Here is a 72,089-nt window from a genome sequence, read left to right as displayed (position 1 = left end):
TGTGGATCAGATTATTCGTCGTTGTATTCCCCAGTGAGAATATAATGAAGTTCTATCGTTCTGCCATGACAAAGAGTGTGGTGGCCATTTTAGTGGGATGAAAACAGCCGCTAAAGTTCTTCAATATGGATTTTATTGGCCCACCCTTTTTAAGTATGTCCAAGTGCATTGCAAGACGTGTATTCATTGCCAACAACTTGGGCGAATCACGAAGCGTAATATGATGCCACTAAATCCAATCTTGATAGTAGAAATTTTTGACGTTTGGGGCATTGATTTCATGGGTCCCTTCCCTGTTTCCCACGGTTTCATTTATATTCTAGTTGCCGTGGACTACGTGTCTAAGTGGATAGAGGCCCTAGCTTGCCATAGCAATGACCATAAGACCGTTGTATTTTTTATTAAAGAATATATTTTCTGTCGGTTTGGCATTCCTAAAGCCATCATTAGTGATGGTGGAACACATTTTTGCAACAGAGTTGTTGCATCCCTAGTGAAAAAGTATGGAGTTACACACAAAGTAGTAACTCCTTATCATCCACAAACTAGCGGACAAGTAGAAGTTTCTAATAGGAAAATTAAAAAGATTTTAGAAACAACTGTAAACCCCGATAGGAAAGATCGGGTCGGCGCCTATCGGATGCCTTATGGGCGATAGAACTGCTTTCAAAACTCCTATAGGTATGTCTCCCTTTAGACTTGTATTTGGGAAACCATGTCATTTGCGGATTGAATTAGAGCACCGCGGCTCGTGGGCTATAAAAGCCTTAACTTCAATATTGATGAGGCAGGTGTCAAACGAAGTTGCAATTGAATGAGCTTGAAGAAATCCGTGAAGATTCTTACGATCTCGCCAAGGATTATAAAGCTAACATGAAACGGTTCATGATAAGCAAATCTTGGCGCGAAAAGAGTTTGTGGTTGGTCAAAAGATTTTTGCTTTACAACTCCCCGCCTACATATTTTCCTGTGGAAACTAAAACCCGTTGGTCCGGTCCTTTTCTAGTTATCAAGTCACCCCTTACAGGAAATCACCTTGGTAAATCCCAATGACAACAAGCATCTTTCAAGTTAATGGTCAACGGTTAAAACATTTTCACTTAACTTCGTCCCCTCGATGTAGAGGAAGTCCTTTTACGGGACCGCCTATGAGGATTGACCGTTGTCATTTGGTGTACTTCCTTTCACTTCCATGTAGTGGTAAGTGCACCATTCAGGTAACCGGGCCCTCCCTATGGAGTGTGTGGCTGTAAGTACCGGATCCTAAGTCCACGGTTAACATAATTCACGTTTTCCACTTTTGCATGTTTTCTCGGTTTTTGAGTCATGTTCCTCTATGGGGTGAATTATGTAATTATTGTTTTTCATTTTTCTTATAATAAACTAATAAAAAAAAAATTCTAAATCGTAGAAATAGCAATCCAACAAGTCTTGGGAATTTGACTTTAAACGACCCACGTTAGAACAAATTTTGTGTTTAGAAATTTGTTTGGGGGTGGGCAGTCGGTCTTTCCATCCGGATTGCTCGAACTTTCCATTTGTGTTGCTTAGGCCCAATAGTTGTAGTTCAATTGGGTTGACGTAATCTAAAACTTAGATTTCCTTCGTTCGCATAACTTACGCCACACACGACTTTCGGCATTTTTCCACCTTCTTATACGTCACCCATAGTTGGAATTGAGTGTTTTATGGATCATTGGATTGGAAATTCTCTACCGATCATTTCCATAACTCATTCGCCAAAATCAGGCCAAGAACTTAAGCCAAATTGAATTTGAAATTGCTGAAAAATCGGAAAATTTCGAATTCAAATGGGCTTGGGCCCAAACCCGCAAGACAAGATCGGCACCGCGACTCGCGCCCCCTGCTTTCCAATAACGAAGATCGCTTCTAACCCACCACCGCCATTAACAAAGTTTTCAACCTTAAACACCAAAAAAAAAAAAAAAAAAAAAAAGAAAACCTAACTACACCCACGCCAACCATTTTAATCAAACCGAAATCTTCTCCAAACCATTACCACCACCAACCCCAACAATTTTAAAACTCAAAAAAACAGCCACCAATTCAAGCTTCAACCTGCCACCGCATCCACCACCATCGCCACCACCACCGCGGTTTCTTTGGTTGTTTTACATCAAACTCGCCTCCCCACCGCCTACAAACCATTGGTTGTTGCAAAAACTTCAATGGCGCTTACGACAAAAGAATTTTGCCGAGCACGCGCTTGTCGCCGATGCTTTCAGCGCCATTTTACGACGGAGATGATGAGGAGAGGATTGGAACGGATTGTGGTAATTTCGACCGAGGAGTTCTATCACTATGATTTGGTAGAACAGTTTTATAAGAAGCGAGAATTGAGGGGATAGGATTTTCATTAATGTAGCAGAACGAGGAGAGGAAGTAACGAGACGGTTGTTGGCTCGAAATTTGTTAGGAATTACGCGAAAGCAACCTAGAAACGACCATTCGTGAATCGAAGATCTTGGCGGAGTTCCCGCTTTGATGAAAGATACCGCCGTGGAGGGTGAATACAATCCGAAATCTCATCAGGTGTCCGCTAATCAACCACGAGAACCAATCAACCGGGTCAGAGCTCGGTGGATTGGTAGGAACGCTCGAGAAAGACAAAGTCACCGATATCGGTCCGCAATGTCTCAGACGTTCTCACGGATTTTGCAAACGAATAAGTATAATTTATGCATCCTCGATTTAATTTTTAATGTGATTAGAGGAGTGGGAAAGAGCTTGGCGCCTCTTCCCGTATTGATCACTAAGATCATGCTCTTCTTTAGAGCTGTCGCAAAATCTGCTCCTATTAAGATCAAATTGCATTCTAATGTAAGTATTTATACGGATTGCATCCACGAGACTTGGTCGTTGTCTGAAGGAAAGGTGGTTGAGTCGGAGGATGAAAGGGAGGATATGACATGTCTAGATGACGATGCATTAGATAGTTGTAGTTCTAATTTAGAACGCATGCAAGTGTTGCAAACTGGCTTGCGTTGCGTTTATGGTATTTGTGAAGATATCCGAGATAGACAGATTGTAGTTCGAAATAAGCAAACGAACCTTCAGACGATACTTGAAATGCTCGAAAGGGTTCAGGACGATATCTTGTCTAACATGGAGACTATCCACCAAAGATCACCAAGCCCAAGATGCTTTCGGGGATCGAGATGGAAGCACAACGCTTGTTCCGAATAGAGATGCTACGACGCATGCCACCCATGGAGGATTCTGTTTCAGCCGAGTCTGAGAGGCATGAGCGTCGTCGCCGAAGGACAGATGGCTCAAGCCATTCTCCATCCCAGGACCAATCTCCATCTCAGGGTCCATCTTCATCACACGGCTAGGTGTTCACCATCAGTTTGTGTTCGCTGTTATTTCATGGTTTTTATTGTTTTCTTAGTTGGATTTTAATTCAGTTGTTAAATTTAAATATTAATGTGTTTGTTTTATGTCGTTTGGATTTAAATTTTAGTTTTAATATAATTGGTTATTTTCGAATTCTGCTTGTTTTTATCATTAATCCCACATTCCCGACTTGTTTGGGGGTGATAATATTTGTACCGAGCATAATTCGTTATATGATCATCTGCTGTAAAGTTGTTTTGGAGTAAAGGTTTAGAATTTGGCCGATATCGGCATATCTATGATTATGTGTGGTGGTAGCATGAAATCTAGGAGAGTTTGCAAGTTACTATTCTAAATCCAGTATAAAAGATACCAAGATTTTTAGAAAATCAAGAAGATGGTTTGTTTCCATTTTCGGGTTTGGAATTTTTCTATTTTCGAAATTGCCTTAAAACAATTTGGCAACTTGCCGATTCATTTTGGAAGCTCAGAACCTATTTAAACTCCCTTAATTCTGCACTAACAAACCACACTACACCCCACCATCATCCCTTACCTTTCACTCCAAGCTTTTCCTTCTTTTTCCTCTAAACTTTTGCTTCAAAGACTTACGAAAGTGCACTGCGCTTTTTAGTAGAGCGCACACCGCGCTCGCTCACGCCTAGAAATTTTACTTTCGAGCGACCCGCACCCAAGTTGAGCGCGACTCACGCCCAAACACTGTAACTCCAAAAACCCATGAGCGCACACCGCTTCAAAGCGAGCGCAGCATACCGCCCTCGTGAACACGGAAAATTCCAATTTTCTGAGGGTCATTCTAGGATTTTTGGAACTGTTCAAAGAGTCGTTGAGATGACATATCCTATAGTCATACCTGAACAGTCTTTCAAGACGTGTTGGGAACCGAAACCTATGGACATTGGTTCGGAAACCACGGGATCCCGCAGTTAGGATGGCGCCATCCGCAGTTTAGATCCCGCTATCGCTTTATTTCTACGACCACGTTAAATTCTATTGTAATCGGATGGAGAACAAGAATTCTCCGTCAGAAGTTGATGACACGACACTAGAATTTAATAAAAAATGTGGTCGCTTTAGTTTCGTGGATTACCAATACCGATCCTCGTTCACACATGGGCATATATGACCGATAATGCATACCTTTATGATTATACATATTTCCATGAGTATTATGGGGGAGGGGTATTTCAAGTAATGGACTAGGGGCGATATAGCATTGCCCTTGGTAGCCTTTTCCTAAACGTAGGCACCACCATGTTATTCATCCTGATGAATATTTTGGGGGAATGGCAGTTCATTTATGCAAATAGTACTGCTGGTGACATTTTCCTCGCTTTAGCTGAGGGACGTCGCCGATATGACATTCCCCGAGTTTGAGTCGCTAGTCTTAAGAGAGCCTAAAGCATGAGGCGTAAGTATCTTCTTATGCTTGTTTTGGTAAGCCGCATCATGCGTAGTTGTTTACCTGTATTATGTGCACAATTCACAGATTGGAAAAGGGTTGAAGTCATGAGACCCACCAATTGGGTGGTTCGCTCATTGCGAATAATGACTTGGCCGGGATGGCAGGTGCAACCTCATTTGGTTGCCCCGTATATCCCATAAGACATAATAACACTTAACAGGTTAGCATTAGTAGATAATAAATGGCGGCAAGCTTGGCAAGTTATAATGGACTGGCAGGATGCAAAGGAACCTCATCTCTTTAATGAGGAGGAGGATGCTTTAAGTGGGAGATAAGGTAAGTTTTAGTTTTGTTATCAATCGTTTTATGTCCTAAGCAATTTAATTTGTTAACCCCATAATGGGTGGAACTCTTATAGAGTTCGCGTCAAGATTTTTTTCTTTTCCCTATATTAGTATGTTCTAACCTTGTTTTGCAGATGTTCCGAATTTCACAGCGTTTCCATGGTATTTTTCTACCCTCTTTATTTAAATGCTTTGAGGACAAAGCATGCTTCTTTGTTGGGGGCATAGAAAACGTGTAATTAAGGCATCTGTTAGGATATAGATATGTATAACATGCATTTGTTTTCAAGTTAAAAATTTTAAAAAATATAAATAAATAAGTTTATGCTATACACTTAGGAATATTGGTATTGTTTTTTTTTCTATGCTCTTAACAATCTAGAAGTCTCAATGTAGCTTTTGCATCGTAATAATTGTTAGAAACTTAGGTTAATATGTAGGTAATAATCTTTGCATCTATCTATAAATATATTACATGAGTATCTATGATTGTTAGCGAAGAAGTTTCTGGAAATCTAGGCTAGAGTACTTATTCTACAAATCCTGTGGAGAATATAGCCTAAAGCCTTATATGAGTTTAAAACATTTGAGAAATGACACAAGGGAGAAGTAAAATCTGGATAGAGAAATCACACGCCCACTTGCTTGATCACTATGCCATATCCTAAGCGAGAATTTAGGCCCTCTTTGGATCGATATAGCCGTAAATTCAAACCTATGAATTATTTTCCTAATTAGTAAGCCCTCCGAGCCTTTCTTTAGCCTTTCATAACCCACAAATCCTTTACCCCTGTTACAAAAACAAAACAAAATAAAAAATAAAAAATCAACCTACCCAATCTAGAATAAGTCCGAGAATAGAATGAGGAAGAAAGAAGAAGAGAAAACCGTGTAAACAAAAGTTAGTTAATTGCTTGAGGAAAATAAAAAAAAAGAAGTTTCCATCCAAAGAAAAAGAAAAATAAAAATAGAAATAAAATAAAAACTCCAAAAAAAATAGAATAAAAGGAGTCAAAAGCCAAAGAAAAAAAAAAAAAAAAATGGCTAAGGATGGAAACAAAGTGTAGAAGCAAAAGTAAATAACAAGGTTTTCTCTAAGTTACATAATATGAAGACTCTACTATCTCGGACTTGTCCTTTGAATATCCATTTCCTTTCTTCTTAAACCATATCCTAATCCCCGCATGAACACCTAATAAAGACCTCTAGTTCAATTAGGAATAGGTTAGTGTGATAGTAAGTGGCGATGTGTTTGATCGACTCCGGCTTCCTTTGTTGTCAGTGAGATTGTAAGGTAAAGTGTGCCCACCGCATTAATCGGAGTAAATAAACTCGAGCTGAAAAAATCGAGTGGTTTTGTCTTGACATTTATGTGAGGACCTACTTAAGGACGCTTATTCGAAGTTTTTCAGAAATGAACCACGCTAGGCATTTCATAGTATTACTCATAGTATATATATTTGTATCATAGATGATTGATTATTATGCATATATTAGTTTAGGTTTTGACTTGGTTATTCTTATTCAATCTAGTGGAGATGTATAGATAGTTGAGACATGAATGAGGAAATAATAGTTTTATTTCTTAGTCGTTTGTAGTATAGATGAAGTTTGTGAGTACCTTCATCGAAAACTCTCACGAGGCTATAACTCGGCCCACTAGGGAACTCCTAGTGGTTTAAGGCCCTTGTCAGATATGGTCAATGCAATCGCGACTCAAATAAACGAGAGTAGTTAGAACTCCATTTTTGGTCACTTATTCTAATTTCTCATATTTGCTTTGAGGACAAGCAAAATGCTGTTTGGGGATGGTTTGATAAGAGCCCAAAACTGTAGTTTTAACCCCGTAACATCATACTTTTAGACCAATTATGTGAGTAATAATTAAGAGTTAATACTTATTACGTGTTTTTACGCTTTTGGGTTTCAAAGTCAATTATGTGCAGAAATATGCCACTTTGATGAGATAAAGGAGCAATGGTTGGTTGCTAAGGAGTTCTGTGATTAAAGGCCAAGATTCAAGAAGACAAAGCCTTTCTAAAGCCCGGTCAAAGCTGAAAAGTCAAAGTCAACGCGGGCAGAAACAACACTCAAAATTAGCAGAACTTCCGAAGGCCGTATCTTTGGACTCAGACCTTGGAATTGGGCCTACCTTATGTCAAAACGACCGGCTCGGAAAGAGCTTTCCAACGGTCTAAGCCTTGACCCAATCAGAGAACCAGAAGTGGACGAAAAGTCTGTTGAAGCCAACTACAGCTGAAGAGGCCTTTCTGGACTGAAAGAATTGGGTTTTGGGACTGATTCTCTGGCCCAAAACATGGATCCAAGCCCATGCACAATTTTTGGATCTGAACATATAAAAACCAAAGCTTAGATCTTTGTTAATGGTAGCTAGTTAAACCTAAAAATATAGATAATTTTAGATCTAGATTTAATTGTTTTTAATTTAGTTTAGCTTCAATTCAATTCTTGTTTTAGATTAAACTCTTAGAATCATTGTTCTTAATTAGTTTGATAAATAAAATAGCTATTTTGTCAATTTCGATTTTGTCATTTCAAATTATAGATCTAGTTTTAATTCTTGTTGATTATCATTTCTGAGTTGTTAAATTAGATTGAAGTATTGTTAGTTAAATTAGTCAAGTTAGAATTTTGATATGATGTTTAGTTATAATAATATGGGAAATGATGGTTTGATGAATCAAGGCTAAACCTCCATTAGAGGGGTTGATGAAGCCTTGATGAAAGCTTAGTTGTATAAGTGTAGAATTGTTGTAGAGTCTATTCCATTCTAGAAGGTCGTGTTTCGCCATGAGAATGGGTGGACGACCTCACATGCTAGTTATAATTGGTAGAAATGTTATGTTAATTAGGGATTAGAACGAGCAATTCTTACCGTAAGAACGTAAGAATTGGATTACAACAGTCTATGCTAGGTGATTAAGTTGGATTCGAGGTGGAATCAATTCCCCTCTAATTCTTTATCTAGATTCACATTCAGTATTCCGTAGCATTTCGTTATTCGTAACTTGTTAATTTAATTCACCTCGTAGTATAGAATTCCCCTCGTAAACCTCTCATTAGACTTAAGACCGATTAGTTAACTATGAAATCATTCCATGCTAGAGAACTAGGAGTGGAACGAATTTGTTACTCCACTCTATTTCGATAGAATTGAGAGTAGAAAACTTGATAAACATAGACTCGTAAAAGTTTTAGTTTACTTACGTTTTGAGTTGCAACGTTCATTTCGTAGGTAAACTAGTATTTTATCATTTATCAGTTACCAGCGAGGAGCATAAGAAATTTTCAAGAATTGGAACAGGCGTTTATAGATCACTTCATACACCAGAAAAAGCGTGTGGTGAATATCTGATAAGAGCCCAAAACTGTAGTTTTAACCCTGTAACAGTCATACTTTTAGACCAATTATGTGAGTAATAATTAAGAGTTAACACTGATTACGTGTTTTTATGCATTTCAGGCTTCAAAGTCCATTATGTGCAAAAATGTGCCACTTTAGCAAGATAAAGGAGCAAAGGTCGGTTACTAAGGAGTTCCGTGATTAAAGGCCAAGATTCAAGAAGACAAAGCCTTTCTAAAGCCCGGCCAAAAGCTGAAAAGTCGACGCGGGTAGAAACAACACACAAGTCAACAGAACTTCCAAAGGTCGTATCTTTGGACTCAGACCTCGGAATGGGGCCAACCTTATGTCAAAACGACCGGCTAGGAAAGAGATTTCCAATGGTCTAAGCTTTGATCCAATCAGAAGAGCAAAAGTGGACGAAAAGTCTGTTGAAGACAACTGCAGCTGAAGAGGCCTTTTTGGACTGAAAGAATTGGGTTTTGGGCCTGATTCTCTGGCCCAAAACATGGCTCCAAGCCCATGCACAATTTTTGGATCTGAAAGTATAAAAACCAAAGCTTAACTCTTTGTTAATGGTAGCTAGTTAGACCTAAAACTATAAATAATTATAGATATAGTTTTCATGTAATAAAATTAAGTTTAGTTTAATTTCAATTATTGTTTTAGATTAAACTCTTAGAATCATTATTCTTCATTAGTTTGATAAATAAAATAGCTAGTTTGTCAATTTCGATTCTTGTCATTTACAATTGTTTAGATATAATTTCCCTTATTACGTAGATAGCTAGACTTAGATTAGTTAGATTATTAATTTAGTATTTGAATCATTGTCTTATTATTCATTAGATTAATAAAATAGTGTTCTCCATAAGTTAGGTTCATTTCCATTAATTGTTTAGTTTCAATTCGTAGATTCAAGTAATTGCCATTATTAGTTTAATTCAATTATTGCATTAGTAGTTTTGAATTGGGTTTAAACAAGCAAAGTTTCAATCTTTATATCATGTCTTGTTTGAATTCCATTGGGAATGATAGCGCGATGATTCTTGGCTAAACCTCCATTGAAGGGGTTGAGAAGCCTTGATGAAAGCTTGATTCCGATTATCGTAGAGTCGTCGTAATTTCCTTTCCACTCTAGAAACGATTAGTTCACCATGAGAATGGGTTTAATCGTTCACATACTAGTTATGAATTGGTAGAAATGCCATGTGTAATTAAGGATTAGGAGTAACCATATTGTCAGAAAGCGCGATTCATTCGAGTACTGACGATTCGCCGTTAGTAGGATTAAGTTGAGTTAAGGTGGAATCAATCCCCTCTAACTCCTTATCATAGAATCAACGTAGCATTCCCATAGTTGTTCTAATAGTCGACTAGTTGCATCTTGTGGGTTGTTGCAACGTAATTCTAGTGCCCACTTCGTAAATCTCTCATTAGACTTTAGAGTTAAAGTACTTATACGTAGAGAACACACATGCGGAAGGACTAGGAGTGGAACGAATCACTCTACTCCACTATATCTCATAGGATTGAGAGTAGAAATCTTTGATAAAATATAGGCACATAAGATAGTTTTAGTTTACTTACGTTTTGAGTTTCATCGTTCATTTCGTAGGTAAACTATTTAATTTTATGGTTTATCAAATGGCGCCGCTGCCATCTTAGTTTCACTTTCGCATTATTTTCATAGTATAAGTACTTTTCTTAAAGTCCCATTAAACCCACCCACCCTTGTTTGATTCATACTGTGGTTGTCCGTTTCAGCATTGAAAAGTTCCGCGAAAAATACACGACCTGAGCGATCGCGCTTCAAAGCGAAGCGACTTCGCGCTTCATAAGCTCCTTCATAAACTGGAACCTTGGAGCGACCCGCCCTAAAACATTGTAACTTGGAGTTACACGGAGCGCGACCCGCCCTAAAAACACTGTAACTTGAGTTACACGGAGGCGATCGCATACTCTAAGCGAGCACACCACCCATACGGTGACTTTTGCCGAATTTCCACAGGTTTGATTCGAACTTCGATTTTTCAAGTTTTTCAGTGTTCTACCTAGTTATATACACTGAACACGCGTAAACAAGACGCTATTCATAAGCGAAGCAAGGACGCAATCAGGTATTCCTTTCTTCCGCACCTCGCATCTCCTGTTAGAGGTTTATACTAGTATATCAGAATTGTTTGGAGTGTTGATGTGTTTAGCAAAATTTGGTCTTAGCCTTGTATGAGATTAAGGTCTGGTCGAACAAAAATACAACAACGTCAACAAACGATTCTATCTAGTACACCATCTACTACACCTCTAGCTACTATTTCACACACACCACCTGACACAATGCCCGACGAAGGAGAGACTCCTCTCTCGGACTTTTATAAAGCCTTGAGCGATAGCCCCAAATCTTGCATCGTTCTAGCAGAATCCATTGGGGATTTCGAATCCCCCCAAATATTTTAATTTGTTACCCGCTTTTCACGGTTTAGACCATGAAAAACCCTATCGGCCATTACGTAGGGATTGAACAAGTCCTAACAACATTCCACCATCCTACGGTTGGTGCGGAACAAATTAAACTCAGGGTATTCCCTTTTACCTTAGCCGATAAGGCGGCGACTTGGGTAACTGCCCAAACGCCTAATTCTGTGGACTCGTGGGCTAAACTTGTACAACTGTTTATGGAACATTTTTACCCACCCCTAAAGACGGATGAGATGTTTTCCAAGATTCATTTCTTTCGACAAAATCCTCATGAATCATTTTTAGAGGCTTGGAATCGTTTCACCGATCTCCTTATAGAGTGTCCACATTATAACTTAGCAAAAGACACGTTAGTTCGTGCCTTTTTCAAAGGATTTCAACATCACCATAAAGAAGCCCTCAACATAATGAATGGGGGTAGTTTTCTAAGTAAAGGAGCCTCGGAGGCTTACAAATTTTTAGAAGAGCAAACTAAACGCAATAATAACTGGGGGGGTAGTGACGATATCCACCGCTCCGCTAGTTCATCAAATACAGTTAAGGCCGCCGGTATGTTTGAAATTAAACACGATCCCGAGCTTAAAACTCTAATCGAATCACTCACTAAAAAGGTAGAGGCCATTTCTGTTCAACAAAAGCCTATCCCCGTCATGAACGTAAATTCAAATCCATGTAGTTTCTGTTGGAGCCCTGAGCATCCCGACTCCCACTGTCCTATAGCCTATGAACAGGCTTGTTCCATTAATAGTGAACCTAACGCCTCTTGGAGACAAAATCCCAACTTCGGTTGGAGAAATAACCAACACGTCACACCTCCAGGGTACAATAATCAATATGTTAGGCCAACGCACAGTTTTAACCAAGTTCCACCACGACAAGGGCGGTCGGGGTAATTTTAATAATTATAACAACTAAGTGCAACCTCGACAAGGTCAAGCACAAGGTCAAGGTAGTTATAATAATTATAATTCTAATAGAGGTATCGTTAGGTAAATAATAATTATCAAAATCCACCCATAAATAATTCACGTGAAATAGTTCATCCACACCACCCGTGACTACTACACCCACACAACGGATCGTCTTGACACCTTCATACAAGTGAGCCAAAACTTTTCCAAACCATGGCTCAATCTAACCAAAGCCTTTCTACAATCCGTTAATAATTTAACCCAACGGTTGGCCCAAGATAAAGCCCAACCCAAAGGTGTGTTTCCGTGTCACGCAATACCTACTCCTAAAATAACAAACACAGCCTTTTGAGGTAACCGATAATACTAGTAATGAATATGAAAATGTAGGTGAGCTAAAGGCCATCACCACTCTCCGATTCGGGCAGAGTGGTTGATAACAAAGTAACTATGCCTATAGTTACCCCCACCAAGAGCCCCTACACCGCTATTTTACTAGATACCGAAATAGAAACTGAAGAGCCTACCAGCGTAGAGGTACGATTTACAACACAACCTAAGAAACGTAAAGCCACGGTTAAACTTCCGGGTGATACCATTGCTAAATATATTTAAACCGCCGTTTCCACAAAAATTAGCCGTGTTAACTAGGGATACTAATTATGAGGAGATTAGGGACGTTTTCAAGAATCTAACTATAAACCTCCCCTTCCTCGAAGCTATTAAAAAGCTACCACACCATGCTAAGTTTCTTAAGGAGTTGGTACTACTAGCGTAAGACCAATATACCAAAAGACGCCTTTTTAACAGAACAATTCCCAACTCTATCTGAACATAATGGAATTGTTAAGTACAAGGACCCTGGTCGTCCTACGGTACAATGCACCTTAGGAGATTCTTATACGACGACCGCGTTATTAGACCTGGGGGCTAGTGTTAACTTGCTCCCATTTTATTTATATAAACAAATAGGTCTAGACGAGATGCAACCCACTAAAATGACGTTGTAATTAGCTGATCGGTCTATTAAGTATCCTAAGGGTGTGGTTGAAAATATGCTGGTAAAAGTTCAGGATTTTTACTATCCGGCTGATTTTGTCATCCTCGATACAGAAGTCGCTAACGACTCTGTCCCGATTATCTTAGGGCGTCCTTTCCTGGCAACTGGCAATGCACTCATTAATTGCCGCGATGGTTCAATGTCCATGTCTTTTGGCCATCTTGTTGTTGAAGTAAATGTTTTTAAATCCCTAGTAAACAAATACTTCAGAAGAACAAAGCATTTGACACCTTCATTTTCAGACTTGAAACAGTCCCTACACACACCATGAATGAGTTTTGTGCTAAACCCACATCCTCATTGTTTACATGCTTTCCTTCTACAACTTATCCATATCCACCATATTCTCCACAACCATTCACTTTTCCACACTTATTCACTAGAACACCCTCTCGTTCAAAAATGAAAAAGAAGGTGCATGCTAGGTTACGTTATAGGGTTATCCGACTTCGCTTTCATTTCACTAGATTGCGTCATAGGAAATCTTGGTGCTTGATTGTGTTTGGATATATTTTCTGTGATATTTATTTATGGAATGATCCACAACTATTTCGGTTGTTGATATATGATAAACTGCATGTTCATACATATGTTAGATAAAGTCTCGAGTATTTGACTATAAATGACTCAATTTGTTGTGTTTGGTGCATTCCTTTCATTTCCAGATATTGGTGAGTGCACCATTAAGGTAACCGGGCCCTCCCTATGGAGTGTGTGGCTGTAAGTACCGGATCTTAAGTCCACATTTAACATAATTCACGTTTTCCACTCTTGCATGTTTTCTCGGATTTTTGAGTCATGTTTCTCTATGGGGTGACTTATGTCTTTCTTGCTTATTGTTTTTCATTATAAAAGTAAATACATACATATATATATATATATATATATATATATATATATATATATATATATATATATATATATATATATATATATATATTAAAGAATAAACATAGTAATCTAGGAAGTCTCGGGAATCTGACTTTAAAAGACCCACTTAAAAAACAAATTTTCTAAACTTTGTTGTAAAAAATTTGTTTGGGGGTGGGGTGTTCGTGTTTCCGTCCTAGAATGTTTTATGTTCCATTAGAGTTGCTTAGGCCGTTTAATTGTATTTCGATCCGGGTTGACATAATCTATGAATTTAGAGTTCAGTCGTTCGCATAACGTACGTCATGCACGCACTTCGAGGCATTTTCCACAATTTTATATGTCATCCACGGTCGGAATAGAGTGTTTTATGGATCATTGGATTAGAAATTCTCTCCTGATCATTTCCATATCTCATTCGCAAAAATCGGACCAGTAACGAAGCGGCAATTTTAGTTTGAAGTTTTGCGAAAAATCGAAAAATTCAAAAATTTCGAATTGGGCTTGGGCCCAACCCGCGCGCACCGGCAGCGCACCCGCGCCCTTGCTCCACGCCAACAGTCGTCCTTCATCTTCTCAAACCGCCATTATCAAACAAAACCAAAACTTCAAAACCTAAATCCAAAAATTAAACAAGAAACCTAATTAAAGCCACGCCTAGATTCAAATCAAGTCCAAATCTTCTCTAAAACCAAACCACCACCAAATCCACCAACTTACATCACCAAAAACCGACGAAAATTAAAAAATTTAAGCTGTCGCGCCACCACCACTGTTTGTTTCAGTCGGTCGACTCAAATTCTAACACCACATCCCATTTAAACCCCCACTACATTCGAACACTAAAATGGCTCAACAACGTCGAATTTTGCCGGAGCAAGCATTTACTGGCGACCACTTCGCGCCGTTTTACGATGACGAAATGATCAGTAGAGACTAGAATAGTTTGTGGTACTCGACCGAAGCCTTTTACCACGAAGACTTAGTCCGACGGTTCTACAACACGAGGGAGTTGGAAGGGACTAGAATTTTTGTTATGGTGGCGAAGAGGAGGAAGGAAGTAACCATCTTTGGGTTGTTGGGACGAGATTCTAGGCATTCGCCTAGAATCCATCTAGATGTCATGTTACAGGAGTCCCAATATAATGGGGTAGAGCCGTTGATGCACGTGATGGTTAGTTCGAAGTGGAACTACAATGCGAGATCGCGATTGTGTTCGCCAGCATCCCTCCGAATCCAACCACCCACCGGCCGCAGCTCGAATGCTGAATTGGTTTGAACGCCTTGGGAAGGAGAAGGTCGGCGACATCGGTCCTGAACTGCCTCCACATTTTATGGATACTCCAGAGCGTAAGCACGAAGTTCTCAGATCTTGGAGTTTTTGCTTAGCATGACTAGGGGAGTAGGGAAGGCTGTTGCACCTCTCCCCCGTGTTGATAACCAAGATCATCTTTGAAGTTGAGAGCAAAGACCCGGCCCGATAGGTCTTACATCACCCTACACCAAAATCCTCGTGATCTATAAGGATTGTGTCCAACGAGTTTGGAGGTTGCCCCGAGGATAGGGTAGAGGGACGAAGGATGGTGGAAATGAGAATGCCGAGGAGGATGGGGAAATGATAATGCCCCGGAGGATGAGGATGACTTGACTTGTTTTGATGCGGATGCCTTGGAGAGGTGTTGGTCCGATGCGTAACGCATGGCCGTAATTCATCGTGGGCGCGTTCACTCAACACTATATCTGCGAAGACCTTCGGACTCGACGGGCTACTATCCATCATAACCGAGATCCGATCCCAGCCGAGGACGAGCGGTGGGAACAGATGAGGCCGAGCTAGAAGCTCGGGCCAGCCCGGCCGACATGCTTGCACGATTCCCACCTCACGGGGATTCTCTTTCGAGGACACACCATCGAGGCACGTGCCGCCGCCGAAAATCTAATGGTGCTGGCCCATCGGAGCCAAGAGCCATCATCCTCGAAGGCGTGTGCCCTCCGCTACCAGTACCGAAGTGGTTAGAGATAGTATCATTTGATGTTTATTTGTAGTTTCATTATTGTTATTTATTTTAATATAAGTTTAATTCCGTAATTTGAATTTTGTAGTGAAATGTACTTCGAATGAAATTTTTAATATAATGAGGTTATTTTCATTGTGCGTGGTTGTTTAATATTGATCCCACCTTCCCAAATTGTTTGGGGGGTGGTGTTATCTATTCCAACATGATTTTTATATGACCCTCGTTTTAGAAGTTATTGCGGAGTCAGGGTGAAAATATGGCCGTTTAGGCAAATCTATGAATAAGTATCATGGTAGGATGAAATCTCGATTAAATAGGTAGATTCTATCCTAAATTCAACCTAAAAGATACTAGGTTTGTTTTAGAATCAAGAATATGAGTTGTTTCCGTTTTTGGTTTGGAAATTTTAGGATTTCCGGAAACCGCCGTAAAAACTTTTGGCAACTTCGATCCGCTTTAGCAACTTAAAACCTATATAAACTTCATTCATTCTACACTCACAACTCACACTACACCTAACCTCCATCACTCACCTTTCACTCCCCACGATTCCCACGTTTTCGTCTCATTTTTCTATCTTTCAAGACCTCGAGCGCTGGCGCTGCTTAGAGAGCCGCGCTACTCGCATGCATTTTTTCAGAATTTTTGTCGAGCGCACTTGCTTCAAGGGTGAGACCAGCCAAACACTGGAATTCAAAATCTTCAGAGCGCTTTTCGGCATACCGACTTCCGTGGACGAGAAAAATTCCGCTTTGTTTATGCGCGGGTTGTTCGGATCATTCGCAGCTATTTGAGCATAATTTTGAGATGACATCTCTTACATTGATACCGAAACAGTCTTCGAAGATTTGTTCCAAAGCACTACTTACGGTGCTTGGTTTTGCTGGGTTTATCACATCGAGGGTGGGAACCGCTTTTATGGTAAGACGATACACTTTATTCTCCAACACTAGCATCTTATTTTTACGATAACTGCATTTTCTTTGAAAGACCAGATGGAGAACAAGTGTTCTCCATCAACATTGATAATGAACCAATGGAAATTACCAGGTTCTTGCTAGCATTTGTTCTTGGACTTGCTATGCCCGTTGAAATACAAGACCCATGGTGTTATTGGGTAGATAATATGTATGTCTACACTTATGAGTTTTTGCATGAGTCGTATGGCGCAAGCATTTTCCGTATCGAGGACCAAGGAGAATATAACGTCGCCTTTGGTAGCCTGTCCATGAACATAGGAACTGTTATGTTTTGGATCATGCTAAACATTTTAGGGAAATGGCGTTTTTCTTCTGTGAATGATGCCACTTGCAGCGTCTTCCTTGCTTTAGCCACGGGACGTATGTGTCATGACCTTCCCCGAATCTTGATGTCTAGTTTAGCTCGATCCCATAGCATGAGGCATAAGTTCCTTCTTATGCCCATTTCTAATTTCCGTATTATGCTATGTTTCTTTCCTCGCTTTTTTGTACACGTTTCACGGATTGGATTACGCCGAATTAATCGTAAGACCCACAAATAGTATTATTCAATCTTTCCGTGCAATGACTTGGCAAAGGGTGGAGGATACACCTCATCGAGGTTGCACCCTACACCCGTCGGATTCAAGTGGCTCTTAATAGGTTAGCAATAATAGATGATAAATGGCGGAAACCCGGCAAATTATCATGGCATGGCAGGACGCGAAGGAACCTCACTTCTTTATAGAAGAAGAGGATGAGGAAGATGATGAGTAATGCGGGAGATAAAGTAAGTTTTAATTCTAGTTAGTGTCTGCTTATGTCCCAAGCAATTTCATTCTTTTTAACCCCATAATGGGTAGAACTCGTATAGAGTTGCGTCATTTTTATTTCCTATATTAGTACGTTCTAACTTTGTTTTGCAGATGTTCCCCGAATTTCACGCATTTCAATGGTATTTTTCCTACCCTCTTTATTTAAAATACTTTGAGGACAAAGCATGCTTCTTGTTTGGGGGCATAGAAACACGTGTAATTAAGGCATCTGTTAGGATATAGATATGTATAATATGCATTTGTTTTCTAGTTAAAATTTCAAAAATTCAAAATATAAATAAATAAGTTATGCTATACACTTAGGAATATTGGTATTGTTTTCTTTCTCTATGCTCTTAACAATCTAGAAGTCTCAATGTAGCTTTTTGCATCGGAATAATTTTTAGAAACTTAGGTTAATATGTAGGTAATAATCTTTGCATCTATCTATAAATATATTACATGAGTATCGATGATCGATTAGCGGTAAGTTTTCAAATCTAGGCTAGAGTACTTATTCTACAAATCTGTGAGAATATAGCCTAAAGCCTTATATGAGCTAAAACATTTGAGAAATGACACAAGGGAGAAGTAAAATCCAGATAGAGATATCACACGTCCACTTGCTTGATCACTAAACCATATCCTAAGCGAGAATTTAGGCCCTCTTTGGATCGATATAGCCAGAAATTCAAACCTATGAATTATTTTCCGCTAGTCGCCCCTCTGAGCCTTTCTTTAGCCTTCCATAAACCACAAATCCTTTACCCTATTACAAAACAAAACAAAATAAAAAATAAACCTACCCAATTTAGATAAGTCTGAGAATAGAATGAGGAAGAAGAAGAAGAGAAAAACCTGTGTAAACAAAAGTTAGTTAATTGCTTCATAAAATAAGGAAAAGAAGTTTCCATCTAAAGAAAAGAAAAATAAAAATAGAAATAAAATAAAAAATCCAAAAAAATAGAATAAAAGGAGTCAAAAGCCAAAGAAAAAGAAAAAAAAATATGGCTAAGGATGGAAACAAAGTGTAGAAGCAAAAAGTGAATAACAAGGTTTCTCTAGTTACATAGTATGAAGATTCTATTATCTCATATTTATCCTTTTTGAATATCCATTTCCTTCCTTTTTAAAGCATCTCCTAATCCCCGCAACACCTAATAAAGACCTGTAGCTCAATTAGGAATAGGTTAGTGTGATAGTAAGTGGCGATGTGTTTGATCGACTCGCTTCCTTGTTGTCATTGAGATTGTAAGGTAAAGTGTGCCCACCGCATTTCGAGTAAATAAACTTGAGTGGAAAAAATCGAGTGTTGTATCTTGACTATTATTGTGAGAACCTACTTAAGGACGCTTATTCGAAGTTTTAGAAAACGAACCCGCTAAGGCGTTTTCATAGTATTACTCATTGTGTATATGTTTATTATAGATGATTGATTATTATGCATATATTAGCTTAGGTTTCGACTTGATTATTCTATATGCATTACTAGTGAGAGGTATAGTTAATTTAGAGCATGAATAAGGAAACAATAGTTTTATTTCTTAGTCGTTGTAGTATAGATGAAGTTTGTGAGTACCTTCACTGGAAAACTCTCACGAGGCTATAACTTCATTCACTAGGGAATTCCTAGTGGTTTAAGGCCTTGTTGCATATGGTCAATGCAATCACACTCAGCGAAACGAGAGTAGATAAAACTCCATTTTTGGTTACTTATTCTAATTTCTCATCTTTGCTTGAGGACAAGCAAAATGCTGTTTGGGGGTGGTTTGATAAGAGCCCAAAACTGTAGTTTTAACCCTGTAACAGTCATACTTTTAGACCAATTATGTGAGTAATAATTAAGAGTTAACACTGATTACGTGTTTTTATACATTTCAGGCTTCAAAGTCCATTATGTGCAGAAATATGCCACTTTAGCGAGATAAAGGAGCAAAGGTCGGTTACTAAGGAGTTCCGTGATTAAAGGTCAAGATTCAAGAAGACAAAGCCTTTCTAAAGCCCGGTCAAAAGCTAAAAAGTCGACGCGGGCATAAACAATACACAAGTCAGCAGAACTTCCGAAGTGCCGTATCTTTGGACTCAGACCTCGGAATGGGGCCTACCTTATGTCAACACGACCGGCTCGGAAAGAGCTTTCCAATGGTCTAAGCCTTGATCTAATAAGAGGGGCAGAAGTGGACGAAAAGTCTATTGAAGCCAACTGCAGCTGAAAAGGCCTTTTTGAATTGAAAGAATTGGGTTTTGGGCCTGATTCTCTGGCCCAAAACATGGCTCCAAGCCCATGCACGATTTTTGGATCTGAAAGTATAAAAACCAAAGCTTAACTCTTTGTTAATGGTAGCTAGTTAGACCTAAAACTATAGATAATTATAGATCTAGTTTTCATGTAATAAAATTAAGTTTAGTTTAATTTCAATTATTGTTTTAGATTAAACTCTTAGAATCATTATTCTTCATTAGTTTGATAAATAAAATAGCTAGTTTGTCAATTTCGATTCTTGTCATTTAAAATTGTTTAGATCTAATTTCCCTTATTATGTAGATAGCTAGACTTAGATTAGTTAGATTATTAATTTAGTATTTGAATCATTGTCTTATTATTCATTAGATTAATAAAATAGTGTTCTCTATAAGTTAGTTTCATTTCCATTAATTGTTTAGTTTCAATTCGTAGATTCAAGTAATTGCCATTATTAGTTTAATTCAATTATTGCATTAGTAGTTTTGAATTGGGTTTAAACAAGCAAAGTTTCAATCTTTATATCATGTCTTGTTTGAATTCCATTGGGAATGATAGCGCGATGATTCTCGGCTAAACCTCCATTGAGGGGGTTGAGAAGCCTTGATGAAAGCTTGATTCCGATTATCGTAGAGTCGTCGTAATTTCCTTTCCACTTTAGGAACTATTAGTTCACCATGAGAATGGGTTTAATTGTTCACATACTAGTTATAAATTGGTAGAAATGTCATGTGTAATTAGGGATTAGGAGTAACCATATTGTTGAAAAAAGTTCAATTCGAGTATCTGACGATTAATTCGTCGTTAGTAGGATTAAGTCGAGTTAAGGTGGAATCAATCCCCCTCTAACTCCTTATCATAGAATCAACGTAGCATTCCCATAGTTGTTCTAATAGTCAACTAGTTGCATCTTGTGGGTAGTTGCATCGTAGTCTAGTTGCCACTTCGTAAATCTCTCATTAGACTTTAGAGTTAAGAGTACTTATACGTAGAGAACACAGCATGCGGAAGGACTAGGAGTGGAACGAATCACTCTACTCCACTATATCTCATAGGATTGAGAGTAGAAATCTTTGATAAAATATAGGCACATAAGATAGTTTTAGTTTACTTACGTTTTGAGTTTCATCGTTCATTTCGTAGGTAAACTATTTAATTTTATGGTTTATCAATATCGCATCACTATTTAATGTTCGACAGAGATCAGCGGAGTCAGTAAGGGAGTATCTTTGTCGATTCAAGGCTGAGACATTGAAGGTTGAAAATTCGGATGAGAGAATTGCAGTGATCACATTTGAAAGATGGCTGCGGCCAGAAACTGGAGTACACCAATCGGTGGTGAAGAACGAGATTGCAACCTTGCATGAACTATACCCACGAGTGGAAAAATATATCAGATATGAGGACAATATGCAGAAAGAATCTAAGAGGTCAGGGAAAGCAGTGCTATCGTTGGAGAAAGACATGGAACACCAAAAGGCAGGCGCGACCGAAAGGAAGGCGGGGGGTACCGCGGATACTCACCAAGGACAGAGAGAAGCCAGGAGGGGATTCGAAGGGAAAATAGAGAAATGAAGCCATACTGCGAGATAGAAGTGACACCGCTGAATAGACCCCTGAGCGAAATATTACCGTTGATCAAGAACCTGCAGGGATATGAAGGGTCGCGGAACATCCCAGGAAAACTACTTGATAAACCTTTTTGCGCCTATCACTAGATACGCAATCATGAGACCGACGACTGTTATGCGCTAAAGTGGATGGTTTAACGTTTGGTGGAAAAAGGGAGGATGAAAGAGTTTGTAAGGGGAGCACAGAATGAGGAGCGTGTGCCGCGCCAGGATCGTATACTAGGAACTATTAATGTGATTTTCAGTGGAGAGGTACTAAGTCATAATGCCCATAGAGACAGAGTAAGGAGGACCGCGAGCATCCAACAAATCAATGATGGGTCAGACAGGCCGCGACCTAGGGTAGGGTCAGCGGAAGACAGAGATAGGATTGTTTTTAGCAGTGCGGATCTACGGGTATTGGATTCCCCCCATGAAGACGCGTTGGTCATCACAGTAGCAATGGGCAATTATATGATGAAGATGGTGTTGATTGATTGTGGTAGTGCAGTGGATTTGCTGTTTAAAGGAGCTTTGGAAGAAATAGGGATTGATCTTAGGCAATTGAGGCCGCCGCGAACCAATTTATATGGGTTCAATGGGAGTATGATGGAGCCCATGGGAGAACTCTTATTGTCGGTAACCATGGGACCAATGACGATTATCGTGCGGTTTATGGTGGTAGATTCTTCTTCTCAGTACAACGCAATTTTATGGAGACGGTGGATTCATGAGATGAAGGTTGTCCCGTCGACGTACTTCCAAGTGATACGGTTTCCTACCCCGACAGGCATGTGTGAAGTTCGTGGAGATCAGGTGACAGCCAAGAACAGCCATCGGGGTACAGTGAAACGGTTAATCCGCGGACCAGAAGAGGAGAACTCAAACCCTAGGAAGAGGCAAGCATAACAATTACAGTGTACCGCTGGGGAAAGGGAAGAGGAGTCAGTGGTGGGGACGAAAACACTTGATGAGATTGAAGTAGTAAATATAGGGGAGGGGGAGGAAGAGAAGTTCACATCGGTAGGGTCCAGTTTGTCGGAGGAATGGAAAAGTAAGTTAATACAATTCTTGTCAAAAAACAAAGATGTGTTTGCATTGGTAATAGAAGATGTCACAAGATTAGATCCAGAGTTTGCGTGTCATAAGTTACACATGAAGGAAGATGCCAAGCCAGTGAGGCAGCGAATGCGGAGCATTAGACCGAAATATGCGGAGGGCATCCGTGAGGAGGTTGTACGGTTGAAAAGAGTTGGAATAATACGAGAAGTGGAATTTACAGATTGGATATCCAATGTGGTCGCGGTACCAAAGAAGAATGGCAAAGTCTGGATGTGCGTCGACTTTACAGATGTGAATGTGGAGTGCCCGAAGAATAGTTATCCTATGCCGCGGGTGGATGAATTGGTGGATAGGACCGCAGGATTCAAGATATTTTTCATTCATGGATGCATCTATGGGGTACAATCAAGTCGTAATGTACAGCCAGATCAGGAGAAGACGACATTTGTTGTAGAAGGCAGCACATATTGCTATACGAGGATGCCATTTGGATTGAAGAATGCAATAACCACTTTTCAGCGGTTGGGGGAGAAAATGTTCGAAAGCAAGATTCAGAAGGGGATAGAAATATACATAGATGACATGGTGGAAAAAAGTATGTCTGAGACAGAACACTTAGAGGGATTAAGGGAAACGTTCGGGATACCGCAGAAATATAATTTGAAGTTGAATCCAGAGAAGTGCACATTTGGAGTGACCACAGGAAAGTTCTTGGGCTACATTGTTACTCATCGGGGAATAGAGGCCAATCAAGAACAGATAAGAGCATTAGTGGAGATGCTGTCACCACAGAATGTCACAAAGGTGAAGCGACTTGCTGAAAGGGTCGCGACATTGAATAGATTTATTTCCAAGTCTTCTGACAAATGTAGACCTACCGCTATATCGGTTATTGAGAAGCACCCCTGATTTCTTGTGGACATCAGAATGTGAGGAGCCATTTCAAGAGAAGAGATATTTGGGCAAGGCTCCCTTGCTGTCAAGACCAGAGCAGGGGGAGAAGTTATACCTGTATTTAGGAGCCACAGAGTATGCGGTTAGTTCGGTTCTTGTCCGGCTAGTCGACCGAGTGGAGAAGGCGGTGTATTTTCAAAGCAAAACATTGTTGGATGCCGAGACGCGGTACAACAGAATGGAGAAGTATGCCATTGCTTTAATCTTCTCAGTCCTGAAACTGAAACCTTACTTCGAGTCACACTCGGTGGTGGTGGTGGTGACGAACCTGCCTCTCAAGCAAGCATTACAGAGAAGTCAGGCCGAATGTTGAAATGGGCAGTGATGCTTAGCTCATACGAAATACAATATCAGATAAGAACAGTGGAGAAGGCGCAGGCAGTAGTAGAGTTTCTGGCAGAATTCCCCGCCGAGGATCCCATATGGGGAGAGGAGATGGTCATGGAATCAGAGAAGGATGTAGAGCCCAATCTACTAGACCCTTGGGATAAGAAGAATGGGTGGAGAGCATTCCATGCGGATGGATCCGCCCACGGATGCATCTGTGGCATAGGGTCAGGCTTTGGTCACACCTGACAATAACATAATAGAACTGACCATGAAACTAGGATTTGCGGCATCTAGTAACGAAGCAGAGTGTGAGGCAGTTATAGCGGGATTGAGAATGGATGAGGACTTAGGAGTGAAGGAATTGACCGTGTATTCCGACTCGAACCTAGTGGTATGTCAGGCAAATGGTGGGTTCGTTGTTCTATGTCTGCAAATGGCGAAGTACTTAAAGGTAGTGCACCAAAGGGCCAACAAGTTTGCGAAGCTCAAGTTTGTACACTTGGGGCGCGGTGAGAATAGACACGCAGACGCTCTGGCGTACGTGGCTGCAGCCATGCCTGGGTCAGAGGAAAGAACAATACGGGTAGAAAGATTAGAGAAGCTAAGCACGGAGGAATTGATAGAGGTGTGTTAGATTATTGAAGAGGAATAGGGATGGATGGACCCCATTAAGTATTTCTTGGAGGGAAATAAGGTGATAGACAAGAAGAAAAAAAGAAGGTTGGAACAGGCCTCTCAGAGATATGTTCTATTGGAAGGGGAGTTATACCAAAAGAACTTCAATGGGCCATTGTTGAAATGTCGAGGACCGCGCGGTTAGCCTTGGAGGTGCTGGCAGAATTGTATGAGGGGGAATGTGGGAGCCACTCCACTGGGAGGACTACGACACACCGACTGCTGATGTAGGGCTACTTCTGGCCCCATATGAAAAAGGATACGGTAGCGTTCGCTAAGAGGTGTGACAAGTGCTAGATATTTTCACAATTGATATTCGCCCTCGCAGAACTCCTGCATAATGTCTCAAGTCCGTGGCCTTTTGTTATGTGGGCGATGGATATCGTAGGACCATTACCCATGGCTAGCGGTAAAAGGAGATATATGCTAGCAGCCACGGACTACTTCACTAAATGGATAGAGGTCGTACCTTTGCAACAGGTTAAGGAGCCACAAGTGATTAAGTTTCTATGGGAAAACATCATATGCCGGTTTGGACTGTCGTATGCCATCATCACAGACAATGAGACACAGTTCACAGAAGCAAAGGTGACTAAGTTCCTGCAGGCGTACAAGGTGAAACAGGGGTTCTCGGCCCCCCTACAATCCTGAGGGTAATGGACAGGCAGAATCTTCCAACAAAACGATAATGAACAACCTTAAGAAAAAGTTGGAAGACAAGAAGGGCGCGTGGGCAGACGAGTTGAACCATGTTCTTTGGGCTTATAGAACTACACCCCGGACCACCACCAAGGAAACACCATTTGCCTTGGCCTACGGCGTTGAGGCCGTAATTCCTTCGGAGATGGTGGCAGCCACCATGCGAACTAAGGCCATGGAGGAGGGGTCGAACTGGCTTATCTTGGCAGGGGACTTGAATCTGGCGGAAGAGAGAAGAGACTCAGCATGCACCCAGTTAGAAGAGTATCATAGGCGACTACAGAGGCAATATAACAAGCGGGTCAGACTGCGGCAATTCAAGATGGGAGAATTGGTGCTCCGCCGAGTGACTCCAAGTACAAAGAATGAAAAGGATGGGAAGTTGGGTCCAAACTGGAAAGGGCCATACACTGTGGTGGATGTAGGAGGGTCTGGTACTTATAAGCTACGAACAATGGAAGGAAAACTGATAAAGAAGCCTTGGAATGTAAGAATGTTGAATTTTTTTTGCAATTGAATGTAATGAAGTTGCCGTGCAATGTAAGAAAAGTCCAGAGCTAAGGACTAGAGCTGTATGAAAATATAAAATCACAGCACTTTTGTGAAACGAAATTTGTTGCTATGTGTGATGTCTAAGTAGTAATGCGGATAAAGAACCAGAGATCTGAGAGACACATGGGGCAATGAGAGCGACCCCATTGGGCTTCTACATCCATCAGAGGGAGAAGCTGTGGAGGGAATGAGCCCTTCACTGACACTAGAGCTAGAGGAAGCCTGGAACAAGATGAGTTGTTCCAGCAGGTCATGGGATGACCGAGCCCGCGGAGCGGGGTGAGCCCTCCGGAGATCAAAGATGCAAGAGACACATGGGGCAATGAAAGTAACCCCATCGGGCTTCTACGCCCATCAGAGGGAGATGCAGTAGAGGGGATGATCCCTTCGCTGATACTAGAGCTACGCTCGTCAGAGGGAGAAGCAGCGGAGGGGATAAGCCCTTCGCTGACACTAGAGCTGGAGGGAGCCTGGAACAAGATGAGTTGTTCCAACAGGTCATGGCATGATTGAGCCCACGGAGTGGGATAAACCCTCCGCGGATCAGAGATGCAAGAAATACATGGGGCAAATAAATTGGCCTACGTTTGACTGCACCGTCTGACTGGGCACTCCGCACAACTCAGTAGAGTCGGCGGATTGCCTTAATGAGATGAGGAAAACTTCGGGGGTGAAAATCTTAGGAATGCGCTAAGGAGAGGGCAAGGGACTGACCAGAGGTGTGGAGAAGTACATGGGGGTATACTTTGCAAGTCAAACAAGTAGATAAAGCTCGAAGATAAAAAGACAACATACATGTCAAGCGTAATCAAACATCACAATCACTAAACATGGGGTGAATCAAATCGCGAGTTAGTAACAAGGTTTTAATACAAAAGAGGTCTAGGGCATTCCCTAGGTGGACTCATCAACAATCATCTCCTCGGTAGTTCCTTCAGCAATGGCAGCGGGGGTCTCATCAATGGCTGTCGCAGGGGAGGGGTCTTCTCCCATCATAGGGTTTGCGGGAGTGACATCAGGGGCCGAGACTCCTTCCCTGGCGATCTTAGGGAATTCGATCACCGGGGTGGCAGGTCTTTCGGGGAGAAGGCGGCCTTCCTGTGTGAGCCGCTCAAGCTCTTCCTGGATCTTCTTGGCCACCCTCTTATTAGCCAGGGCCTTGAAGCGGTCGCGAAGAACCGTCATGTCCGATTGGTGCTGCTCCAGCAGCTTGGTGGTATCATCCTTATGGGTCTGCCTGAGGACGTCCACAGTCTTCTGGTGCTGTAGGGTGAGGGCGTCCAAGTTGAGCTGGTGTTGTTGGAGGAACGTTTCCCTTTGACGACTCAGGCGCTCATTGACCGTATCCATGTATCATCCATGAGATGACTCCGCAGACTTGAGTTCATCCTGTGCCTTGACTTTGGCCAAATTAGCAGCAGCCAGATTTGATTGAAGTCTGGCATAGGCAGCTCTTAAGCCAGCTGGGCCGTTAAGTTCTTGCTCTAAGGCTGTCACCTTAGTCTTGGCACTGAACAGGCCGCGGATCATAAAGGAGATGTCCAGGCTCACCTGGAGGTCAAAGAGGAAGATGGATAAAAAAAAAATAGAGAGAGAAAGTTGTACCCTTTCCCAGTTGGTGTACAACGAAGTGTGGTGCTGGTCGAACGAACCCCCATTTGCGTAGGCTATGTCCTTGGGCAGGTGAGCATTGTAAAACAAGGAGGAGGCTACAACGACATTGTCCAGAGCGGAGTCCGCTATATTCACCCTACGGTCGCGCACCTTGAATATGGGACATAAGTCCTCTGCAGTTACAAGTGCGGATGCTGGGGCGGTAGACTGAGTTGGTTCTTTGCCAGGTCGGCGTGTGCGGGGGGAGGAGACAGCAGGGTGAGGGGGTGAAGAGTTAGGGGCTTGTTCCTCAGATATGGAGGCCGGCCTGTTGAGTGGTAGGGGCGGGCTCTTCGGATGTTGAGGTCCATGGCTTCTTGGATGGTGGCTGGTCGATAGGTGCCCGCTTTTCTGTGGAAGGAACCTCCTTCACATCATCGTCAGAATCACTGTCAAACAATTTTTGCTTGTGGACATCCATGTCTTCAGGAGGGGAGCAGGGAGATCGAGGCGTACTGATCGTCCCAATGAGAGATAGAGCGGTAAGAAGGGACGTCTTCGGGAGCAGAGTAGAGGGAAGGGTCTTGAGAGTCAAGGGAGGGGGCGAGTGTGAGGAGGTTCGGGGAGGATGGCGATGAGAATTATGGGTGCGAGATCTCTTCTTTGGAGGAGGAGACGCTTGGGGTTTTCGCTCCTTGGGAGGGGGAGGACGGAAAAAGGGACCTGATAAGCCGCGAAAAGTGTTGAGATCGGGGATGGGCAATAAGGGAGTAGTGGTGGTGGGATGTATACCTAGGAGATCAGCCTGGGCAGAACCAAGGTCGCGGCGCCGGGCAAAGATAGGACAAGAGATGCTAGCATAGATCCTGGATTTAGAGTCTGGCTGCCAACCTGCAAATAAGAACAATCACGGTTTAGTGGACAAAATGGAAAACACATCAAGAAATGAGGAAAGAACTGCGATACTCACCACGAAATCGGAAAGTGAGGTAATTAAGAGTTAGGGAGGAGGGAATGTCCGCGGACAGAAAGTTTCCTGATACATATAGCGGATAGTGGTGCCATACTTTGTCTGAAGTGGTAACCCTAAGGACAAAAGATTGTTTCTTGGGGAGTACACAGAAAGACTGGTACCCTATGCTGACGTCTTTGGTGCTGGTTTTGAGGTAATAGTGAGAGTAGATATCGCGGCTTGTGATTTTGGGTTCCCCTGCCCTATTATAAGAGTTCGCGGCATACATTATTCGCCAGAAATTTCCTATGCTTTGGCAAGGGGGAATGTTAAAATGGTTACAAACTTTGACATCCAGGAGAGTGAGGGGAAGCCGTAGACCGGCAATAATTTGGACTACAGTAATAACAAGGGAGCTCGGACGGCGGGGAACTAAGTGTGGATAGTGTGTGACAGAGGACGTGTGCTCCAACATTACATCGGCTGGGACGCCGTAGGTGGCTCTAATTGCATCTAAATTAGGTCTACGAGACCGAGGGGGAGGTGGCAATAAAGGGGCGAGACGACCGGAAGTGGAGGGTACCGCAGTGGAGGCAGGAGGAGGGGGAGATACTACACTTGCGGATCGGGAAGAGGAATAGCCGCCGGATTCACGGTCCGACATCGAAAAGGGAGATGAATAGATTCTAGAGGTTGAACTACTTCAAAAAAAAAAAAAAAGGTTCAAACTAAAGGAGAGAGGGCCTAGAAAACATACAAATCAAGGGGTGAGAGAGATGGTGAGCTCGTGGAAGGTGTCTGGAAGCAAAGAGAGGTGTCGAAGAGACCACTATTATGAAGCGCAAACAAACTGCTGAAGGATCGGAGGAGAGGAAAATGAAGGGCTGGAGCAAGGTGAGGGAAGAAGAAGAGACAATGAAAAAGAAAATAAAGTGAGGGAAGAAGAAGAAGGAGTGGGGTTTAAATAGGCCGAGGATAAAAGGGTCATTTTAGGGTGGTGATGAAATCGAAGCATCGGCAGGGGGTCCAGCCAAAGGGTGACATGTAAGAACACAGGAAATGAGGAGCTGCCAAAAAACGTGAGTGATGAGTACCTGTCACATCACACGCATATCAATGAGGACGAATATTAGATGGAAAGGATACAAAGTGATGGAAGTTCTCGATCCCGGGCCAATTATATGGCCGCAAAATCGAGAAGGGGCATTTGTAGTAGCCCGTTATAGAATAGTGGACTGGGTCAAAGACAAAAAGGGGGTGTAACAGGGAAGGCTAGGGAGTATGGGATCATGTCCGCGAAACCCTAGACCACGAACGTGGCACTGGTACGGCTATAAGATGCACCAATGGATGGAAGGAGAGATGGACGATCCGGATTGGGCGACCCAGTAAAGGGAAGGAGACCAAGTCAGCGAGACGAAGAATGGTATGCATCTTAATAAAATAACTCGGAGAGCAGGGAAACCTAGCTGCGGAACCCTAGACCGCGGACGTGGCATATGTACGGCAGAAAAGGTAATCATCAGATGAGAGGACAGATGAACGATCGATATCCAAAGGGGAAGGGGTATAAGAAGAAGAAGATAGAGATAGAGAAAGTGGGGCCGGAAGAGTGAAGGGGAAAGAAAGAAAAAGGAAGACAAGAAAAGAAAGAGAGAGAGAGAGTGAGAAAGGAGAGTGAGTTATTGTAAGTTGAGAGTTTTGGTTCATACAAGTACATAAATTGATTAATGGTTACTGTAAATGTTGTGGTCAAACTAGGTAGTTATATATGCGTTTTTATTTTGAATTGACTATGATTGTTTGTGTAGTGAGATGTGGGCTGTCGAAGCTTTGAAGAATCTGTTAATGGCGACGCCTGTCCTGTTTAATTTGGTTTGAACTCTTGTTGTTGGGTTTTTTTAAATGTGTTGATTTGAGGGTAGTATTTGATGTTAGAATGGGTGCTGGAGAAGGGGCAATTGAAGCTTGAAGAAGCATTAATGGCCGCCAAAATGCGATTTTTGAGAAGGGAGGGAATCACGATTTTGTGGTATAGGCATATTGGGTTTTTGTAAGGGTTAAAACCGAGTGGTTTAATAGTGGTGGCGAGTGGTGGCTGCTGTGGTGGTGGAGGCGCTGGTGAGGGAGGAAGAAGATGACCAGCAAAATTCTTTTGTTGTTGGACTTGGGCCGAATCAGTAGGTGGGCTTGAATGTTTTAAAATTTTAGATTTCACTTTTGGACTTAAGTTTTAGAATTTGGGCCTTAGTCTTTGGGCTTTTGGGTTAGATGAGTTTAGGACTGGTTGACTGCTGTTGACCCTTGGCAAGTTGACTTTGACTGTTGACCAAGGTTGACTTTGACCAGTTGACCCCATTTGACCTTTGACTTGGCTAAGATTAGGTCTATTATGATAAGTCTAGGGCTATTAGCGTGCTTGGCTTTAGGCTAAGACATTTATATATATACGTGTGTACGTGTATTAACTAATATGTGATATTTCAGTCTTTTATGATATACGATGCTATGACACTTAGACATCAATTTAATTAATAACGTGTAAACAATAATACGTGAAACAAGATACTCCTCCGTTTTCTGAAATAATATATACAATAAAGTTTAATAATGTGTAAACAAATTTACCACACCCTTTAGAACTCTCAACGCCTCAAGTTTTGGAAATGAGATTTTATGACTGATGATGTCATATGCTAGGTGGGCATTTATAGAATGTGCCATAAATGGTCCGTTAGCATTATAAAGGGTATTCATTGACTGTGCCATGAATGACCTGGGTATTCATTGAATATGCCATGAATGACCAGATTGTTTGGACTGCCCTAGAGAGGAACTAAGGTATTCGCCTTGCGAGTTAGTTGTATTCCTTGAGTGTACGGGAATGTAGGGTTGGATATTCCTTGAATGTGGCGGAAATGACATAGGTCATTCATTGAATGTGCCATGAATGGCCTGTTAGTGATATGATAGATATTCCTTGAATGTATCGGGAATGACCTAAGGTATTCATTGAATGTGCCATGAATGACCTGAGTTTTATGCCCAAAGAGGCTGTGAAATATGTATATGAAAGCCCAGAGATGGCTATGATATTGTGGTATTCGGTGGAAGAGAGGCACACAGGAATGTATGATTTGGCAAATGTGTGGAATGCAAATCGTGGAGTAGGTACTAAAAGGTGGGTGTATAAGAAAAGTAATTGATTAATTAATAAGAGAAATTGATTTGATTGTACGGGTGTGCTTGGATTTACATTTGAATACTGATAGGATATCTACATATGGTTATTCAGAATTCCTAACTTCCATTTGCAGGAAGGTAGGACTTAATAATATTTTGTGTAGGGACGCGGTCCTACCCTTATACAAAAGTGGATATCGGTAAGATTTAATTCAATTACTTAGTTATTAAAATGAGTTATTATAATGAGTTAATAGAATGGAAGTCGTGCTTGGGAAGAAACTATGCCGGTTGAAATGACGGAACTACCTGTCTTCCAAGCTGAGAATGATTAAGATATGGGTACATATAAAGTGTTTGTTGGATAGTTAAATCTGGAAATGATTTTATGTTGTTAGTCTACTCATACCAACAAATTCCATTTTGCTGACCCATGTTTGCTTTGTTTTGGAAACGTGGGTGTGTTCTTGGGAACATAGGTGGAAAGCAGTGGAACCACGGCGTGTGATTTGGATTTTTGCCTGGAGCAGTCCTTTAGTTTTTTTATTAGGTTCGATTCTTATTGGAAGGATGTAATAACGTAGTTTACATTTTCAGCATGACATGAGAACATGGTAGTGAGGACTTTTATTCTTAGAGTTTGTTTGATATTTTGTTTGGACGGAAGATAGCTTAATAAAGTGATGGTGAAAAATTCTTGGGTTTATTTAATTTAAGTTGATTCTTTTATGATGTGGGTTTTCGGTTTTGGCATGTGTTGTATCCACCCCGTCATAGCCTGAGTTTTTAGAGAATTGAACATAGCGATATTTGAGATATTTATATTTCAAATATTCACTTTGTAATTGTTTAGAAATTCGAGTTGTGACAACAAGAGTTCGACTACTTGCAACACAGTCAAACTAGGCTCGAACACAATGCATAGAAACTGATTTCTGACGCACTGTTTTCTACCAGTCAAACTTCTAGACATCATAATTAATTCCACGGGCCTCGAAATGCGATGAGGCCAATTGGAATAGAAAGAAGACTTTCAGATCTTACTTTCTTATGTTTTCGTAAAAATCTAGTTCAAACTCTAACTAAATTAAAACTGGACTTGAACACACTGCGCAGAAACTGATTTTTGACGCACTATTTTCTATCAACTAAACGTCCAGACATCATATCTACCTCCACAGACCTCAGAATGGGACGAGGCCAATTGGGTTGGAAAGAAGACTCAGAAAACTCACTTTTTCATGTTTTGGCAAGAGTTTGAATCTGACCCTAACTGTGTGAAAACTCAATTCCAATACAGGTACAGATCCTGATTTTCAGAAGACAGATTTTTGACGGTATCTTGTCGATTGCCGAACTTTTCACACTCACAATAAAATGAAGAAAAACTTCTTGCTTTAGAAAGTATACTCAAGCTAGGAACATGGTTTTTTATGTTTTAACAAAGTCCATAATAAAATTCAAGCAACACTCAAGATTAGCTCAAAATCAAAGTCAGGGAAAAACTTAGGCTTGAACATAAGCAATGGTTATGCATATCACCAATAGTTATAACCGAACTTTAATGAAAATAAACCAAACTCTAACATATACTTCAATTCAATCACTGACTAACTGTTTACCCACTTCCATAGTTATATTTCCATGAAGACACATATCACTAGATAACCTTGGAGCCAGTAGCTATAATCAAATTAACATTTCTTAGCAATTCCAACATGTACTTCTCATTTATTTAAGACACTTCAAGGCAATTTAGTCATGCATAAAATTAAACTATAGAGTAAATTTCGTCAGTAGCAAAAAAACAAAACTTCTCGTATATATATCTAAGGCAGTTCAAACCAATCAAAGCCCTGTAGACCATCAATAGTTATATCCATACCACTACAATTGAAAATCTCATCTTCTGACAACCAAAGTACTTTAAGTCAATTTAAAACAACTGGTTTGGCACTAAGTAAATATACTCATCACAATATGAAATCAGAAAATAAAAAGAAGCTTGGCGTCTGTAGCTACCCTTATATTAGACAAATTCCAAAATCGATAACTTAACCGCCTATTACCATATTTTTTAAGAATTTGGGAAGTTCATTAAAACAACTGATAACTCACAGACTGCATGCAACCATATATATATAGCAGAAGGACTCTTGAACATCAAACATCAATAACACAAAACCCAAACTTCTCATACATTTATATAGCTATCCATATGTTACTTCAAGCTATTCAAGACTTCCACACTATTACCATCAAACATCTACGCATACTCAAGAAACCCATCATTCAAAACTAAATCTTGGCCTGGCGTCAGTATATTATACATGGCTTTAAGCAACTTAATATATATTCATCTTATAGTTCCAAATAAACTAACTTAAACCATTAACTAATAAAATCAGTTGGTAATCTATTAAGATTTAAAAGGAATAAAATTTATACTACTCACCAGAATTAATCGAAAAGCGAAAACGTTTGTTTGCGTAACAAACTCGAAAACCGGCATTAAGATAGTCTTCCTCTTTCGAAACCTTCTCTTTACCACTCTCAAGGCAGTAAACACTCCTTCTCTTTTCCCTATTTACCTCTCTTTCTATTTCTTTTTGGTTCTCTCCTTTTGTTTTGTTTTTCCAAAAGAAATAATAGGGTTCGGCAAAAACCAAAACACCCGACCCCCATCCCTTATTTCTAGCAACTACTCATCCGACTTCCCACGTTTTTATCTTTTTATCTTTATTTTTATTTTTATCTTTTTATTTATTTATTTATTTATTTATTATTATTAAACTTTATATATATTTAATAAAAAAAAAATAGGGAGCGTTATAGATAAGCTCAATACAATTGTCAACTAAAAACTTGGATAAAAACCTAGATGTTAGATTTTCCTACTCCATTACCACTTTGGCATGCTACATTACAACTTTTTAGCTAGGCATGAGCTGATATCTAGCAAACATTAATTATAAAGATAGTGGTAGAAATTAGTTAGAACTTTCGAGTTTTGTTTGTTTTAAAAAAAAAGTATAAGTGGATGTTTAAAGAATTTACTATTGTAGTTAGTTCTTTAATCTCATTTTCAGTTCTTAGAATGTGAATAAAGAAATAAAAAAATAATAGTAAAAATATTAGAAGAGGAAGAAGGTGGAGGGAAGAAGAAATGAGAAAATGGTTTTTTAATACTTGGTGTTTTCTGGGAGGGTATTTTTTTTTTTAATTATTTTTGGCTTGGTAATTAGTTAAAAATATATTAAAAAGAATGGAAAAAATTACAAGTTTTCTAGGCATCGCTAATGCCCCATAGTCACTCATACATGTCGCACATACAAACCATTAGGCATCTCCCATTTCTATATCCATAGGGTTATGTTGTTACAAAATATGATCTCATTGTTAACCAATCGAGAAGCCTTTTAGCAATGATGTCAGCCGCTAGGTTGGCTTCTCTCCAAGTATGGGTTACTCTCAAGGAAGAACAAACTCGAGAGCATAGTTTCCATCTGTTGAGAAGTTCCCATGGCATAGATAATGAGTTGGCAACAATTACTGCAGCTAATGAGTCAGATTCCACCCACAGGTTAGTCCATCCCCTTTCCATGGCTGCCTCCACCCGTTCAACTATGGTTGTGCGTTTGGCTAGATAATATGTAGTGTTGCCCAATCCTCCACCCATAACGTAAAGGAAGTTGCCACTGTGGTCTCGAAACGCTATTTATTATCTAGCCGCACTATCAGTGTTAAGTTTCACTTGGGATATGGCTGGTGGTATCCAAATACACTGAACACTACATCTCGCAACAACAACATTCATATGTACCCCCCTCCCCTCCATTCACTTAGAATTCCAACAACATTCTCTTTAAAATCTAGGAGGTTTTCGTTACTTGGTGTTTCTTGGAGTTCACGTGGAGCAACGTTCTCTTTAATTTCTATTACTTTATTTTGCAAAAACAAAAGTTGTATACAGTGTAAACCTCACTTAATTAATTAATTAATTAATCACTTTCAATTATTTTGATTTGATTTTCAATAATGGTGTTTGCTAATAGAAAAAATGTATATACAACGGTTTGACGACTTTTATGAAATCAAATCAATTGGTAATGGAATGCTAAATTTTGATGTATATGTTTGGCAACCATTATGATAATCCATTAAATGACAAATAATGTATTATGAGTTCCATAATTGATTTTGGATATAAAAAAAAAGAGTCTGGATCTTCTCCACCCGGGTGGAAAATATCACCTATTACACCTTATAAGAATATTTCGACACGTGTCCCCTTATTTAACACCAACACTAAAGGCTAGTAACGGTGTTAGGTTAATAACAAAAGAAAATGACTAAAAAAATCAAAACAAATCACTACAAAAAAGGAAGATTCTACTAGCTAGTGTTTATATTCTCTCATTATTCTAGACTTCGGAATTTCAGGGGCGTCTTTGCTGCAATCACCAGTTGGCTTAATGAAGAGAATCAAACGTTTTGAGGTGGGATCTTCTCCATAAAATAAACCTCAGTTATGCTTTGGGTTCAGTACAACCCAACAGAAATCATTGGAACATGCAACCTCCCCATTAAGAGAGGGACGTGACTTGCTACTTGCTACACTACTGCTAAAGTACTAAAACAAACTCAAGTCATTTTAATGTTCAACAAAATATAAAATCGTAATCAAAATACAAATAATTCATATACGTCCTGTTTTTCATTCCCCAATAGAAATTTGACTTCCCAGCCTATCCTTTTGGGTTTTTGTCTTTGTTTTCAAGGTGTTAAAGAAAACAAGATACTCATGTAATCCCCATCGGTCGTTCCATTGGGAAATTCAGCCAGTTATAGCCAGCTAAATAACTATAGTACACTATCTAGAGCCTGCTTTCATTCAGGAATTTTCACAACATGCATATTCTTTCAATATCTAGCTAGTCCTGGCCTGCAAAGAACTGGATGGATATGGAGGATTATGGAATTTTCTATCTGTGAACCAGAAATATTATATCATGGGATGCCAAACTATTATTGGTTTTGGAACCAAATTTATTTCAATTTAAACTCAAAAAGATTGGTCTTTCCTAATATCATAGTACTACTTAGATCAGACAAATAAAACGGACGAGAATGATCATTAAAAAAAATAATGATTGTGCCCAAATTGTGTACTGAGGACACCACGTAGAGATGTTTCTCAGGTTAATAAGAGGCTACCAGCTTATCAGCTGGTTACTTGGAAACCATGAATATTTTCGTCCTCGCCAAGCAAAGTGGTCTTACAACTTGTTCACCCATGAACAAGATATAGGAACTTGTAAGCTACTAGATTTTCACATCTCACATTTGCTCTTGATATTCATTCATTTTGTTTCAACTCAAACGAACATCTATTTTATGTAAATGTTGTAGGCTGCATAACATGTTGGCCGCCATGTGTTACCTCATCTCCATTCTTTCAACCATTTTGTGTGACCCTAATTTTACTTTTGATTGCAATTTCCGTAGTCTCCCCTTGCCTGTAGACTTGGTACAGGTAAATATTCTAGAACAAGTTCAGTAAGTTTATGTCGGTGCTAGTGCTTATATGATTAGTAATGCAACCTTCTTGCAAGACAGAGCGTGACTAGCTATTAAAATCTTTTCTTTGGAGTATGAATAAAACCTCTTTTTCTTTCGTTTTTTTCCCCTATTTTCCGATAGAGAGTAGAAGAAGAGTGCGAGGCTGTGGAGATTTGTTTCCCCGTTTTCCGCGCACAGAAGTTTTCCTTATTTTTAGTGATATGGAATGATTTTTTTTTTGTTAGACTTTATCTAACACCGTTACTACTCTTCGTTTCGGGTGTGAAATAATTGGATAGGTGTCGATTTATTTTTGTAAGGTGTAAAAGGATAACTTTTCCACCCGGGCGGAGAAAATCACTTGGAGCAACGTTCTCTTTAATTTCTGTTACTTTATTTTACAAAAACAAAAGTTGTGTACAATGTAGACCTCACTTAATTAATTAATTAATTAATCACTTTCAATTATTTTGATTTGATTTTCAATAATGGTGTTTGTTAATAAAAAAAATGTATATACAACGGTTTGACGACTTTTATGAAATCAAATCAATTGGTAATGGAATGCTAAATTTTGATGTATATGTTTGGCAACCATTATGATAATCCATTATATGACAAATAATGTATTATGAGTTCCATAATTGATTTTGGAAATAAAAAAAAAATTGTTTGGTAAAATATTTTAGAAGCCATTATCTCATTCTCAATTAATCAATTAAAACATAAATAAAAAAAAGTAGTTTAAAGAATGAGAAACAAAAATTATGGAGCTTTCCTTTTGAAATGAGTTTCCATATATTTATTCTTTTTGGTTTTTGGTAATTTTTCTTTTCAATTTTGGTTTGGTCATTAAATCAATAATTAATTTTATTTGGTTGCTTGGTATCATTTCTTCCATAAATATTTATCTAAAAATTATTTGTGTTATAATTGATTTTAGAAACATAATTATTTCTACTTATGCATCAAAATCGTTTTACATTTAATTAATATTACATGAGCATAGTCCTTATTGACGTTAGATAACATAAAATAGATAAAGAAAAGACTAGTCAAATAAATTATAGTAGTTACCAAATAAAAAGGTGTGATTTCTCAAAGCAATCATCTGGTTGGTTTGAAATTTACCAATCCACTTCCACAGTTAAAAATGTCCTCAAAAGCTTTTTGAAAGATCTGATATGTTTTAAAATACGAACTAATAGATCGAATTAGCATTTGAGGACAATTGTGTATCTTTTATGTCATACTATATAGAATGAGCAGTGTAAATGCTCGATTTGGTGTGACTTTTTACAGACTTCGATTGGATTGGGGAATGTGAATTGTATGTGATTTGACTGAGTTCGGTTGGATGCGAACTGCCTACGTATCAAGTTTTTTAGCTAAACTTGAATCAAGTCAGACGTAGTTCCTCTTATCTTTATATAGGCAAGATGCTCGCGCTTCTTCTTCTCTCGCGTCAGGTCAAGTTCAGAACTTGAGGTCATTTAATGAGCCATAATGGAGCGCGCATCTAGAGCTCCGGTCTTAATGGTGACAGATGTGGTGTCCATTACTATCCGTTGTTGCATAAGCAAGTGTGGCCTTCTGGCGGTCGCTGTAGTAATCGAATTGGTGGGACGATCTCTCTGAAGAGATCGTGCTTTCAGTGTGAGTTGCTACGAGGCGATCTGGATGCACGTGGTGCTATGAAGCGACCTGGAGGAGTGTGTCACAGCCCGATTTTCTAACCAATTAAAATAAATGAATATTTGAAATATAAATATCTCAAACATCACTCGTTTCAATTGTCTAGAAACCCAGGCTATGATGGGGGGATACAACACATGTCAAACCTAAAACCCACATCACAACAGGATCAACTTAACAACAAAAATCTCCAAATTCCTCAACTATCACTTTATTAAAAACTTTCTTCCATCCTAATACAAACATAAACAAACTTTAAAAATAACAATTTCCAACATCGTATTCTCATGTCATATAAAAATGTAACCTACGTTATTACATCCTTCCAAAATATCAGACCTAACAAAACTAACGGACTGCTCCAGGTCAACTCCAAATCAAACGCCGCAGTTCCACTTTCTTCCACCTATGTTCCCAAGAACACACCCACGTTGCCAAAACAAAGCAAACATGGGTTGACAAAAATAAAATTTCTTTGGTATGAGTAGACTAACCACATATAAATATTATCATACTTTAATTATTCAAACAATCACTTTATATTATCCCATAACTTAATCATTCACAAACTTGGAAGGCGGTGTAGTTAGAGTCATTTTAACCGCATAATTTCTTCCCAAGCAAGACTTCCATTATATAACTCATTATAATAACTCGTTTTAATATCTAAACCATTGAATTAAAACTTACCGATATCCATCGGCCAGTATAAGGGTAGGATCAAGGCGTCCTCAAGACAAAATGTTATTAAGTCCTACCCTCCTGCAAAAGAAAGTTAGAACTTCTATATAACCTTTTGTAGATATTGTATTAGGCATTCAAAAGTAAACCCTAACACACTCGCACAATCAACTTAATTTCTCTTATTAATTAATCAATTACTTTTCTTATACACATATTTCACAACCTATATACTTTAGGTCATTTCCGCCACATTCAAGGAATACCCAACCCTACATTCCCGTACACTCAAGGAATACAACTAACCCGCAAGGCGAATACCCTAGTTCCTCTCTAGGGTAGTCCAAACAATCTGGTCATTCATGGCACATTCAATGAATACCCGGGTCATTCATGACACATTCAATGAATACCCATATATAACGCTAACGGGCAATTTATGGCACATTCAATAAATGCCCACCTAACATATGACATCAACAAATAAAACTAAATTCCAAAACTTGAGTGGTGGAGAGTTATAAAAGAGGTGGTAAATTTGTTTTACGCGATTATTGCACTTTATTACATATATTATTTAGGAGAACGAAGGAATATCTTGATTTATGTATTTTTGGTTACGCGTTATTAATATACCGATGTCTAAGTGTCATAGCGTTGTATAACATAAAAACTGAAATATCACATAGTAGTTAATACACATACACACGTATATTTAAAGGTCTTAGCCTAAAGCCAAGCATGCTAATAGCCCTAGACCTATCCTAATAGCCCAAATCATAATCCAAGTTAAAAGTCAAATTGGGTCAACTGGTCAAAGTCAACCCTGGTCAAAGTCAACTCTGGTCAAAGTCAACGTCGACCTGCCAAGGGTCAACAACAATCAACCAGTCCAAACTTATCTAACCCCAAAAGCCCACAGCCTAAAGCCCAAAGTCTAATACAAAAATCCAAATTTGAAAATCTAAACTAAAGCCCATAAGCCCACCCACGATTGAGCCCAAGCCCAAATCATAATCCGAGTTAAAAGTCAAATTGGGTCAACTGGTCAAAGTCAACGTCGACCTGCCAAGGGTCAACAAAGAATCAACCAAATCAAACTTATCTAACCCTAAAAGCCCCCAAACCTAAAGCCCAAAGTCTAATACAAAAATCCAAATTTGAAAATCTAAACTAAAGCCCATAAGCCCACCCACGATTGGGCCCAAGCCCAAATCGTGAGTTCTTGTTCATCTTCCTTCCTCACCTAAAACCTCCACCGACTCTAGCCACCACCGCCGACCATCACTCAAGATGAGTTGGTTATTTCCAACCCACACTAGAATTGGGTCGCCCCAAGCCCAACATCAAAAATGAATTTCGCTATCATCTTCTTCCTCACTCCACCGCCATCACCACCACCACAAACCACCACCCACCACCTATAAACAAAAAGAACCCCGGGTTCCACTCCCCTTCAAAACCCAATCTGCCGATATCCAAAAATTTAGATTTCCTTATATTGCTAAAAATCTCAAACCGACGCCATTAATGGACCTTTGGAGCTTCTACGCTCTCCTCTACCCACTACTTAAATCAACTCTCCAACAATCCACCTCAACCCAACAACAATCGCGACAACAAAAGCCATACCAAACAATCATTCAAACAAAAACATGACGATTTGGTTGGGGTTTGAACGCCATTAATGGTCGCTCAAACCTTCACAACACTCCTACTATAATCCCACCACCACCAATAACTTCAATCGTCATAAACAATTCAAAGATAAAGCATTCCTCAAACATCAATGAAAACAGTAGTTCATGGTTAAACAAAAAACGGTCATGGTTACACTCACAACAAGTTTGGATAAAAGAAATAATGAAATACTCGATTCCATTCATGGTTAAACAAAAGATAACGTCTTTAACCGGTCCCCATCGATATATCGCGACGGTTAAAGATCTCGGGTTCGCGTTATAAGTCTAGTTTTTCTTTGTTAGGCCATTTAGTTCAAAACGATACATGCCACATCATTATACAACCAAATTTCCAACAATGACAGCTACATGCGTCTACATGCTACAGTCGACAAAAAAACAATGATCCAACAATAAAACAATGTTTTAAAGATTTTCAAAGTGAAATCTTTTATATCGTTGAATGTGAAAGTATCTACTCACCAGAAGGCTCTCCCGATTATCGGCCTATTTCTGGAAAAACCTTTCCTTTTCTTCTTTCAGTAAAACTCCCCTTTTTTTCTAAAACCCTCGCTGTGTTTTTTTCCCAAAAACTCTACGTGAGAAAACTCCCCGAAAAACAAAGACAACACTTATCCATTTATCTACGGGCTTTTATCCGTCCGTAAGTGCTAGATATCCTATAACTGTTTTATCTATTATCTATTTTCATTATTATCTTTATTATTATTATTATTAGAAAAATAAAAGAAATAAAGCACGGGGTGTTATAGAGTGCTTGGTGGAGATTGGCTGGTAGCCTCACTTTTGCTGGACACGTGTATAATACTCATAGAATGTGGGTATTAGTCCCTCACAAGCAGCCACACTTAATTAAATTAAATCCATCCCCATTCCCTCCAAAATACCATCACCAATTCACCATCCTCCTTTTCTCTTACTTGTTATTCAATGGTAGCTTATCTTGTCATATTCTCTAGCTTGAGCAATGTTTGTCTCCTTTGGCCTTAGAAACTAAACAAAATTTTGCAAAATATTGACAATATATCAAATGCGGGCATTTGGTTTTGAAACATTGACGATAGGTTACATATCTACCCGGAGAAGAGATGAAAATGAAAATTCCAAACCATTTTTAATCTAAGATTAGTGGGTCCAGGTGATCACAAGAACAGTAATGGGCCACATGATTAGCCTATATTTTGAAGCCCAACCCAAATTAGCACCCACAGGCTACAATGCTCACAGATTACCTGCCGCTTGTTTTTATGTTGGTCAGGGAATCTTGGCAGTTTGGGATCCAAGATAAACAAAAAACAGTACCACACTGGTCAAACCAATGCAGGTGTGCAGTCACTGTCGTAAAAAGGTTAAAAATGTCATTCAATAGGGGCAAAATGTAGAAAAAGAATGACGCGAGAAGGTGAAGCGTGGGGGTGGGGCATGAATGACGGCAAACGAGCGCAAGTGTGAAATGTTAGTGAGAGTGGAAAGTGGAGTGAGTGAGTCCAGGCTAGCATTCGTAACATGATTGGAGTTTGTAGGACCTACCTCTAATTAAGTCCCTGGCAATCACATGCCTTTCCCTTCATGACCTTGACTCGACAACCAATGCCCTCTCACCACCTCTCATTTTGTTCCCTTCCTTCACTAATTCTGTTATTTCCATTCCTATTTTTTGATACATTCACAACTAAAATCATTTGAAACTTTGTAATTTGTCAAGACTACCCTTATTTTAAGGCTTTTGTTCTTGTTATTTTAATTTCATAAGACTTGTTTAGGAATTTATATATATTTTGTAACCTAAAACCAAACCATAAATTATATTAATCATGACTTTAGTTGAATGATGCCTATCCAAATTATAATGTTTGTTAATGGATCCAACTTATTGTTTGTTAATAAGTCGGATCAAATATATTTGTATTAATTTCATTGACTGGTTAAAAGCTTTTAACAATCAAATAAGATTATATTAGTGGATTTTAACGATATATAATATACTTGATCAACTGACCAAATCGCTTGAGTATCAATGACTGTAAAAAATCTCGAGGTGCTTAGTAATTATTTGTTTCTTTGGTTTATTTGGATTTAATATTTTTATGCCAATAGTGTTAAAATTTGTAGACATTAACTCAATATTCCAATATGTATTAATATTTTCTACTATATAATGATATTTTCAGCTACACTGACCTCTAACTTTTTTTTGGTTCAATATCATTTGTCTCTTTGTCCATTTCTTAAAAATCATTTTTACGTTAATATGATGTATAACCAAACATAATTCAAACTTATAAGGCACAACAATACATCTCAATAATCATAATAATTACATTTTCCCAACCATGAACCATCATTTCCACATCTTATTATTTACTTTGTTCCTCGGCAATCCTCATCAAGTTGCACATGAATTCAAATCAAAAGTTACCAAAAAAAAACATAAAATAAAAATACCTTACAAAACCATATATTATAGAGATTTTATACAACGGCTAAAAGTTTCCAACAAACAAAGGGTAGTTCAGTCACAGAGTGACTGACAAGTGAATGACAGAATCACAACTCTTGTTAATCATTGAAGCTCACTATTTAGGACTCTTCAAAAAACAAGAGAGAGAGAGAAAAATACAAAAAACCACTGTACTCTCTCTCTCTCTATTCACAGTAGTTCACATATAAATTTTGAGACATTGTCTGTTTTCTGTCTCTCTCTCTAGCACGTACAGAGAAGAGAGAGACAGAGAGATGGAGCCGTTTTAACTTTTCAGTGTCGGCGCTTAAACGCATTTAAAAGTGGTAATTATATATGGTAAACTTTTTTATAGTAATGCATAATAATAATAATTAATCATTAATATTCTCTTTGTAGTCTGCTGTACACTGTACTCCTTTCTACATTTTTTTTTTCCTGCTCTTCAAGAGCTGGCTTTCCTTTCTTCTTCTTCTTCTTCTCTTTATCTGTTTAGTCATTACTTGTTCTTCTTCTTGCCTGCTTGTTAAGTTTGCAGGCTTGCTTGCTGTCTTTTGGTTGGTTTTCAAGAACAGAAAAAGTCTCATGAAAGGGCTAGTAAGTACGTTGTTTTTAGTGTTCTGAACTTTTTAAGGCTTGGGCTGTTTTAAAAAATGAATCTTTTTGGATTTTATTATGTTTGGGATTGAATTTTGATCTTGGATATATTATATTTTGCTAAGAATGAGTGATTTTGGGTAGTTTTCGCTATCTAGTATGATGTAATTCAAGTTGTTTGATTGAGTACACTTGTTTTGGCCTTATGTATATTGGAATTATAAGTGGTTCTGTTTAGAGGGAGTGCGGTTTGGGGAATGTGGATTAGTACAAGTTTTGCTTCTGTTTGATTTGGTTTGAACATACTTGTATACGTGCTTAATTTGATTAAAATTATCTCACATCCATTTGCATTCGGATTCAGACGTTATGTTTACATTTCTAGGTAGCTGAGTTTTTTTAATCTAAGTTGTTTGTTCTGCAATTACTTGTCCTTGAGTTCAAGCTATCCAAAGCATTGTTTCCAGTAAGACAATGCTTCCAGTTCTTTTGATCCAGCTTCAAATTTTTGGTTGTTTTGTTGATATTCTATTCTATACATATAAGTGACATATACTGAAATTTTGGGGTGGTCTTTTGAGTTTCACATATGTCTAAAATTCATTGACTTGCAGCCCTCTGTATCTTTTTTCCAATTTCTTTAGATCATTCCTTACCACCTAAATCAGTATTATATGCAGCCCCCCTCTTTGATTTCTTAGTCGTCTTTGCCTTTAATTTGTATGCAAACACATCTCAAACTATTAATTGACCTCCTTTCATTTCGCAAGTCTGAGTCGTCTTTGCTCCACTTTGAAATGATGAAGGAGACTTCTCTGTTTCGGGCCACACTGAAATGCAGGGCATGGGGCAGTACAGAAGGATATCTCGCATGTAATAAGGGCCGTGTCTTCTATTTTTGTTTTTTTTTATCCTTTCGAGCTCTTTACCTTCGTATAATCGTATTGGGGCAAGTTTCTGTGATTCGATGACAGATTTTCCTTTTTTCAGAGTATGAATGTTCAGCAAAAAGAAAGTTCATACCATACATTCTTTAATTTTCACATATTAATTTTGTGGGTGTACATAGTATGCTCTATTAAGTTAATTGGAGAGGAACAAATTATACCACATTAACGTACATTCATTAATGACAGTGGAGATTGTTGGGCTGTGGATACACTTCAATCATAGTAAGAAAGAATTTATATCATATGTACGTTCGCTTATTCCACACGTATGTCCAATTATGAATGACAAGTGAGAGTGAGTATTGTTTGGTTGTGAGCACACTATAATCTATTTTTTGAAAACCAGCCAAAAGTTTGATTGCTGATTTTACTATGTTTTAAAAGAGTCGACTACATTTCATAAACAAACTTTTCTGGGGAGAATGACTCTTCGAGGAATTGCTCAGCAAGTGTGGTTTACTATTTATTATTCATTTCTTCCCCATATTATTATTTGGTGAGTTTTGGATATTTGAGAACTTGAAGTTTTATAATTGCATTAAGAAGGTAGTTCCAGCTGCGGGTTTGCGGGACTAACTCTTTATTTCATAATAATGTCTATTTAGTTTCTCTTTATCACTGATGTAACGAATAAGGCTTAGATTCACTATGTGTTACTTATGTGTTCTATTCGTCGTTTTGTTATTTAGGTGTCATTTCTATTGCTACTGGCACTGAGCATTGTGGTTGAAGCAAAAGGAGAAGTGACTGATAGCAAATGTAAATTCAAGACGGGATTGGAGCCCAGACCTCATAGTGTCTCCATCTTGGAGTTTGGAGCAGTTGGGGATGGGAAAACACTCAACACCATTGCATTTCAGAATGCAATCTTCTATCTTAATTCTTTTGCTGACAAAGGTGGTGCCCAGCTTTATGTACCACCTGGGAAATGGCTGACTGGGAACTTCAACCTCATCAGCCACCTTACTCTCTTCTTGGAGAAAGGTGCAGTGATCCTTGGATCTCAGGTATTTATCCCGTCCCTTCCACTGGCTCTCTCTTCTGTTTTTTTTTCCTTTCTTTCTACATTTGTCCTCTTTAGTTGATACTCATTAAGATTTTTATGTGTATTAAAGGACTAGTTCCTCAGAAACATTTGTTAACTTCTCTCCTAATAAGTTCCACTCTAATCAATTTTATCATACTCATGTACTTCTTTAATAAATAGATACAATTTCCTTCCGCTAGTTGATAACTGAAACTGTGATGAGCTCTGCATTTTAGGCTACTCCAGCATGTTGTATGATGAATCCCAAGTGTTCACTCCACTAAAACATGCTTGACCTTTTCATGTTATAGACTCATCTGCATTTCTGTTGATTTGCATATGTTAGCAAGTAATCAACTCCCAATCCTAATTTTGAAGTCCCAAGCTTATTCAATTAAGTCTACAATAGAAAGGGAAGAAGGCTGTCCTTTCCATTTCAATTTATGTAATGCCAGCTGCATTTGATTTGATTTCAGAACGGGCCACAAAGTTTCCATTGTGGTTTCTGTTAAATTTTATTTCTGTTATTTTGCAGGACCCATCTCACTGGGAAGTTATTGAACCCTTGCCATCTTATGGCCGAGGTGTGGAACTCCCTGGAGGAAGATATCGCAGCTTGATAACCGGACATAATCTGACAGATGTTGTCATAACGGGTAAGCATATACTCAACTTTGTAGCTTGCAATGACCCTGTCATATCCTGTTGGGAACCCCCCTAATTCTGACTCATACATATTTGCATCAGGTGATAATGGAACAATCGATGGACAAGGTTCTGTTTGGTGGCAGTGGTTCAATTCCCATTCCTTAAATTACAGCCGACCTAACCTTGTGGAATTAATCAGTTCCAGCGATGTTGTGGTTTCAAACCTAACCTTTATAAATTCTCCCTCCTGGAACATTCATCCAGTCTACTGCAGGTATGATGGTTAATGGTTTTGTTAAAGTTGAATAAACGTCATTTACTTAAGATCAAAATGTAATGTAAGCAGAAGCAAAAGGAACTTCAAACCAGATTAGTGAAATATACTTCTTGTGTGTAATGCAGTCATGTGCAACTTCTGAATATTACAGTTCGTGCTCCATCTGATTCTCCTTTTACTGATGGTATTGTCCCAGGTTTGTGACAATCCCCCACTTTTTACTGTTCCAAGTGTTTTCAAATGATTTATTATCCGTAGTCATGCATAGCCACGAACGAAGTGTGTTCCCTTTATGTTTTCCAAACCGTTCCTCTATATGTTTGACATGCATAAAACTAACTAACTAGACAGAAGTTATAACATAGTAATAAATTGATGGAGGCACATATAATAAATGGGAATAACTTAAAAGCATTTTGGATTATGGTTTAACATTCTGAAGTAGTCTATCTCTTACTTAAATAGTGTTGTGACTCGTATAAATTTGTAATATATTAATAATTAAGTCGAAAGTGCTTCTCTTTTAGGCAGTTATATGAGTTCACCATGTTTCTATCCAGTTAAAATTCCTCATTGTCTTTTCAAGAAAAATCATTTCAAGGCAGGCCAGGGGAAAAAAAAATTGGATGAACCAGAGTGGTCAGCATTGAGAGGGTTATAGGTTTTAATAGTATAAATAAGGCCTTATGTAGGTATCCACTGAAGTAGGGCAGGGAATTGAACCCGACCCGAACCCGACTATGTTAGGTTCGGATACATTTCTCTAACCGTATTTAAATTTGGGTCGGATACGGATACAGATAATTCGGGTTCGGATTCGGATACATGTTTTGGGTAATTTTTCACATTTTTAGTGTTACCCGATCAGGTTTGGGGTTCGGATTTGGGTGAAATATTTGCAAAAAATTTGGATTCGGATATTGGCATAACCAATCTGAACCCGACCCGTTCCCTGCCCTACACTGAAGGAAGCTGGGTCCACATATAGTCATGGAGATAAAGAACATTGATATGCCAGCCAAAGCTTTCAAAACACGTGGAGAAAGTCTTACCTTCAGTTATTTATACATAGGATTGGAGGCAGGGTATAATATAATTCGTCAATGGACGGAGCTAGTGTCTTACATTTAAGAAGAAGAAAAAAATGATGCTGTAGCATAAGGTTTAAATATAACACTTGATATATTTCACACCACCTATCTATATATATACGGACCATAGCCTTTTCTAACTGTGCTTACGTTTTGTATTACTATTTGTACAGAATTAATTTTTTTCTAGATTTGTCCGTGAGGGTATTTGAACCCTAATAAAAGATAGGGTTAACTAGTATTACCCCCCCACTAGATGAGCCAATTAGGATTTCCCCCCCACTAGATGGCCAATTAGGGTCTCCCCCCTAAACACACGGTCAACTTGGTTTGACCATTAAATTTCAAGTCAATCAACTGAAAATGACACAAATGCTCAATTTTAATTAGGTGAGGGCATTTGTGTCATTTTTAATTGTTTGACTTGAAATTTAACGGTCAAACCAAGTTGACCGTGTGTTTAGGGGGGAGACCCTAATTAGCCATCTAGTGGGGGGGAAATCCTAATTGGCGCATCTAGTGGGGGGGGGTAACACCAATTCTCCCTAAAAGATAAAGTTATCAAATGTAGGTGGATTCATTTGAAGTCCGTATTTATACATATTTATTTCCTACACAGGGAAAGAACTTTGGCCAATGATAGTAGAGATTAGCATTTTTGGCCAATGATAGACTATCACGCATTTCTTTTTTTTTGAAATGGAAGATGCATTACTGTATTTTAACGATTAAGTTTTTATTATGGATAAAGAGGATAATAGTGTGAAGAATGTCAATAAAGGACCTCTACCAATCAACAAAGTCGATTTTTGTTTATTCTCTTTACATTCCTTTCTTTCTCCTTCCCATTTCTCTGTCTACTGGTGTTGTCATTAAGTATTACCATTGCTGTGTTTTTCAGATTCTTCTGATGACGTGTGTATAGAGAACTGTACCATTAGTGTGGGTCATGATGCCATTGCACTGAAAAGCGGCTGGGACGAGTATGGTATCACATATAACAGACCCACCAAGAACGTACAAATCAGGCGGGTTTACCTCAAAGGATCTTTGGGTGCTGGTCTTGCTTTAGGCAGTGAGATGTCTGGTGGTATTTCAAACGTGCATGCCAACCACCTTTACATCTTTGACTCTTTCACTGGAATCGAACTCAAGACTACAAAGGGCAGAGGTGGTTATATAAAAGACATCCTAATGACAAACGTGAAGATAGAAAATGTGAACACAGCACTCAGAGTGAATGGTCATTTTGGATCCCACCCGGATGACAATTTTGATCCCAGTGCTCTCCCAGTTGTTGATAGCATCACCCTTAAAAACGTCACCGGTAAAAACATTGTGACAGCTGGGAATCTCACTGGAATACAAGAGTCTCCCTTCACTTCCATCTGTCTGTCAAATATCTCTTTGAGTGTGACCTCAGAACCATCAAATTCATGGGTCTGTTCGAACATATTTGGATCCTCTCAGTCTGTGTTCCCTGAACCTTGTCCCGACCTCAAGAGCTTGTATTTAAGCTCTTCTTCTACTTGTTTCTCATATTTTAGGGGTCACGCGGCAGTTTAGTGAGTTCATGTTAGCCTCTTTGTACAATGAGACTCAAGAGCTTCCATTCCCAATTCAAGTTTGGTCAGATTCTTTTTGAATAAAACACAGATCTCAAGCCTTCATTCTTCAGTTTCTAATTCATATACCCATGTCTTGCTTCGAAACAATACCCGTCATTTGGCGATGATGTGTCTAGTCAATAGCTTGTGTACAGCTTCATATCTTCATTCATGTGTAAGGAAAAGTTTTGGTAGTCGGAACCCCTCAGGAAATTGTGAAATGTCAGTGTTCGTCTTTTTTCCTTTTCTCATTGTAAGTTTTTTTACATTGTAAATTGCATGTGACATTGACTGCCACATGAAATGGATATTGCTAGATGGGCAAGGGAGGAGTGATTTTCGGCTTGAGCAATGTTATTTGAAATAAAAGGATACTCTTTGTTGAGATACTGATGAAGTTCAGATTCTTGGGTTTTCTCAAGAGAAAGACGAAGTTTGTTGACAATAATAACGAGCCTAGGCGCCTTGCTATAATTGCTACAAGCTCCTGATTTTGCACTTCAGGAGGACCTCATGCAATAACACGGGTAAGAACTGCCAAATAATGAACTGTTCAGTACACTGCAGTAAGGCTGTTGAAGACTTCACTCACTGAAGTGGTTCTGCAACCCGAGAAGCAAAACGTGGTTTGGCAACCCGAGAAGCAAAACCATGATCTTCCGTATGGGGATCTACAGTAATATTTTTCAGATTGAAGCATGCAGAAGAAAATCTAATAGCTAAACTGGCAAATCTTAGATAGCAATTTTTTGGAGTAGTCCAAGGATTTTGTCTTTGAACAAGCAACTATAGTGATTGTGAGTACATAACACGTGATGCCACTGAGTTCATGGCCGAAATGCTGAATCACAACGGCCACTGTGTGATGGTACATTCAAAAGTGAACGCCCTAACGATTCGACCCGTTACTAGCCTGGTTCAAAAGTGAATCACAACATACGTAGTGGACCAAAAAGCATGCATCTTGGACCAACTGGTGAAATAGACAGACTGATTCCGAGTCATAGGAGCAAGACATGGTATTATCATGTTGATGGTTAATCCAAAAACCCACATTTTGCTCATGACAGAAGGTTCAATTTTCGTGAGTGAGAAATATAGCCAGTCTATAAACTTGAGTATATCTTTTGAGCATGTCTTCAGGGCGCGAGATTTTGAGCATGTCTTCAGTGTGCAAGATGTATCGTGCGCAGAATGTATGGCCCCCCTGTAGATGAGTGGTCCACATTAAATACGTCTTAAGTACCATAGATTTAGCCATATCTTTTTTATACTCATTTTTAGAAGCCAATTACTACTTTAGTGCCTAATAAGATTAATAAGGTTAGTTAGGATATGCTAGCTTATCGAGAAAAAAAAATACTCATTTTTAGAGGCCAATTACTACTTTAGTGCCTGCCTAATAAGATTAATAAGGTTAGTATTAATAAGGTTAGTTAGGATATGCTAGCTTATCGAGAGAAAAAAAAGTTAAGATATGCTGGGCAATCAGAAAATAGCTGGTCAAGCTGGTCACTAGTCACGTGAGATGTTGGAGAAAACCATGAAAAGAAAAATGGTAAGAAAATGGAGGTGCTCCCACAACCTTCCAAGGATGTTGCTCCCACAAGCTTCCAAGTATGGTTGGTTTAGGTTCGGTGGCATTATATGCTTTTTTTATTTATTCTCAACTTGAAAACAGAGAGGCGAAACATAGGCTTCTCTCTCTCTTCTCTTTAGATATTTTACTAAAGTCACTTTAGATATTTTTAAAGTCACGGTCGGTCACATTTAAGACTGTTTAGGACCGGGTTGAGTTAGGTCAGGTCAATACTTAAATCTCGAAATTTTTATCCGTCGCTCAACCCTTTCAAGGCTTGAAAAATCGGGTTTATGGGCCGAATATTATGTTATACATTTGATTTACAAAATAAATTTAAAAACATTAGTTAAAAATCATATAATCGAATACACTTCACAATTAAACCTTCAAACTATTAAAAAAAACTTGTTAAAATTGTATTAATCAATTAAGATCAGTTAAATTTATTTCATAAAATATTATAATAAAATTATAAAGTTGACAAACTTATTAATGCTCTTTTAAATAATTTTTAACATATTAATGCTAAAATAAAATATATTGTAAAAAAAATTATTAAAATATATGTAATAAATATTGAGACCATGCTTAAGTTTCAAAGTCTAGGCCTTTATCCTCCCCTCAAAGGCTTGAGGGCCAGATAGGCCCAGCCCACAAATGTATGAGAGCCTTATTTTGAAAGCTTTTAGGCTGGGTCGGGGCGAGCTGAGGGTTTGATGTCCATTTTGACACCCCTAGGTTGATTTATACGAGAAACCCATCCGAATTTGTCTGATGTGTTGAAAGAATCAAATGACATAACCGCTGCGGTAGATGAATTCTGAATTCTCATAGCTTGCTCTCTGTCTGACACATTGAAACTCGGTTACAGTATAAATGTGTACATAGTATCGCGTACATCATAATATCGCGCATTTGACTGAACTTTCACTCGACACGACAAATGTGTACAATTCCAAAGACATGTTTCGGGTTCAAATGTTCAATTTACAAATACTTTAACCTTCGTTAACCATAGTTGAAACTAAATATAGATTGGAAAAGTCTGGAAAACATTGAAATGCCTGATAATAGGTAATCTGTATAGGAGTTCAATTATCAGACCTTGGTTTGCTAGGCTCTGAACCTGAACCCAGTCCCATTTTGGTCCAAACACAGGAAGATGGGCGACCAATCATGTTCTTTTCCCACATGGAACCATGACTAACTGAGATCGAAACCCTGGTATGCACAAACACACATTTTGGTCGGTTAGAAAACCATAAGAAAACGATAATTAACCGACTTCACAAGTAAAGCACCAGTCAGGTCGGGCGCTATGAACAAATGTTTGTATATTGCAAAACTAAGATGGTGATACAGATGAAGAGATCTGGACCCAAGCAAATTCCTCCTTGTAGCAGATGCTTGCTTCACAAGAATTGGCGCATGTGTACACAACGATGGTTGCCCAGTCAAGAGAATCCTGATCATTCTTCACCGCGAAGTAAAAAAGTAATTGGGGCAAGATCTGCAGCCACCATAGGAACGCAGAAAACAATTTGTCCATTAGAAGTTAAGAAATGCTAGTAGGTAGCGCACTTATGAGTTGCATACATGCTACCTCACTATATACAACAGTTTTTGTCTTTGGTTTCCAAAAATGAATTGGCGTTTCTAATCTCAAGCAAATAGTGTTTTAGTGAGGTGGCACGTATGCAGCTCACAAAGTGTGTTGCCTGAAAGTTTTAAGAGTAAAAACTTTGATTCGTGACCAATCATAGCAACATTCCAGGAAACTGCAAAACGAGGCAAATAGATGGGACAATGAAAATCGGTAGCATTAGGAGATTAACCTGGAATTCATAACACAGTGGGCCATCACAGTAGTGGCATTTGGGAATATCTGCATTAGATGAGCGGCCGCTTGACATGGGCCATAGTGGTTTTGCCTTTGCATTACGAGAATACCTGTGAGAGAAGGCAATTAACAATCCATACTGTCACACAATTATGAAGGAATTTAAAGAATCCCAATGAGACCTGTTCACAAATGAAAGTAGCTCAAACCAAGCAACTTTTGAGATCGACCCATTTGAATAGTGCGCAACACAATAGTTGTACATAAATGCATATTGGTAGGAAATAAATTCGTATAAATTGTAACAATACCACCTGGTGTAAAAAATACCAACAGAGACCTGACCCTAATGGGGAGGGTATGGAGAGTGGTAAATGGGGATAGGGGGTGGGTATGGGGAATCCCCCACTCCTCCCAAGCGGGTATGGGGCGGGGATGCAGAATGGAGTCTCCTACCCAACCCAGCCCCAATTAAGTATGTAGTGTATCAGTGTATGTAATATGGTATATTTATAAAAATATTGCAAGAGTAAAAATCAAACTCAAAGACCTCATTCTTGAAACGACGACCATCTTTCCACTTGGCTAATGTACCTCATTCTTGAAACAATGACCATCTTTCCACTAGGCTAATGTCAAATTCATGAAGGGTCTTTAGTATATAGATGGTGGGGTGTAGGGCGGGTATGGGGAATCGGGTACCTTGGTGAGGCGGCTATTGGGAATCCTCGAATGCCTCTCAAGTGGGGATGGGAATCCCCATAAAGGTAAAATGCAAACCAATGCCAGATACCTAATTTTTTTAGTAAAAGAAATTCAATTGATATAATCAATAAATTACATCAAAGCCATGAAGATTAGGCAGACACTAATCTCCTAGGACCAGACCCATAAACCCTCATACACCCATAACCTTATGACCCTACCTAGGAACAAGAGCCCAACCCTACCCAATTCCAGATACTTCTTTGTCTCTCTTGTTGTATCATACTTGAAGAATGAATACATTTCCTTAGCCTATGATGATTTTCATCGACAAAATATGTGACTAGTATTTTTCATATTTCAACAAATTCTACAAGAAAAGACTAGGTAATATCAGATGCTTCAATACATCAACATTGCTTCCTTACGTATTACCAAGTGATAAATACCAAATAAACTAATACTAAAGCATAATGAACTAATGGAGTTGAGAACATAATATATAATGCCCATATTCTTATCACTGTTAAAATTCAAGGAAACTATATCAAATCCCATTTACAGATTAAACGTACGTATCATGGTGTGAAAAACAAACTATTAACATTTACTAGCATTGTGCATTAAAATATCAAAGAAAAACTAATCAAGCATAGATTAAAAGAATTCACGTCCATCAAGCATGATGATTTCAATCAAGCAGTCCTTTTTTAAGTAAATGGGGCAGTCACATAGTTTTCTAATAGGTCTGAACATTTAGGTCTAATTTGAAATATGCATGGCAGGCATTACCAACTTAGCAAACTCAGTCCTCAATACTGTGCATTAATGCATAACACACAAACGAAAAAAGAAAAAGAAAAGGAACACCGTCACTAGATGTATACGGCTCACCAAGCACTCACCTTAACACCTGTTCGGGAGCTTTAGCAATACGTTCATAAAAAGATGCCCATCCTTTTTTATCATCATCTCCCTATTACCATATCCAAAAACTAAAGTAAAACTTCCTAGCATATTCAAAGGTGATCACTGGATAAATAGTGAGGTAAGAGCTGAACCAAACCTCAAACTTATCCATTATAGACTCAATCCCGTCATCAATTTGCTCTTTCGAGATCAATGAAGTCAAGTCATCGCATTCTGAGGCTGCTGTATCATCACTCTCATCCTCAATTATGATCTCAAATTCTGGCCAAAGAGCTGAGCTGGCAACTGGTATCAAATCAATATCGTTAGTAGAAATTCTTTTTATCTATTATCTATTATTATTATTATTATTATTATTATTATTATTATTATTTATTTATTTATTTATTTATTACTTTTTTTTTAGATATCTTTTTGACTTTTCGTTGTAGGTAGAGACTATATTTTAAGGGGATCTATGATTTAAGCATGGATAAACAGTACGCAAAGTCCTCATGCCTTTCTATCTGGTCCAAACCAAAAATTCTAATTTTTTAACTACCAAGTGCAGGAAATTCCTATGTCCCTCTAGTAGGGCATAAAGCATTTGATAAACCGGTTAAGCAAGCATGTAAAAAGTAAGAAAATATTTTAAGGTGGGAAGAGAAGCAGGAAGTAACATTGTACTGAAAATGCTCTACTTGATCCACCTGAGTGTAATTAGGAAGTCTAAAAAACAAAAAGTAGTCACACTATGCCATAGACTCAGAGACAAAGGAAATATGGAGGTAAAGGAGAATTTGGCAATGAGGTAGCACTCAAAAGCACAATCAGGTTTAACTTTTACGCATTGTTGATGAGTTTTATTCCTAAATGAAAAATGAAATTGAAGTTGGTATTGCAGGGAGCCATGTTGCCAGCAATATGCCAGTTGCACCAAGCACAACCCTCCATTCACCAAGAGGACCCAAGTTCAGACCCATTGCAGACTTATCTTGCGAAAGTAGACATGTTAAAAAATGCAGAAACACCATCCTAAAAAGACATCAGTACAGCCTTGGGATAACTGTGTTTCTAGCACAACTTCAGAAAAAGTACAGTGAATGATAAGCACATTAGCCAAAATATTTCATTCACCTTTATGTATCTCTTTAGAAGTCCTTCCATCATTGCTAGCCTTAGAGTCAGAAGATTGCAAAGAGATGCTCATTCGTTGACAGTCTTGTTTATGCCCTGAGCGCCAGTGCATGTTCTAATAGAGAGAAGAAAACAGATCTTAAATTCTTGACCTGAAGAACTCTAACAACATTAAAATACTGCTAAAATACCTGGTGCATTTTAGAGCAGTAATGTGTACTTTTGCAACTACTACAGACTTTGTCTCCTCTCCACGTACCACACCAAGAACAAAGTGCAGCTAGGATTACACCATAAGAAAGATGATGTCAGAAGTCATAACGCATGTAGTGCATTGTGCATACATATATGTATGTATGCCAGTGACTATTATGCCAATCAGACATCTGTTCACAGGATTACATTATTTGGCATCAATATACTGTGGGCTACGATGCAACCAGATTTTGTCAGACAAGCGATATGTGTAGTCAAGTATTGCTCTACTATATCCAAATCGAAGGACAAGTAGGATGAGAATATGGAACGTTCTATAATGGCATGTGGAAAAGCTAGCTTGTATCCTTTGAGCTATCATTGACAATTTTCCTTCTCAAAGAAAAGATATCCAATACGGAAACATCAGAATAATTATGAAAATAAGGTCACGAAATCACCTCCAGCACAAGACGGTTTGTCGGAATTGTCATATCTAGGGGGCTCGCTTGAGTAATAAGGATTTGAGCGAGGTAGTTGGCAACGAAAAACCTTCACACTTCAGAAACAAAACTCAGCATTAACATAACTTCCAACACTAAAACACTTTAATATATCAAAACAATGGTCTAACAAATAAACACCTTCTCAACTGCTTTTCTGGTTTCCGTTTCCATTGCTCATGCTGGTCTTTAAGTAGACAAGCCATTGAAGGACACATAAACACAAACAACGTCCGATGGAATGTAGATTCCTTATTATCCAGTGATGCATAAACCTACAATCCAAAACACCCTTCTATAATACCAAAGTGTAAATAATAATAATAAAAAAAATGATTAAAAAGTGTCTATACCTGAATTAGGAATTGAAGAGGATCACCACAAAAACCACAAACTCGAGATTTTTCAGATGGTAAATCAATTGGATCCAACCAAGCCTGTAATTACACATAAGAAACAAATAGTGAGTTTAAAGTCAACAGAATTGAATGGGCGCCCCCGCAAAATTTGAACTAAACTTACAGGAACACCACCAGCTTTACTTGGAAAGTAATGACGTAAAATTAAATTTGAAGTTTTGGGCTTTTCCACAAAACCAAGTGTCACTGGCTCTTCTTCTTCTTCATCATCATCATCTTCTTCTTCGATTTTGAGATTGTTGAAACTTTCAATTTCGACAATTTTCGGCATTTTAAAGCAATGTGTGAGGGTTTAGGGTTTTTAGGGTTAAGATTTTGATTTATGAACGTAGTATTATTTTGTTTGTACAAGGGGTTATATTCGTCATTTTTATATTTTTCTTACCGTATGTATTTTTCCATTTTGTCCACTTTCCTGAAGCTAGCATCAACATTTAACTTGAAAAGTCCAAATTCAAAAGCTAGGGTGAAGTAATTAGGTTGTGAATGAGAATTATATTGACCTTTTTTTTTTTTTTTAGTTTGTTTGAAAGCTGAGTTTCAATATTTACTTATAAGTCTATATTTACAAAAACCCTAAGCATCAAAAGCTAGGCTCACAAAAAAGAGGTGCACGAAGCAACCATACAGAAGAGAAAGGAGGTAAGTAGCTTAAATCATTTAAATGCCACCAAGAATTTTCAGCATTAGGATGTTGCCTCCACGTATCCTTCGATGCCAAACTAGCAGCATGAGAAACAAAGCAGTTAGCACATGAATTTCCCTCTCTATTCAATTTTGTACTCTTCAAAGTTGTGTAACAAAGAAATAATTTCCCTACTAATTTTCTGCAACATCCAATTCGAATCAACCACGGTAGCAGTCATGGACTTGTACAACAACTGAGAATCTGTTTCCAATACGATCTTATGGATGCGAAGTCTCACCAACAATTGTATACCATATAATATATAGCCAGAAACTCAGCTAAATTGTTAGTGGAATGGAGAATTGGAATCGCTACACCCATGATAAACTGCCCATTAGCCATGCATGCACAGTACACACTCAGCACCGGCCACCAAATCCCAGATTCGCAAGAGCTACTCCATCTGTATTTAGTTTTTCACAGCCTTCAATAGGTGGATGCCATTTAATGTATATAGAGATGAACGTTTTTTGTACTTTAATTTATCTTCTAAGATGTCCTTCAAAATTTGCACTTGCCCATGAATCTTCTTGATATAATAAATAAGATTTGGAGGCCGTGTGGTTGAAGTGTGAATCATTTTTTGCAATCCAAATAAACCACAACCCAAGTCCTAGCCAGCAAACTTGAATATCCCCTTCATGTTGTTTCCTGGCTGTATTAAACATCTGGAACACTCTTTGTTGGAAATCCTATACAGAAGAGTAGTTGACGTCTTCAATCATCGAAATGCAATTGTACCACACCATACAACTTTTGCAAAACTGCACTCGAATAAAACATGAAATGGAGTCTCGGGAGTAATCTCACATAAGATACACTGATCATAGACATGAAAATGAAGAGATACCAAATGATCCATTGTTAGGATGACACCCTGCAAGCATTGCCACAAGAAAAAACTGATTCAAAATAAAGGTAACTTGAGTCTCCACACAAACTTGAACAAAAACTCTGTTCTCCCACCACACTAGTCCCATTATTCACCAATTGTAGACATCCATTATATGCTAAGTTAACATAATAACACCCCGATTTGGTCCACTTCCATTCCAGTTTATCACTATCAGCCGTGTGAAACAAAGGAATGGATGCAATTTTATTAACAAAATCAACAGGCCAAAATTGCCGTAGCAACTCCAAATTCCATGTTTTGTTATCATGGTTAATTAATAAAGTCAGCAATGCGTTCAGATGGAGAGTGCCTCCAGAGAAAAGATCTTCTTATTACATCCATACTATCAATGATCTTTGTTGGTAGCAGTGTGCAAGACATGCATAGTATGAGTTAGTATTATATTGAAGATAGATCTGAATTGACCAAGGTCAATCGACCGGCTTTTGATAGAATTTTCGACTTCCAGCCAACAAGTTTATTTTGGAATCTCTAAAGTAACAGAGCAAAATTTATGAATGTAACCTATGTTAGTAAGATTGGGTATTCCCAAATAGATCGGCATACAACTGGTGGATGACATTCTGAAGATTTCCTGAGAAAGTAAACAAGTCTCCTGTGAAGTTTGGGATGATGAAGAATCTGGGACTTTTCTTTGTTAATTGTTTGGCCAGATAATTAATACTCTGCAATATTCTGTCAACAAATTGTTCAAGAGATATTGCTCCTATAGACTACATTTTCCGAAGACAAAGAGATCGTCTGCATACATAAAATGTGAAACCGCAACACAATGTCTTGCAAGCTTGCAACCATGAATTAAACATTCTCTTTGCATCTTTAGTAAATTTAAATACAAAATCTCCGTGCATAGAATAAAAAGATACAAAGATAAGGGGTCTCCTTATCACAGACCTCTTGTTGGCTTGAAGAAACCATGATTGAGCAGCTCCATTTAAAATAATAGAATACGACACCTTCTCCACACAAAACATGATGCGGTTAATCTAGTCCATAAGAAATCCAAATTTGGTAAGCACAACTTTAAGAAAGGACCATTCAATTTTATCTTATGCTTTTTGCATGTCAATCTTTAAGGTAAAATACTTATCTTTAAGGCAAAATACTTCGATTTCCTATTACCATGACCTCTAGTTTTATGGTAAAACTCATTTGCTAGAAGAGCATTGTCATGGAGACTTCTCTGTGGAAGAAAAGCTGTTTGAAAATGACTGATTATTTTCCTAAGAATAGGTCTTAACCTATTGACAATAATTTTTGAAATTAGTTTAAACACAACATTGGTTAAGCTAATGGGGCGAAAATGTTCAGGGGACGTGGGATGTGAAAATTTTGGGATTAAGGCAATGAAAAAATGGTTTAGCTAAAGTGAAAAGGTTCATTGGGTAAAAAATCTTTGGAGCGCATCACAAACCTGTGGCCTAACAAGGTGCTAGAAATGTTGAAAGAAAATTGCTTGGAAACCGTCTGGCCCAAGAGCCTTGAAAGGATGCATTTGTTGTAAGGCGAATAAGATCTCCTTATTACCAATCGGCTTTGCAAGACTATGATGATCAGCAGTTGATAAGGCCGGTGTTTCAACATTTAGAATCTCATAATGAAGACAAGGTTCAGAGGTAGTCATTAAATCTTCTAAAAATTACGTCAATCTATCACCAATCGGTTTCCTTTCTGTGAGTATAACACCTACATGTAGGTAGGGATGTAAATGGGGCGAATCGGGGGCGGGTTTGCCATCCCCATCCTCGTCCCCGACTTCGATTTTATTCCTCATACCCGCCCCAATCCCCACTTGAGAGTAGTCGGGGATTCCCCATCCCCGCCCTGTATGGGTACTGGGTCCTCATGCCCGCCCCATTCATATTCCCCATTAACCAAATTTGAAACAAAGAAAAAAAATAAAAAGAAACATGACTTGTACACATCGTACTCACCTAACTAACTAATTGTACTAAAAAAATTTAGATCATTTAATAAAAACTAATAAGTTTTCACACTAGTCTAAATAGTAAATCAAATTTGCAAACACAAAAATTCAATAATATCTAAGACTAAGTATTTAACCAATAATATCTTTCATATAGCATGAAGTGGTTTCGGTCTAGTGGTTTGAGGGTTATTTTTCCATATGAGGGGTTTTGTGTTCGACTTGTATACAAGTGAAATTAAATGGGTCGAGGTCGGGAACCCCTTCCCCGTCCCTGCCCCTTCCCCGCTTGAGACCAGTCGAAGATTCCCTGTACCCACCCCCATACCCATTTAGTCCCCCCCATACCCGCCCCATTAGGGCCGGATCCCCATGGAGCCCCGTACCCATGGGTAATATTTACATCCCTACCTGTAGGGTCTCTAATTCAGTGAATGGAAGATTTTTGTCATTGACATTTGACTAAAGCATGAAAAAATTTGGTGTTCAGATCGCCAAACTTATACCAGTCTGAGCATGATTTATGTCCCCAGTGAGTAGCTTGTTGAACAAGTCGTAGATCATTGTATTTCTGAATCAGCACTTGTTCTTCCTCAAACAAATCATCTCCTGGATCGTTGTTAGTAAGGATACAATATTTAATCTGCTCGAGTTTCAATTCTACTGTGTACGTCTCCTTCATTTTAATTGGTATCTAAATGTTCGAAAATGTTCTTATTCCACCATTTTAGATTCTTCTGACATTGCTTTAGCTTGTTGCACAATCTGAAAGAGGGAGAGCACACTACATCGACTTTGAATGCCAACTGAACTTGATATGTACAACTCCTATCTTGTAACAACATAGCTTCAAATCAAAAAGGTCTTGAGAGGTGATTTTGTTCAGTGCAAACTTTGATAACCAGGAACTTATGATCAGAAGTCATTGACATTTGATGGTAAACTTTTGACCTGTATAACATTGTAAACATCCATATTGTAAATGAATTATTTGATGAAGGCGGTGAGTGTTTTATCAAGTTTATTGTAGCCTACACTAGTACAAAAATTGCTTTTTGTCACATTTTTAAAATTATTCTTTTGTCACGCGCAATGTCGAAAACTGTGACAAATACCATTTTCATTTTTCGCTCAAGCACAACTAGTGACCCGAACCACAATTTGTCACTGTTTGTACAGAACATAAATTACTAGTGGTGGTATTTCTCATTTTCTCATCACTGTTACAAGGCTAGTGAAGTCGATCATTTTGCCAAAAAAATAGAAAGTAGGCCGTGAAAATCAGTTTCTTTATCTAAAGTCTAAACTGGCCACTCTCTCACAATTCTCATCTTCTTCATTCAAAACTCAAAACTCAAAAGACAAAGCTTTCTCTTCTCTATCTTCACTTCCACTTTGTTAAAAAAAAACTCTCCTTCTCGATCTCCTGCTATTGCGGGTTCAAATTATCAGTATCTATCAAAGTCGATTGTGATTTGGGCTTTGAATATCAGGGTGGGGCTTCAAACTTCAGTGGTAATTGAACTCATGCTCTTCATCACTAAAAGAGTATTTGTGATTACAATTGAAACGTCATCACAATTGAAACACAATCAGGCTTGTAAACGTCATCACAATTAAAACACAATCTTTTCTCTCGTCGTTCTTTCTGTTCAGCCCATAATAACCTTTTAACACCAAAAGAATTAGCAGATAACTATATAAGGGGCTTTGAAGATAGCGGCGTAGATGAAGGACGAGAAGATGACACCCGTGAAGCAGATGACTTTGTTGCATTAAATGCAACAGTTGCAATAATTACTTCTTCTTGGCAAAGAGATAACTCAAAAGCATCAATTAAAGTGAGAAGACGAAGCCTGCGAACGCTGACACTTATATCAACACGGAGACTAAAGAGAAAAATACTAACTTGATGTGATTCCAACAAATTAGGAACCATGTTAACTAAGCGCTCAAACTCAGCAATAAATTCTCTAACAATACCAGTTTGTGAAAGCTTAGCTAAGGAGCTACACAAATCAATGTTCTTACGCGAACCAAAACGAAAACATAACTCAAGAGATAATTGATGCCAGATCAATATACCTAAAGATTGTTTAATCCGACGATACCATGAAACAACATCACCTTGAAGGTATAAAGACGCCTAGGGAACCATGCGCAGCTGAAACTTTATTAAGATCTTGATATTGTTCAGCTTGAAACAACCACACCTTTCAAGGTCTTTTCCATCAAACTTAGGAAAATCAATACGAAGAGTACGACCTTGAATAACCACTCCATTCTATATTTCATCAGTACCCCGTTGTAAGGGATTATTGTCATGAGCAATAGGCGGTAAAGGTTGGCATTCTACTCGACCCTGCAGTAAGTTTTGTAACGATGAAGTTTGGATAGCTTGAAGAGAAGTATTAGTAGCTTGCGGATTGGTGTCTAGATGTTTGTTTGCATCTTATCCATTCGATTAGTAAACAAATCGACTTTTTCTTCTAGTTCTCTAATTGTCATGAATTTGATTGGAGATCAAAACCACCTTATGATCATTTGATTGGAGATTAATAAACCATCGAAAAGTTCTTAATATTAATAGTTGAATGAATAAAACTTTATTACAGTCAGTCTCCTTATATAGGAGAGGAAAAAACTCTACTTTAACCTACTTGCTAAATTAAAACAAACAAATAGTTTAGAAATAGAGATATTCTAATAGAAAGATATACTAATAGTAAGTCGGGTTCCCAACATTCTTTCATGTTTAATTACTTGATCTCCATGTTTCAACCAACCTTGGGTATGGAATTTGAATTGTAGTCATTTCAATTAACAGCCCAATTCATGTATTTATCACACAAATTAAATCATTTCCCAGGATGAGATTTTTTGGCCATATAAAGAAGAAGATAAATTAGCCGCCATAGGATCGATTTTGAATGCACAAAAGAGAGAACAATATGTTTATTTTTTTTTTTATTTGGTTAAGTTGTAGTCATTGATTTAAGTGCATGAGATCTTGACACGTGTACTTAACTCATTTTTTGGTCTTGACAGAGTCAAAGGGGTTTTTATGTAATTTCAAGTTGGATTAGTGGAAAGAATACTTAAGACATATTTTGCGGCTTAGTTGACTTGGTCCTGCATGCTTCCTGTGAGTGTCGCCCGGGGGGGGGGGGGGTTAAAGTTAATAGCACGGTTCTGTCCATAACCACCCATCATATTTCCATTCTACATTACTGAATGGTCCATGTTATGTAATTAACGATATGCGCCATCCTGTCATGTCGATCGATATTGTCCACAATAAGTTAGTGTGACCAACAATGTCTGGTTTTGACTCCAAATAGCAATTTCGCGGGAGGTCACTTATCCTTGGACAGTGGCAGGGGGCGGATCTATGAGTTAGCTGACCTGGGCTGTAGCCCCCCGACTTTGCTCAAAAAACAATTTTATAGTGGTAACTGTTCATAATTTATACCCCAAAAAAATCTTTTTAAAAAAAAAGCTGTGTGAATTAGTTCCTTATCCCCCTTTGGTGGAGAATCCTACATCCGTCCCTGCTTGGACTATTCCAGTTGAAGTATGCTTAACTGCAGAGTTCCTAAGGAACCTCTAGCCAAACATTCTAGGAAGGGCCTCGCCATTAGGATTTGGTGGGTCAATTACTTAATTATGTCCCCTATCTCAAACAACTTCTTAGGTGCTAAGGATTGGCGCAACCCTCACCCCACGGGCTAGGCGCCTTTCCAAATACCTGACACAACCTCTCCCCAAGGAATTGACGCCTTTTCAGTATGCCCCCATATGATATCACATATTCTCTCCACGTACCTTAGGTTAGAGCCATCCTCGGCTCTGATGCGAGGTCTGTTGTGACTAAGCGAGGTTAGTATGTATCGACGTGATATGAATCATTACAAAATGGTATCACTATATCGACGTGACATGATGGGGAGAATCAAATTTTGTAATGATTCTCCCCATCATGTCACGTGGATACTTGCTTAATCATATTAGATCTCTATTGTAGTATTGTGGGGTTTTGACTCCAAACATCAACTTCCTAGGAGGTTACCCATTCTTGAACTATTTTTGCAGAAGTGCGGAGTTTCCATGGAACTTGCAGCCATACGATTCGGAAAAGGCTTCAACATTTGCGTTTGGTGGATCACTTACTTGTGCCCCATATCTTGAACAACTTCCTAGGTGCTAAAATGCATACCCGGCGCAATCCTCACCCCACAGGCTAGGCGCACGCTTTTCCATATACCCGACGAACCTCTCCATCGTGATAGGCGCCTTTCAATATACCCCCACCCCCACGGAGTATTACATTCCAAACTCAGAAAGTGCATACATGCTCAACTTAGTTTGAGCAATTACACTTTTCAATTTATTTTCTATAGCAAGTCAAGATCTTCTCGACATATCAAGTGCCTGTTAATGTAATATTAAAAAACAAAGCATATTTCACCAAAAAATTTGGATAAAACGAGTCAGAAACCACGGAAGAACTAAGATGGTTCTTTAAGTATATTGTATTTCTTCAAAAAGCAGCTGCCAGAAATGTTCTTTTCTATCTCTTAATTTTTTTTTTCTATATTGAGTGAAGAGGTCTAAAGTTGATAATGTAAAATAATGATAAGCTTCGCCAAACCTGAAGGCTGAGAATTGTAGTTATAGAATAAACATCGCATTAAATGATTCTTCCACACGGATGGACAGGAGGCAGTACTAATCTTCTCTTAGTAGTGGAATGCAGGATCAATTCTCCCTGCACCTACAAGCTAAGAATCTCATTCTCTTCTTTTTACATTCTTATACAAGCTTATTAGCTATTACTGCCACTATACTATTATTACCGTTACTAATGACCGTCTTATAGATCCTCTTTTAGCGTCAAAAGAAAGAGAGATCTCATTTTCTTCTCAACATCCTAGATTATACTACATGCATTTGGATTTTCATCGCTGAACATCGAAGTGATGTTATTACCATCTCCATTGTTACTTCGGCTGTGATAATCTTCACTGTAGTGTTCCATTCTACTGTAATGAGCTTGTCGTGGAGGTGAGCGAACATACTCATATTCGGAGATGTAAGGGGATGGTTTATAGGTGTTGTAGCTGTGAGACGCATAAACAGGTGGCTCAGGTCGGAATACATGACCATTACGATAATTGCCCCAGTATCCATGGCCAGTAGGATGATTGTTCCATTGGCCATTGGATCCGTGATGATAGTCGTTTGGATGGTGATGATGAATTACGTGAATCTCTTCAACATCCTTAGGTCCAGAGGGTTGTGGTGGTTGATTTGCACCAGTATCTGAAGGTGGTGTAGCTTCTGGAGGTGGGTTTTCAGGTGGCGGTGGATCTTTAGGGGGCTCAGTAGGTGGGGCTTCAGCAGGTGCAGACTCTGGAGGAGGATTTTCAGGTGCAGGTGGTGCAACCTCTGGAGCTGGTTCTGTAGGTTGTGTGGGAGAATCGTTTGGTGTTGTGTGGCTGTAAATGGTAGCAATCTTTCTTGTCTTCTTGATAGCTCTGACAATCTTTTCAGGGTCAGCCCAGCCTACCACAGTCAATTTTTGTTGAGGGAAATCGATATAGAGATCATATATACCTGTCCATTGTAATGCACAACATGAGAATGTGCCTTGAAGTAAAATGTTATGGAAGTTAAAAGCGTGACAAACCATTAATCCATGACTAACCATTAATGCCATGCAATGCCCTTTTGATCTTCTGCACGCAGCCATTGCAGTCCATTCTTACCTGTATCTCTGTAACTCGAGGTTTCTGTACCCAGAACACATATATTAGAAGGATCACTAATACAATTAAAATATGCGAATGTGTTATGTGTATCAGTTCTATACGGTCAATGATACTTGGTGCTCATTACAGGTTCGATGCCAGAGAATGGGGAATCGATACTACAGAAATCTTTTATTACATACAATAAAATGCTAATATGTTACTAATATAATATGTAGGAGATATGGGATCAGTACGTACCTCTATTTCTGGAACCATGAGTGATAGAAGAAATGGAGGGAGAATGAAGATAACAAGAGGTGTTTCTGTATGTGATTGGAGGGAGTTAAGAGTGTGAATGAAGAATCAAGAGATGGTATTCATTTTGTACCTGTGAAGGGAATATATGAAAGGTGAAAGGTGTGGGTCATGTAAGGAATCTCATTTTTGTGTGAGTGTGAAAGATTTTTGCTCATTTAGTTTTCATTAGTCTTTATCAGACTGAGAGATAGATAGATAGATAGATAGATAGGTGTATGGAACAGAAATAAGATAGAGGGCGGTGTTTGTTTGGACTAAAGGAATATTAAACAAAGTGAATTTGCTTTGGGATGGATGGCCTTCTATAATTGAGATGTGTGTATATATATGTAAACTGTGAAGTGAGAATATCCATAGCAGGCCAATTTTTTTTTCGAAGTGACAGCATGATAATATAATCCCCTTAGTCAAAAAAAAAATCAAAGTAGCTTTTGGTGAAGGATATCCACTGTCAAAGCATCCTTTGGTTGCACGAAATCTAAATAATTCTAAAAAAAATGTGGCTCTTGTTTCTAATGAAATTAAATAAGAGTAATATTACAAATGTTTCAATGGACGATGCTTTTTTCAGTTTATGTTAATAAGGAATAATGGATACTGGTTGCCTTTACATATGGAAATAGTCTAAAGAACTGATGCAATAAGAGAACTAATGACGACAATTTAATGTGACTCAGATGTTGACTACACGATCCATTGTCGTGGTCTGTTTCGGTCGATTTAGATACCCAGCTTCGCCAATATGGTATGACAACAATCGTGTAAAACAATGAACTCAATTTCAATGATTGGTAACATTGGAGCCGAATTTGTTCACCATCGCTAATGCTGGTAGATTCTACCAGCATCTTAATTGCTCCACGTGTTAACCCACCAGTTGGTTTTTGAATCAATTTAACTATTTTTTTTATTAAGATATTTTATAATTAAAATTTTCCAAAAAGGAAATATCAATAGCTCTGATTTTTATCCCACGAAACCTTAATTTGAACGACCAATGCCTCTGGCTCTCTTTGTCTTCTTCTCCACCAAAGTACATCTTAATAAAAAGAAAAAAAAAAAAAAACCAGACAATTGGGTTTAAGAATTTAATTTCTATACATAAATTGGAGAATGATAATTTCTAAATTGGAGCCGATCCGTCTCGTTTTTCTTTTCCAAGAATGGGCTATTTTTGAAGATGTGCTTCCTCTTTTAATAAGACTGGTTGAATCGAGTAGTACTGTAGGTAAGGAAGGAGAAGGCACACTTTGTGGAGAAGAAGATGGAGGAGGATAGCCCAAACGAATAATGTTTGGTTTAACTTTATTAATTGAATAATTTTAATAAAAAAAATAGTTAAATTGATTAAAAAACACCAACTGTTGGGTTGACACGTGGAGAAATTAAGGTGCTGGTAGCGTTGGTGTTGGTGAACAAAAGGGGGTTTTCGGATCACAATTTTCCTTCTAAAAAAAGTTAATCTTTTGATCGATATACTGCTAAAAAGAGTACTACTATAGAAAAAAGATGGAAACCTAACTAGCTTCTCTTAGAGCATCATCAACGCATTGTTAAAATTGATTTCTAATGTGACAGTTGACAAAAAATTTGGCAATTTTAGTCCCAAACGCACTATCAAAACACTATTTTTATTTTAACAATTGTCAAATCTAAAACCAAATTAGTCAGAAACATAGAAATGACTCGCACGGGACAAATTTTGCCATCTAGTATTTTTTTTTAATAAAAAATTCAAACGGCTCGATTTTGTACCGTTGGAATTAACGGCTATATTTAGTTCCGTTGGAATGGGTCTATATATATTGCATAGTTGCTTAACTAATTTTTTCACCAATTCACATCTTCTTTCTTCATTTATTCTTCACCAAAATCACAAAATGTCTTCACAAAGGTCTAGAGGTAGAGGAAATAGATGTGGTAGAAATAGTGAAAACCAAAGCCAAGAAAATAGCCAACATACCTATGTTCAAGGTCGTTCAAAAAATTTCATAGCCGTAGAAGATGAAATTTTATGTCATAATTGGATTTTTATTTCAGAAGATGCAGTTGTTGAAACGGGACAAAATAGACATATTTTTTTTAAGAAAATTGCTGATGAAATGAACAAGCGTATGAGCCAGCTTGGTCATGTAGAGTAACCACAAACTGGTGGATCGGTTCATCCAACATGCAGTAAGTTTATTTCAAGGTTATTATGATCAAGAATTGAGAGTGAATGCTAGTGGCCGGTACTAATGCGGATGATACAATGTCACGAACTTGTACTATTTTTTCAACTGTTCAAAATGAACAATTTAAATTTGAACATTGTTATTGGATTTTAATTTTAAGTTCAAAATGGAATCACTTCTATCAAGCTAGAAGTGATAGAAGTGATAACAGTTCAAAAAAAGCAGAGAATCACTTCTAGTAGTGATGTTAGTGGTGTCATCAGTGGTGGATCAACTGCTAACAATATTGGAATAGCCAATATTTCATTAGATGAAGAAAGTCAATCATCGAGGGAAGTGCCTGGATCAGAAAAACGGCCAAAGGGAAGAAAGTTTAAGGAAAGAGATGATGATGAAGTTGCGCACCAAATAGCACAAACTCTAGAGGAGGTCAGAGACAATCAACTTACAACTGCAAAATATTTGCAAGAACAAACAGAGCTAAAACAATAAATGTTCCTCTCAATGAAAAAAGAAAAAGAAGACGAAATATTGAGGCTTGAAGTACAGAAAGAACAAGATATCATGATGCTTGATCTATCGTAAGTGGGTTAAACAAGAACAAGGTATTCCTGCTGCTCCTTCTATTCCTCATTATCTAACCTCTTCCACTCCATACATTACAACCCCTCCTAGTCTATAAATTCAAACTCATCCTTCTCAACAGTTTGGGTCTTTTTCTTCTTTTGGATCAACAAACAGTGTTAGTCAGTCTCGTGGTAGGCGAGCCCGATCTCCTAATCCATTTCTGAGGGATGAAAATGAAGAATATGAAGATGATGATTTTTAGTTATAACGTTTTTAATTTCAAGTATGTTGTAACATTTTTAATTTTAAGTATGTTGTAAAAATTTTAATTTCAAGTATGTTGTAACGTTTTTAATTTCAAGTATGTGCAAATCTTATTCAACAAATCACAATCTTATTTAAACAAAACAAACTTGATGAAAGTACAGTTAATAGAAAATACAGAAAACACACTTAAAAAACACAGTTAACAAACTTAAACAAACTTATTAGTTGTTCCTTTGGTTGTGGCGTACACCATAACGTGCCCAATGATGTTCAATCAGATCATTTTTCAATTGTTGATTAGTAGCTCCACAACGAATACTTAATGTTCTTGTTACCATGTTTTGCACAAACAGATGGTCATTACTCTGCATCTCAACTTCATGCCGCAACCGTTCATCTGAAGGTGGTTTTCACTTTGGAAGTTGTACATTACGTTCATTCTCAACAATTATGTTGTGAAGTATAATACATGTCTTCATTATACAAGATAGAGCTCCTCTGTCCCACTGGCAAGCAGGCCTGCTAACAATTGCAAATCTAGCCTGTAAAACACCAAAACCACATTCCACATATTTACGAGCTGCTTATTGCGCTTTTGCAAAGTTAATATATATGGGAGTAGCAGGAGATGAGATTGTTTGAATCAGTGTAGCCCATGGTCGATATATTCCATTAGCAAAATAGTAACCTTATTAACTTGATAAACACAAGCTGGAGCTGTTCCTTTGACTAAATTATCTAACACATTAAGATCATTACACGATCCACCCATTCCAAAGTATGCATGCCAAAACCATAACTCCTGGACTACAACTGCTTCCAAAATCACAGTCGCTTTTCTAGCATGGCCCAAATGAGTTTCATGCTACGCAGTTGGACAATTTTTCCATACCCAATGCATACAGTCTAAACTACCTAACATATCTAGCCAACCGCGTTCTTCACATACTGCAAGCAAGCGTGTTACATTTTCTTCCGTTGGGCTTCTCAGGTACTGCTCTTCAAAACAATTGACAACTGCATTGCAGAAATAATGAAGTGATTCTTAGGCCGTACTTTCAGCAAGTTTTATCCAGTGATCCATTGAATCAGTTGGACAATCATAAACAAGTATTTGTATTGCAGCTGTCATCTTCACCAAACCCGAAATCCCAGGCAAACTAAGAGCATCACAAGGAGGCTTAAAATATGGATCAAAATTAGTGACAACTTCCAATATACGGTTAAAAAGTGGTCTTCTCATACGAAACCTACGACAAAACTTACCTACTTTATAATTTGGTATAGCAGCAAAATAATCAGCCACCAACCGTTCATGCGCACCAACACGATCGCGGTTAGTGTATTCTCTACCATCAACATATCCACCCCATATTGGTACAGATAAAACGTTGAAAGCTGGAATCATTGACGCCACTACAACTGCATCACTTTGCAATTGTTGAACGATTGCGGCAGTTTCATCATCGTCGTCGAAAATCAGTTCACTTACTCTTTCGCACCAATTGCTATTATGACTACTATAACTCATGACAAAATAATTGAAAGTTTATGACTGATGAAAGGAGATGAAGAAATGAAAAAATATATGGATGCTTCACCTGTGATTGATCTGATAGAGTAGAAAATGGAGGGAAACGATGGGTGCGAAAATGGTTTGGCGCCACAGAAATGGAGGGAAATGATGGACAAAACAACTTTTGCCGTTTATTAAAAACTTTTTGTTTGGACAAGACAACTTTTGCCAGCGAAATCAAAACAAGAAATTTAGAAATTTTGCGTAGGTGCTTGACTGGTTTTTAACAATTTTGATTCATAAAAAATGGTGAGGTGTCACAACAAAATTTAGAAATGCATTGATGATGCTGTTACACAAATTAGAAATGGCGTTAAGTCCGCTAAATGAATTTGTGATGGTTGTATCGACTAATCGACATGGGGTTAATGAACTCTAGAATACATTGAGAAACATACCAAAAGAGCTCTAGTCCAATTTGAAAAGTAGAATTCCTTCTCAATACACTTGATCGATAGGTACTTGAGCAAATAAGATTCTAACTTTAGGATATAAGGCTAGCTTGTTTAGTTTGTTCACTTTGTTGTCTGGTTCGGAGAATGGCACTGGTCAATTAATAAGCTACTTAACCAAATAGTTTCAAACCCAATTAGGAATATTAATGGGTACCGTCTATTTGAACCTAAGCCTAACTGGCCGGGATTAGACTGTTTAGTGTTAACACTCTTTCTTCGACCAATATATTGGATACGTACAGATGATTGTATAGCTTTATAGAACAAATGAGCAGGAAATGCTTCGTTCACGAAGCTTTTGTTTCTCACTCATTCATGCATCATGTATGTTCTGTGAGCTTGCTAGCTTCTATTGCCTCTGAGAATATTTTATGTTTGTTGGTCTTCTAAATATCAAAACAAAGT

At 38.5% G+C, this 72,089-nt stretch overlaps 5 protein-coding genes across 6 annotated transcripts; 3 read left to right on the top strand and 2 right to left on the bottom strand.

The window, feature by feature from the left end:
* Nucleotides 1-21,634: 21,634 nt before the first annotated feature.
* On the top strand, nucleotides 21,635-22,363 carry LOC147498719 (uncharacterized). Its single transcript, XM_086563324.1, has one exon. The coding sequence runs from the start codon at nucleotides 21,635-21,637 to the stop codon at nucleotides 22,361-22,363; it is 729 nt and encodes a 242-aa protein (XP_086419450.1).
* A 2,800-nt stretch (nucleotides 22,364-25,163) lies between these two features.
* LOC147498718 (uncharacterized) lies at nucleotides 25,164-25,691 on the top strand. The gene has a single exon (XM_086563323.1). It carries the CDS (start codon nucleotides 25,164-25,166, stop codon nucleotides 25,689-25,691), a length of 528 nt encoding a protein of 175 aa, XP_086419449.1.
* Nucleotides 25,692-43,663: 17,972 nt separating this feature from the next.
* Nucleotides 43,664-50,140, top strand: LOC147498717 (putative polygalacturonase). Of its 2 annotated transcripts, none has more exons than XM_086560631.1 (7): nucleotides 43,664-43,895; nucleotides 44,088-44,153; nucleotides 45,793-46,110; nucleotides 46,666-46,786; nucleotides 46,878-47,052; nucleotides 47,181-47,251; nucleotides 49,048-50,140. In XM_086560631.1, the coding sequence occupies exons 1-7, from the start codon at nucleotides 43,893-43,895 to the stop codon at nucleotides 49,710-49,712; spliced, it is 1,419 nt and encodes a 472-aa protein (XP_086416757.1). In that variant the 5' UTR covers nucleotides 43,664-43,892; the 3' UTR covers nucleotides 49,713-50,140. The 2 variants fall into 2 exon arrangements, with proteins under 2 accessions (XP_086416757.1, XP_086416758.1); XM_086560632.1 differs by having other exon boundaries at nucleotides 43,768-43,882.
* Nucleotides 50,141-52,145: 2,005 nt separating this feature from the next.
* LOC147498716 (zinc finger (MYND type) family protein / programmed cell death 2 C-terminal domain-containing protein) lies at nucleotides 52,146-57,567 on the bottom strand. Its single transcript, XM_086560633.1, has 10 exons — nucleotides 57,147-57,567; nucleotides 56,978-57,061; nucleotides 56,766-56,899; nucleotides 56,583-56,680; nucleotides 56,118-56,206; nucleotides 55,927-56,041; nucleotides 54,947-55,095; nucleotides 54,786-54,856; nucleotides 53,171-53,285; nucleotides 52,146-52,845 (listed from the first exon to the last, which is right to left on the bottom strand). Exons 1-10 carry the CDS (start codon nucleotides 57,312-57,314, stop codon nucleotides 52,681-52,683), a joined length of 1,188 nt encoding a protein of 395 aa, XP_086416759.1. The 5' UTR covers nucleotides 57,315-57,567; the 3' UTR covers nucleotides 52,146-52,680.
* A 7,678-nt stretch (nucleotides 57,568-65,245) lies between these two features.
* On the bottom strand, nucleotides 65,246-67,008 carry LOC147498715 (uncharacterized). The gene is made up of 3 exons (XM_086560630.1): nucleotides 66,586-67,008; nucleotides 66,282-66,366; nucleotides 65,246-66,190 (listed from the first exon to the last, which is right to left on the bottom strand). The coding sequence occupies exons 1-3, from the start codon at nucleotides 66,601-66,603 to the stop codon at nucleotides 65,505-65,507; spliced, it is 789 nt and encodes a 262-aa protein (XP_086416756.1). The 5' UTR covers nucleotides 66,604-67,008; the 3' UTR covers nucleotides 65,246-65,504.
* Between the last annotated feature and the right edge of the window lie 5,081 nt (nucleotides 67,009-72,089).

The sequence above is a fragment of the Coptis chinensis genome, chromosome 5, assembly GCF_015680905.1.
Source record: "Coptis chinensis isolate HL-2020 chromosome 5, ASM1568090v1, whole genome shotgun sequence".
Taxonomy (NCBI): domain Eukaryota; kingdom Viridiplantae; phylum Streptophyta; class Magnoliopsida; order Ranunculales; family Ranunculaceae; genus Coptis; species Coptis chinensis.
The sequence above is the reverse complement of the archived record's forward strand: the minus strand, read 5'-3'. Positions and strand labels throughout refer to the sequence as shown.

Excerpts from the sequence above, each read along its gene's own strand:
- LOC147498716 (XM_086560633.1), bottom strand. The coding sequence starts at position 57,314 with ATGCCGAAAATTGTCGAAATTGAAAGTTTCAACAATCTCAAAATCGAA. Across the intron at positions 56,900-56,977 it reads CTCTTCAATTCCTAATTCAG|GTTTATGCATCACTGGATAA; the intron begins GTATAGACACTT and ends TTTGGATTGTAG. Across the intron at positions 56,681-56,765 it reads CCAGAAAAGCAGTTGAGAAG|TGTGAAGGTTTTTCGTTGCC; the intron begins GTGTTTATTTGT and ends TTGTTTCTGAAG.
- LOC147498719 (XM_086563324.1), top strand. The coding sequence starts at position 21,635 with ATGAAAGAGTTTGTAAGGGGAGCACAGAATGAGGAGCGTGTGCCGCGC.
- LOC147498715 (XM_086560630.1), bottom strand. Across the intron at positions 66,191-66,281 it reads GGCATTGCATGGCATTAATG|GTATATATGATCTCTATATC; the intron begins GTTAGTCATGGA and ends TACAATGGACAG.
- LOC147498718 (XM_086563323.1), top strand. The coding sequence starts at position 25,164 with ATGAACAACCTTAAGAAAAAGTTGGAAGACAAGAAGGGCGCGTGGGCA.
- LOC147498717 (XM_086560631.1), top strand. Across the intron at positions 46,787-46,877 it reads GACAGATGTTGTCATAACGG|GTGATAATGGAACAATCGAT; the intron begins GTAAGCATATAC and ends TATTTGCATCAG. Across the intron at positions 47,252-49,047 it reads TACTGATGGTATTGTCCCAG|ATTCTTCTGATGACGTGTGT; the intron begins GTTTGTGACAAT and ends TGTGTTTTTCAG.